This window comes from Hesperophylax consimilis, chromosome 19, assembly GCF_061612785.1.
Source record: "Hesperophylax consimilis isolate HC1 chromosome 19, BYU_Hcon_1.0, whole genome shotgun sequence".
NCBI classification, from domain to species: domain Eukaryota; kingdom Metazoa; phylum Arthropoda; class Insecta; order Trichoptera; family Limnephilidae; genus Hesperophylax; species Hesperophylax consimilis.
The window spans coordinates 29,881,485-29,953,573 of NC_142854.1; the positions used below are offsets into that span (position 1 = coordinate 29,881,485).

Consider the following 72,089-nt stretch of genomic DNA (forward strand, 5'->3'; position numbering starts at 1 on the left):
ATAATTTAAATACCTTATGGAGCATGAAATATGTCGGCCGTCAAAGAGTAGTTGGTCCAGCCCATTTCACATGGTTAAGAAACACAACGAAGAATGATGCCCTTTTGGGTATTACAGGCGTTGGAACGCGACTACGATCCCAGACAAATAACCTTTTGCAAAACTCCACGATTTTTCGCATAAATTGACAAAAGCAAGAATATTCTCAACGGTAGACTTAATACGAGCCATAATAGAGCCGAGTATATAAAAAAGCACGATTCTAGTTTTCGCTTATTCTATTATTCAAAACAAAATTAAGATTTGTGAGTTGAAACTTTGATACTTACAGAGGTGCTTAATTATAAAACATACTATAATGAAATTTAAAAAAAATAAAAAAATTAAATCAGTCTAGTATGTGTGCGTAAGTGTACCGCTAAATTTGACTTCCGTGAACAGGAGTGGTTACAATGGTGACATGAATTAGTTTTTTCTCCAGTATGGGTAAGAATATGACGTTTTAAATGTCCCATTTGAGTACATGAATAGCTGCAGTAGGAACATGAATAAGGTTTTTCTCCAGTATGGGTGCGTAAGTGTACCGTTAAATCTGACTTCCGTGAGCAAGAGTAGTTACAATGGAGACATAAATAAGGTTTTTCGCCTGTATGTGTGCGTAAGTGCACCATTAAATGCGATTTGCTTACGAAGGATTTGTTACAATGGTGACATGAATAAGGTTTTTCGCCAGTATGAGTGCGTAAGTGAACCGTTAAATGTGATTTGCTTACGCAGGATTGGTTACAATGGGGACATGAATAAGGTTTTTCGCCAGTATGGGTCAGAATGTGACTTTTTAAATATCCCTTTTGAGAACACGAATAAGTGCAGTAGGAACATGAATAAGGTTTTTCTCCAGTATGGGTGCGTAAGTGTACCGTTAAAACTGACTTCAGTGAGCAGGAGTAGTTACAATGGGCACATGAATAAGGTTTTTCTCCAGTATGAGTGAACAAGTGACGGTTTAAAAGATATTTTCGTGAGCAGGAGTAGTTACAATAGGAACATGGATACGGTTTTTCTCCAGTATGAGTGCGTAAGTGCAGTGTTAAATGTGATTTGCTTGTGAAAGAGTAGTTACAATGGGAACATGAAAAAGGTTTTTCACCAGTATGGGTGCGTAAGTGAACTGTTAACGCTGACTTGTGTGAGAAGGAGTAGTTACAATGGAGACATGAATAAGGTTTTTCGCCAGTATGTGTGCGTAAGTGTACCGATAAATCTGACTTGCGTGAGCAAGAGTAGTTACAATGGAGACATGAATACGGTTTTTTTCCAGTATGGGTGAATGAGTGCCTCTTTAAAACAGATTTTTGTGAGCAGGAGTAGTTACAATGGGCACATGAATAAGATTTTTTGCCGGTATGCGTGCGTAAGTGCACTGTTAAATGTGATTTGCTTGAGCTGGAGAAGTTACAGTGGAGACATGAAAGAGGTTTTACTTCGGCATGTGTCTTCGGGACCACTATCACATCTAGAAAAGATAACAGATAAAGCTCAATAAGTCGGTATCTATAATGATACGATAAAATTATTAAAACTGATTCAGATGAAAAAAAATCCATTTTACCTGCACTCTCGGTAATACTTTCAGAGTGCTCTAAGCATTCCTTTTTAACATCAGGCAGGTCTATGTCTATTTCCGTATAAGGAATTCCCCCACCGTCTTCTTCACAGGGTCCTGGTTTTTCCATGGGTACAGTCTCCACATTAATGCTACCTGAAACAGAACATCAACAAAATGTTAATATTTATTTATTTTCGGGAAATTCACTGTTAAGATTATCAGTTTGTACATAAGTATTATATAGTAAAATAAAACCAATTATGGATTTCCTCCTTGTAACACTACCTCTACTGAGACAGCATAATATGGAATAAGTAAATTAAATTTGTGAGAAAGGAATATGAATTAAAAAATGTATGCAAAACAAAAGATTATATAAAATGAAAAATTTACAAAGCAATACATTTATAGCCATGAAGAGAGGATGAAGATATAAATCAAATCATAATAGAGATATAAACAATAGAGACATATACATTATTCACAAACCATCAGAGAAATATTCTTTTATGGAACTCTTTTATTTGGTAAGTTCGTAACTGAAAATATCAACCTTGGAAATACGCTTTTGTAATTATTGCATAGTCTGTTCAGGCAAGAATTCTGCTTAGAGTTCGTTTTGCTTTAATCAACCTTGAACAGGACACAAGAGCGTGTTGAAGGCGCAGGTACATTGAATGGAATCTTGTTTATCAACTCTGGGCTTAATACAGGAATAGTGCATCCTTATGATGCCTCCGTACAATCAGTGAATCAATTTTAAAGTATGAAGCTGCCTCTGCATAATTATTAAATCTTGCAAATGACTTGTAACAAAGATATTTTATGAATTTGTTTTTAAATGCTTCGATTTTGTTTGTGTGGATTTTGTAAAATGGAGACCAATCAACTGATGCAAACTCCAAATGACTTCGTACATAGGCAAAGTAGAGTTGCTTAATAATATCGATGCTATTAAAAAAAATTGTGTTTCTTATGATGAAGCCTAACATTTTAGCTGCTTAATTTGTGATTTGATGTTTATGAAGGTAACATAGTAGTTTACTATCAAGGGTTATTCCGAGATCACGAATATTTGAGACTGCTGCAATGTTGTTGTGGTTTAAAGAATAATTAAACAATATTTTATTTTTATTTCTCGAAAAGACAATGGGATGACATTTTTAAACATTTAGATATAGTTGATTTTGTTGGCATTAGGTGAATATAATAATAAACATATATTGTTTAAATCATGTTGTAAATTGACCCAATCGTTTAGACTTTTATTGGCTTGTATAGCTTAGCATCATCAGCAAATAATTCTATTTCAATAAATGTAGAGACATGAGCGCTATGTGTATGATTATTTGTAATTATTGTTAGATTGTTTTATATAGTTTAATCAAGATCCTGCTGATAAGATACTTGAAATTTTGAGTAGAAAGCTCATTGGAATTCCCATCATACATAAATTAAAAATCGGATAGGTTTATTATGTCGATTTATATCTGAAATATGGATACGGCGTAAAGTTGTTGAAATTTTGATTTATCTTTGTCTAATATCAACGGTATATTGAATTAGCTTAAACATGAAATACCGTGAAAAAGATGGGACATTATAATTCAAATATTAAAAATAGAAAATAAAATAAATTGACGTTAATTTATTTACTTAAATAGGTTGGTTCTTTACCGTGTGTTTTAAGGATTGTTTTTATTATTTATTGAGTAAGTTTATACAATATATGAATATAAACAACATAATATTTCATGTTGTAACTTTAAATATTTTTACAAATAGTAAAATTATGGACGACAAGACGGGAAGCTAAGAACAAGCACCTGTTCTAATTATGTGAATTAAAGACTTCGTTGATATGCAATGCAACTTACTAGTTGGCTGAACACTCTCGGCATACTGCAAACAATCCTTCTTCACATCCGGGAGGTGGATTTCAACATCCTTATAGGCCATTTCACCTGAGCCTTCTTCCTGTGACCATGGTTCAGTTTTGATGGAAACAATCTTTGGGTGGGAATCCATGGCACTGCTGTGATAGCGTCCTGTCGTATGATGATAATTATTCTCAGCTAAAAATAAGAAAGGAATGTTACAAAAGCTCTCTCAAATACTCTCGTGTTATATCGAGAACGCTGTTTAAACTGATCTTACAGGTGTCAAGCGATATATTCTTACAATTAACCAGCACCAATTTCAGAGTTCAAGTGTAACTTAGTTAGTATAAATAGAACCTCTTTACATACAGGGTAAAGCATGACTGTCAAGACGTCAAACAAGCGTCATCAAAAAAGTAAAAGCAGTTCAATTTCAATTATTGTGTAGTTCGTACAATATTACTTTAGATAGACGAAAAAATGGTTACAAACGAGAAGGATGCAAAGGAGACTCTGTGACACATTAGTCTGACTATAAATGAACCACTGACGTCTGACTTGTCTGAATCCTGCCGTCTCCGTTCGTAGAGATGATCGATATTCCTGTACCAGCTCCCGGCTACATTTATGTCACTGGAACCGTTGATATTTTTTTGTGGAACTGGTTCATTCTTGCACTATTTATCGAAAATTAAAAAGTCACTAGTCTCTTGAAACTTACCCACGGTTTCTTTTATTTCTTTTTGAAGAACCGGTTACTAAATTAACGTTCCGCATAAGTATCTGGTAATCAGAGCCGCAGTAACATCTCATTTCAGATATCAACCATCTTCGTATTCAACTTCGAATTAATATGTAATTTTAAATCGGAAATAATTATTCGATCCAATCTTTTTTGATTAATAAAATTAGAACAGTAGGTAGACGAAATAAAGATATTCTCTGGAAATGGCAACTCTTATATATCATTAGAATTTTCTAAGCTTTTTAAACTGTGGAATTATAGATATAACTCCTTACTAAGTAGCATACAATAAATAATTAATTATTATTAATAATAATTTAAATTAATAATTTTAAACAAATATACTAAATCGGAAAAAATTCGTCGTTTCGATAATTTTAATCAATTTAATGAGCAAAGTAGGAAGCCGTTATTTAGACATTATCTATAAATACCAACTCTAAAATATCTTGAGAATTTATTTAGCATTATTTCAATCGTGCGAAAGAACTTCGTAATTTTATGAGCAAACTATGGAATTATACTGATCGTTTTGATATTATGAAAGTCATTAAAATACTCTTAAAATAAGGTCCAACATATGAACAGCTTTATTGCATATGTCTACAACTAGAAACTACTGACATATTAGGTTTGGTTTACTTATTCATAAAAGACCAAAGTTTTGGTTTTTTGATATTATTAATTATTTTAACAAATTTAATATATCATCTTTACAATGTGCAATATACTTAAAATTTAGAATTTAAGACCGGTGACTAAGTAAAATACCAACTTCGAATATAAGTCAATCGACAAAGATGGCATCAGGGGTTCTATCCCTGAGCATTACTTCAGGGTAGCTCTTATAAAGACATATCGATTATCTCTCGAGGGGTGGAGTCAGCTATCATCTGTTGCTACCATCATTCCGACCCATGCAAGGGGTTCAGTAAAGACATTGGAGTCAGGTTTCAGCGTTATATTTTAGCAAAGGGCAACGTTACAACATACAAAGGATTATCATATAGAACACATCTTATACTCATGGGGCACGGAAAATATTACGGGTACAAAATATAATCCTAACTAAGTTCAATCTCTCAATCTAAATTTAAGTTACAAAATCGGAACTGATTTTATTAAAGCACATGGAAAGGGGATAAGATGGTCAAGCTTACATGGTTCTTAAGTCGGTGAGCGAAGTTTAGGCGGCCTTTTTCCACGTGCAACGTAAACGTCGAAACATGTGCGAGCGAGTTAGTTTCGCTGAGAAGTTCAGCCAGGAGTTTAAACTTTGTCGTTTTGTTAAAAGGCAAGGATTTTAGTGTAATTTTCAAAACGTGAGTTTGGATATTCCTTTGAATCCAGATTGCTTCTGGGGCGCGGAACCACAACCCGAAGCAGCGTGTTGACATGCGGAGGTCAGGATTCCGAAAGAGGATGAGGCCGGCGAGCGAGGGCTGACGGCTTGGGCGATTAGTTTTGTTTCTTACCGCGCGGAACGCTGATGGCGAGAATTTAGTGACCGGCAGGTGCTGCTACTTGCGGCGATCTAAGAGCGAAGAGCTAGCATGTAGCGTATTTAACTATTATTATTATTTAATACGATATGAACCGAACAAATGTGACACCGCTTCTTTTACCAGCACTTGAAACTTATTAATGGGGTGTTTCTGATTATATTCAAAATTATCCCCTTGTAAAAAGCTCATAGTCTTATTTATGTAGACACTTTTATCCATAATAATAACACTGTCAAATAAAACTCAGAAATATATACAAACTTAATTGTTACAAAGGTAAATCAAAGAAACATATAAAAATGACATCACAAAGCGATAAACAGTTAAGAGAATTTTCTTCGAAAAATGAATAAGGTTTTCATGCTATATGGGTACGTATATGATGCTTTAATTATTCTTTCTGAAAACATCTATATTAAAGTCGGAACATGAATGATTTTTCTCATGAGTGGGTCAAAATCTGACTCCTCGTGAACATGAATAACTGCAGTCAGAACTTGGATAAGATTAATTTCCAGTATGGGTGCACGCTTTATACGTACACACACACAATGATAAGTGTGACTTTAGTGAGCAGGAGAGGTTACAGTTGGAACATGAATAAGGTTTTTATGTCAAGTATGGGTAAGACCTTGACTATATAAATCTACAATGGGAACATGGATATAGTTTTTTCCAGTATGGTTAAAAACATGCCTTTAAAGTTTGGGGCTACTTTTTAATCCTTTTGAGAACATTAATATTTGCAGTAGGATCATAAATAAGGTTTTAATTCAGTAAGTGCACTGTTAACGCTGACTTGTATGAGCAGGTTTAATTATAATGGGTACTCATGAATAAGGTTTTTTCCAAATGGAATTTACAAATTTCCCATTACAGAACCTGAATAGCTGCAGTAGGAACAGTAAGTGGGCTGTTAAATGTGATATGCATGAGCATGAGTAGTTACAGTGTGTGCATGAATAAGGTTTTTCTTCTGGATGCGTCTTCAGGTCCGTTATCATGTCTTAAAAAGATGGCAGATAACGCTCAATATGTACGTATCTATAATAACTAGATAATTATTAAAACGAAATCAGAAAAACGAAAATCGTTTTTACCTGCAGTCTCGAGAATACTTCCAGACTTCTCTAAGCATTCCTTTTTTATATCTGGTAGGTCTATGTTTATCTCCGCGTAAGTGATTGCCCCTCCATCTTTTTTTTGGGGTTCTGATTTTGCTTTGATGGGTACAGTCTCCACATTAATGATACCTGGAATAATAACATAATAACTAATTGATATTCTATTTACGGTCGATAAGCGGATATCACATTCTGATGCATGAATATCCGTTATTCGATAGATTTATTATATCGAAATAGATCTGAGATACAGTAAAGAAGTTATTTTTTATGTAAAGAAATAGACGTCAAACATGCAGTTAGAAGATAAAAAATAACTATAATTTCCGTTGCAATTAGAGATAATAATTGTTATTTTCTAATGGCCTACAATTTTCTTTTTATAAACAGTGAGATATTTCCACTAAAATACCAAGGGCAATGTATTTTTGAAAATGAGTTTTCCAGACGTACACGCAGCTTGACGATGCCTGTGGAATCCTAGTAAGGTTATGCATAGAGAAACGCGGGAATGTCCGTAAAAACAAAGAAATCTACAGAATTTCAAATATCCAGTTGCAGAGAAGATATTTCTATCTCTTCCCGGGGAGCAAAATTTTGGGTTTTGAATTGAGAAAATGATTATTTACTTATAACATGCATCAAAAATAATTTAAGGAGTGAGATGATTTTGTGTTACAGCTAATAGCTTCAGGAATTAGAGACTGTTTGTGAGCATAATTTCGTTACACGTTTTCTTAGATTGCCAATTGGAAAAATTTACAAGTACCGCGCTGTATTATAGGCGATAAAAAGGAGAGTCAAAGACAAGTAGGGGTTGTGACTGCGCCCATCTGAAACACAAACAGATGGATAATGCCACTTACTGGTTTGCTGAACACTTTCGGCAAACGGCAAACATTCCTTTTTCAAATAGGGAAGGTGGATTTCTATATCAGTAAACGCCTGTTTTTCACCTGAGCCTTCTTCCTGCGACCATGGTTCAGTTGTGACGGTAAAATTATCTGGGATGGGAAGATCCATGGCTCTACTGTGATAGGGTCCTTTTATGTGATAGTAATTATTCTCAGCTGAAAATAAGTAACGTCTGTATCAAAACTTATCTACATCATAAAAAATATTCATCAGAGAGTTTGAATCGCTTTTTTTGTTGAAAAAACCAATATGATTCTTAAGCAATTCGGATTTCACTAGAGTTTACTAAAAGCTAATCGTGCCACAAAATAAGATTGCTGTTTTTGAAAATGTATATGATGTTCACTCGGGATAATTAGATAAACTTACTAGTCACTTGGTTTTAATGTGTGACAGCGGCCGTAAATCAACAATGAACAAACTCATTTAATCTCATCTGTCACGTGTTTACACAGTAAGTGTTGTGTAGCTTAGTATGTTATAACGCTGTCAAAACTAATCAATCAAGTGCTTGGCGATATATTATAACAATAAACAAGTACCAATTTACGAGTATAAGTGTTACTTTGTTAACATAATTAGAACCTTCTTACATGCACGGCAAAGCGCGATAGTCAATTTCAATTCGTTGAAGAAACGTCACAAGGAATTCGAAGCACTTATATTTTTAAATTATTGCTTTAAAATTGTGTTCGTGGTTGAAATAAACTCAAGTGGTATAAATTTTACATAATTGTTATTAAGTTTATATGTTATTACTTTAGAAAGACGGTGCAACTGTTACTGATGAGAGGGAAGCACATAAATAAACCATAAATCAACTATCTATAGATTGATAACTCCGCCCTCTTTCCATACGTTTGGTTTGGTCAAGTTTTAACCTTAGATCTGGCAAATTTGTAGACAACACGCATCGGTGACGTTACAACACACCATCGACAAAGGATAGAGGAAATTTTAAAAAAAGGCTCAACCATAGACAATACAATTCTGATTTGGAACCTACCGAAAACCAAATTCATTAGCCTAAAACATATGTAAAATGTCACCCAAGACCACAAGGTCCCATCTAACAAAGCCCTGTCCTAAGAAAGAAATGAGCTTTAAAGTATCTTCCTTTACAGCTCATTTTCTCAGGACAGCGTTTTATCAGAAGGAAGCTGAAAAACAAACTCATAATTACATGTACAATAATTTTATTTTTTAACTATAAACATGAAATACAATAATATATATAGATAACAGACTTTTCTGTAGGCCTTTTTAAGGTATACAATTCCGTTGTACATTATTTTGCTATTCTCATAAGTTCTCGCCAGCGTTAGCAATGTAAGCGGCCAAAAATAATCTTTATATCGACTTTTCTCTGTTTATTATCAATATGTGTCAAGGCATGTGTTATTTATATAAACCTTCCGAAATAAATTCTCTAAATGATGCTGAAAACCTTATCGAAATCAATCGCTTAGTTAAGAAGAACTAAGCGCACAAACAGACAGACGCGAATGTCACTTTATTTTACACTATAGCTAATGGATTCCAACACGAATTGTCAGTATCCAAAATAGAAATATTAATTACATGTTCTTAACTTCTATTTCATAATATCTTTTGTTGTTTTACAAGCTATATTTATTTAAAAGCTTTTTATTATGTACACGATTTTTATTTCTGATATTATGGTTTATGTATTATGATTTGAATTATACCATGTAAAAGTCAAAAGGCGTTACTATTGTTGTTTGTCTAGTCAGGGCCGGCCCTGAGCCAAATGGCGCATGGCACAAGTAAAATTTTAGCGCTCCTTGTCAAAAATAGTAGATACCTTGGCCCTAGGTAATAGAAAGGCGATCACTGTAATCAATTATATTTTGATGATTTGTATGTATGCGTAGCGTGGTTTTTATGAATGATAATCTTACGTTAGTTTAGGTATTATCACACTTGGAAATTCAGCGCCCGAAGCGGACTGCTCTAATTGCGCCCGCACAGGGTCAGCCCTGGCTCTAATTCTTTTTTTATTACTTGATATAATGAATATCTTTCAACACGTTGAAGAAATTTTGTGTATATATTCTTGTATTTTTGTGCAAGGTCAAATAAAATACTATTAAGTTGTTGCAGTAAGACAGAAATCCTGGGTTCGATTCCTAGTTGAGACCGTTACTTTTTATTTTTCTGTTTCTTGTTCTGTTTCATGTTTTGTTTAGATATATTAGTATTATCTTCTACTTCAATAGTAAATCAATGCTCAATACATCGGTTGTACTGACCCTGTTTTGTATAACTGTCCATTGTCTTTTTGCAAATAAAAAGTATTTTGATGTGTGCATAGCTGTGGGTTTCTTTTATTTTCCTTTTCCTGTATTCCAATATTTTTATTTTTAAAATATAATTTTTTTTGGGCCAGTGAATGTTAGCTGGGTGCAGTTATATTGTCTTTGTTTGCACTTTTTTAAATGTCCTTGAGTTTTCTTTATGGTCCACAATATATTTACCTGTCTGGACCAAACGACCATTGTATTTGTGGTCGTCTGTGGTTAAGGGGGTGACAAAATGGGGCCATACAAAAAGCCCGAAGATATCGATCTAGAGAGTGGTTTATTTATGAATTCGACTGACTTAAGACAATTTACAGTGCAACATAAATCTTCATAATTTCTCCAATGTGGGTAAGGCTGCTTTTAGGGAAGGAGATGGACAGTACATGATGGGAAAAATGGCAGGTATTATCCAAAAAACTGTTTCAATACTAAACAATCGCGGTAACCGGCCGATTTCGGGTGGTCACATTTTCATGAATTACCAACTCTCTTTACCAACGATAAAACAATCCAATTTATGGAAAATTGAGTCGATTGACGATATGATGACTTTCTCACACGTGATTTTTTTCCAAAACAACTGGCCCCAAGCCATTTGTTTTGCATTCAGGAAAGCACCTACCAGATTAGTGCAGATCAAAAATACATAGACGCATAAAATACCTGTCTTAATTACGGAGACTTCCAAGAAATCTCTTAGGAAAAAAACAATTGCGATTTACTGAATATATTTATTTATTCGCGCCCTATTCTTTTCGGCTTTTACAATTTATTACAAAGATACAAGATAAATACAGAGTTCAGTAACAAAATATTGTCTGACTGTCGAGAAAGGCAGACAATTTTAAAAACATTATGGTTAATAGATTTTCAATATCCATGATGTCTATAAAGTGTCAATCTCTTGAACTGCGCAGTCAATTCATCACCTTGTATTTATTTTATAAATTGGAATTTTATTACAATAAAATCTAAGCCACCATCGCATTAGGGAGTTTCTCTGTAAAGATGTACAGCTTTACAATTAATTAAAATAAATATTGTTTTTAAAATACATGTGAACTTAATGTAATATTGAAAATATAAACCTACAAAAATAAACACAAACTATATTTAGAGGTAAATGTACCTCTATATTTATAATGATAAGAACAAAACCTGGTTCAATTTGGGGTACAAATATTTTGACGCGAGTGATTTCTTGCGAATAACGCAGCTGGTCCGCAGTAATTCATTGTAAAAACATAAAATATATATCAATAACTTTAGTGGTATCTCGAAAACTCTTGGTGGAAATATATAATAGGATTAGGTATTCGTGTATATTAAGATTATAGAATAAAGAGAAGCAAATTGCTATAATGTTTTCATAAATCGAGGCGCCACAGAGCGAAATCGAGACAGCAGTTTTCTGACCCGATATTCATAAAATGTAGTAATCGTAATCTATTTAAATTTCTAGTATAATAAGTACACTTATTAAGTTAAAAACAAAATCATTTTACTATTGCCTCTACTAAGAATGCACCATAGTCATGTTTTTTAATGACTTCTGGCTTGTTCAGGTTTTCTTGTGTTGCTTTATATAATATCTTATGTGTCCTATATCGACTAATCGCTATTTTGATAATGTAATAAAAGCACGGAATAAATAAATATAGAGATGTGGTTTTAAGGACCGATATAACGTCTGCGAGCTGCCTACCCCCTGCGCGCTCTAAGCCAGAATAAGGGAAGGGACTGTGACACGCGGCTTGCGTTGGACAAACGAGAGTGGCATCAATAGTATCTCCAGAATATTAATTTATTGTTTGAATCATCACGCGACATTTTTAAACAACCATTTTGTAAATGTGAATAAAGGAATGACAGGAAGATGAAATGATTTGTATGTACAATGAATCCTCGTGCGGTTTAAAAATTAGCTTATTATATTAAACGGCATGAACAGAATAATGGATTATTCTAAAATGTGAAAGAATGCGAAATATAAAATTTTCAACCCAAAATAAACATATATAACTACATTAGCTACATAAATAAAACTATTCTAAAGTAAAGGTGCGTAATTGCATTGTTAAAGGTGATTTGTCTAAAAGAAGAAGTAAAAATGGGAACATAAATGAAGTATTTCTCAAGTATGGGTAAGAATGTCAATTTTTAAATCTCGCTTTTGAGAACATGAATAAAGATATCAGTCAGTATGCGTGCGTAAGTGCGCTGTTAAGCCTGACTTTCGTGAGCAAGTGTAGCTTCAATGGGGACATGAATGCGATTTTTATCCAGTATGGGTGAGTAAGTGCTTCGTCAAACTAGATTTGTCTGAACAGGAGAAATAACAATGCGAACATGAGTGAGGTTTTCCTCCAGTATGAGTGCGTAAGTGCACCGTTAAACGTGATTTTTCTGGGCAGGAGAAGTTACAATGAGAACATGAATAAGGTTTTTCTTCAGTATGGATACGAACGTGACTTTTTAAATGTTCCTTTTGAGAACATGAATAGCCGCAGTAGGAACATGAATAAGGTTTAAGACCAGTATGTGTGCGCAAGTGCATTGTTAAATTTGATTTGATTGAGCAGGAATATTTACAATGGGAACAAAAATAAGGTTTTTATCCAGTGTGGTAACTAATATGATTATTTAAATTTCCCTTTTGAGAACATGAAAAGTTGCAGTAGGAACATGAATAAGGTTTCTCTCCAGTATGGGTGCGTAAGTGCGTCGTTAAACTTGAATTTTTTGAGCAGGAGTAGTTACAATGCAAACATTTATAAGGTTTTTCTCCAGTATGGGTGCGTAAGTGCATCTTTAAATGTGATTTTTCTGTGAAGGAGTGGTTACAATGAGAACATGAATAAGGTTTCTCTCCAGTATGAGTGCGTAAGTGCCTTATTAAATTTTAATTGATTGAGCAGGAGAAGTTACAATGCAAACATTTATAAGGTTTTTCTCCAGTATGGGTGCGTAAGTGCATCTTTAAACGTGATTTTTCTTTGCAGGAGTAGTTACAATGAAAACATGAATAAGGTTTTTCTCCAGTATGGGTGAGTAAGTGCCTCGTCAAACTTGATTTTTTTGAACAGGAGAAATAACAATGCGAACATGAGTGAGGTTTTTCTCCAGTATGAGTGCGTAAGTGCACCGTTAAACGTGATTTTCCTGGGCAGGAGTAGTTACAATGAGCACATGAATAAGGTTTTTCTCCAGTATGGATACGAATGTGACTTTTTAAATTTTCCTTTCGATAACACGAATAGCCGCAGTAGGAACATGAATATGGTTTGAGATTAGTATGTGTGCGTAAGTGCAGTGTTAAATTTGATTTGATTGAGGAGGAATACTTACAATAGGAACAAAAATAAGATTTTTCTCCAGTGTGATGACGAATATGAATATTTAAATTTCCCTTTTGAGAACATGAAAAGCTGCAATAGGAACATGAATAAGGATTCTCTCCAGTATGGGTGCGTAAGTGCCTTTTTAAATTTTCCTTTTGAAAACATGAATAGCTGCAGTAGGAACATGTATAAGGTTTTTCTTCAGCATGAGTGCCTAAGTGCCTTATTAAACTTGATTTAAATGAACAGGAGAAGTTACAATGGGAACATGAATAAGGTTTTTCTCCAGAATACGTCTTCAGATCCATCATCAAGTCTGAAAAAAGATTTCTCAAAATAGGTACATATAATAAAACAAGAAAATTAAGAAAACATATTCAGACAATCAAAATTCGATTTTACCTGCAGCTCTTTCAGAGTACGCTAAGCATTCCTTTTTAACATCTGACAGGTCTATTTCTATTTCCGTATAAGGGATTCCCCCTCCATTTTCTCCTTGGGGTCTTGGTTCAGCCTTGATGGATACAGTCTCCACATTAATATTACCTAGAATAACAAACCAACATCACATTAATAATCTTTTGTTTTTGGCTTTTTGATCATAATAAAATCCTCAAATTAATTAAATCCTACGAAGATTGTTTTCTTTTTTAATTAAATATTAACCTACGTAACGATAGGTGTAAAATAAACAGCTGAAACGAAGTTTTTACCAATGCTCAATTAAGTCATTTTATCGAGCGACGAAACCAATCATTTTAGATTAAAAGAAAAATTATCTTTGTTTATCTACTGTGCAGTCTACGAAGAACCTTGGGGTCGCCATAGATTATAAACTTTCTTTTGGTAAACACATAAATAACGTCGTTTATAAATTTATAAAGCTGCTTGGCTTCATCAAAAGAATTATCTCTAACCTCAATAATACAAATATCCTAAGAACTCTATACTGTTCGTTGGTTCGCCCTTACAAACATAATTACAAATTTCTGAGTTCATGTAAAGCAATATTTAAAAGGTAAAATCAAAAGTATCGACGGACGACAAGACCGCAAGTAGAAAACAAGCAGCTGTCCCGACTGCGTCCATCTGAAACACCTTTGTGATATACGCAATGCAACTTACTAGTTGGCTGAACACTCTCGGCAAACTGCAAACATTCCTTCACATCTTGAAGGTCGATTTGTATATCGGTATACGCCATTTCACCTGACCTTTCTTCCTGCGACCATGGTTCGCTCTTGATGGAAACACTCTTTGTGTTGGGAAGATCCATGGCGCTGCTGTGATGGCGTCCTGTTCCAGATGGTAATTGTTATCAGCTGAAAATAAACAAGAACTGTAATAAAACCTTTTAACACAAAATTTTAGATAACATTCAGATGAAAATGAAACCAAAGTAGTATCAAAATATAATACGGATTTTCTAATTTAAATAAAATAAGATATATTAAAAACAAACCTTTAACCAGGTCTTATTTCCAAGCAATTAGACAGCCCCGGTTTATTGACACTGAGTGTAAATGGAAGACAAAAATTTTTGTAATTATGAATTTTACTAAATGGAAAAGGGTAAACACTTTCACTCGGGTTCAAGATCAGATAAACTGCATTACTAATAGCTAGGTTTTACTGTGTGACACGTGCCATACAATGAACAAACTCATATACTCTCGTCTGTCTCGTCCTTGGTGTTGGGTAGCTCAATATGTTATAACACGAATACTGTAAAATCTCATGAATATAGTGTTAAGCGATATATTCTTACAATAAACAAGCACTAATTTAGGAGTTGAGGTGTAAATTAGTCAATATAACTAGAACCTACTTACTTAAAGGCGAAGTGCGGCGGTCACTTACAAAGCGTGGAAGAAAAGTCACCAGAAAAGTAGAAGTTCTTCAATTATAAAAAAATTGCTTTAATTGGTTATAGAAATAATCTCAAGTGACATAAATTTAACACCATTTTTGTCTAGTTCTTACGAAATTACTTCAGAAAGACGGTGTAATAATAATTACTGACGACAAGAAAGCATAAGAGACTGAAACGCACATAAATAATCCATTCATACGCCGAGTATTGTCTGACTGACATTAAATTGACATTTGTACTAGAGATGGTGATGAACCGGTTCCTTCGCTGTCACCGTTTTTCGCACTCGCATTTCTCTTAGGAACACTAAGTTTTAGAACTGGTTTGGTTTTGGAATATTTAATTTTTCAAAAATATTAGCAAAATTCTTAAAAAGCATCAAATTTTTGATTTCTCGAGGAACTAGATTCTTTTCACAGAATTCTCTAGCCTAGTTTTACTTGTCACTTACCACTCGAATGAATAATGGCGTGGTGATTAACGGCCATTGACGTTGAATAGCCGCTGATTTGTCAAAATGACATCTATTCGGCGGAGTACTTTTTTTATTGAATGTAAGCTGTTAACTTCCGAAGTTAACAGCTTTTTGGTAAGAAGTTTGGATACCTTTTCTACTGAATGAGACTGTTGATAAATGTTTTTATACCGTTAATTACTGATTGAAGTTGACAAAATCATGACTTTATGACTTTACAATATGTAAATTCGCGTAGAAATCTCAAAATGGCAGGCGAAAGGTAACTCAATTTGAGAACTTTAGATATTCGTAGTTTTAGTCCTAGAGTGGTTTATTTATGGTCTTAAACCATCACGCGTGGCGTAAGGTTGTGTGCTATCTCTGAGTAAATTGCAATTTAAAAAAAGGCCAAAATGCCATCGTGCGTGATGAAAAAGTGTATTAATAACTCAGCAAACACTAATTATTGCCAAAGAATTTATTTGCTTTTTATACAAGCAAAACACCTAATTTTTTCCATTATTATAAATACAGTTGTTTCCCGTCTGAAGAATTGATGCGTCATAGAAAAAATGCAAAGCCGAGAAGAGATCTTGACGCGTGACGGCCAAATTACGAAATCAGTGTTGAACTTCACTGTTCCTCCCGTTTTGAAGGTCAAGTGTGCAAAATTTCACAAGTCTTGAAGTAAAAGTGTATGTGTGGATTTGATTTTTTACAAATCGTTTCAAAATGCTGTTGAAATGAGATTCCTGAGGCGTTTGTGTGGTAATACCATGTTTGATCGTGTGAGGAATGTGGAGATCCGCAAAAGTGCAAGGCTGGTGTAAGCGTAATGAGTAAGGTTAAGAAAGGGACGCTTAGATGGTTTGGGCATGTAGAGCGAATGAGCGAAGATAGGAGTGTAACATTTGGTCGTGCTATGTCTCCCTTAGGCATCCCCGACTTCTGCTACCATTCACATTTGCATCATATATTCTCCTTATACTCCTTTCTTCGCTTATTCACTCTACATGCCGAACCCATTTAAGCGTCCATTTATGATCTTACTTATAACGATTACACAAGCCTTGCTCTGTTTGCGGATTTCCACATTTCTCATACGATCACACATTGTTTTACATACATACGCCTCAGGCATCTCATTTCTACAGCATTCTGTCTACCTACATCCTTTCTCTGCCAGTTCCATGCCTCACTTCCATACATCAGGGTCGGTACCAGCACTCCATTGTGGATTCAAGATAATCCTCCAAAAGTATTTTGTATCAAAAAAATGATAATTTCGGCATGTCGGTTCTATGGGACGAAGACAACGTGCAGTGTAGATCAAGTTCACGATATCAAACCACAATAAATAATACCAATCACCCAGCACTTTTTCACTGGTGGATATGGTTTAGCGATGGGCACAATCGATGATTTACTCGATCTTTTTGTCCATGGAAATGTTTCGATTCATTGTCATGGACAAATCGATTCTATCAAAAACCATGACATAGTTCGAGAAAGTGATTTTGAAACGTCATTGAACAAGGAATCGATTATGTCAAAAATCATTCGAAACCACATCCGTCACGTAATTGATCAGAATTCATCGATATTAAAGCAGTCACGTCATTGGTCAGAATTCATCGATATTAAAGCAGTCACGTCATTGGTCAGAATCCACCGATTACCAAATCCGAGAAACGTGAAGAATGTCTCGGATTGCTTCGCAAGCGAAATATTCCGGAGAGTACATTGTGTTCCTAATATAATTTGACTTTTTTCTTGCCACTGAAAAAAAAGGTATCCAAATTTCTTCCTAAAAGTCTTTTTCTTCGGAAAATTAAATCCTTGAGTTTTATTTGTTATATTTGATAATAAAATCGATCCGTTATCATTACTCGGTAGAACAGATCCGTCAATTTGCCACCCCAGTATTTAATCGAGTGGTTAGTGGAAAATAAAACTGGACTGTAGTAAGAGAAATTTTAAGAAAAAGGTACTGGTTATACAAAAATTCTAACGTTTTCTTGCTTTTTAATAGCTAATTCATTATTTTTAATAAAATAAATATTCCAAAAGAAACTAGTTCCAAAATAGACTGTTCCTAAGAAGAATCATGTGGGCGGTTCCATAGACCACAAAAGAACCGGTTCCATTTAACCTTAATAGAAATATCGACCGTCTCTAGTGGATACGTCAGATCAGTCAGATCATGCTTTCATCTCACGAGTAACAGTTGCACCGTCTTTCTAAAGTAATAACATATGAACTTCATAACAATTATGTAAAATTTATACCACTTGAGTTTACTTCAACCACGAACACATTTTTAAAGCAATGATTTAAAAATTGAAGTGCTTCGAATTCCTTGTGACGTTTCTTCAACGCCTTGAAATTGACTACCGCGCTTTGCCGTGCATGTAAGTAGGTTCTAATTATGTTAACAAAGTAACACTTATACTCGTAAGTTGGTGTTGTTTATTGTAAGAATATATCGCCAAGCACTTGATTGATTAGTTTTGACAGCGTTATAACATACTTATCTAGCCAACACTTACCGTGTAAACACGTGACAGATGAGATTAAATGAGTTTGTTCATTGTTGATTTACGGCCGCTGTCACACATTAAAACCAAGTGACTAGTAAGTTCATCTAATTACCCCGAGTGAACATCATATACATTTTCAAAAACAGCAATCTTATTTTGTGGCACGATTAGCTTTTAGTAAACTCTAGTGAAATCCGAATTGCTTAAGAATCATATTGGTTTTTTCAACAAAAAAAGCGATTCAAACTCTCTGATGAATATTTTTTATATTATTGTAGAAAGCAATCACTTTGTGGTTTGACATATTTAATAAAATAAAATACTTTTTTGTTTTAAAACCACGATATTAAACCACGATATAAATATCGTGGTTTTAAAACAAAAAAGTATTTTATTTTATTAAATATTTTTTATGATGTAGATAAGTTTTGATACAGACGTTACTTATTTTCAGCTGAGAATAATTACTATCACATAAAAGGACCCTATCACAGTAGAGCCATGGATCTTCCCATCCCAGATAATGTTACCGTCACAACTGAACCATGGTCGCAGGAAGAAGGCTCAGGTGAAAAACAGGCGTTTACTGATATAGAAATCCACCTTCCCTATTTGAAAAAGGAATGTTTGCCGTTTGCCGAAAGTGTTCAGCAAACCAGTAAGTGGCATTATCCATCTGTTTGTGTTTCAGATGGGCGCAGTCACAACCCCTACTTGTCTTTGACTCTCCTTTTTATCGCCTATAATACAGCGCGGTACTTAATGCTGTGCTGTACTTATAAGCTGTAACACAAAATCATCTCACTCCTTAAATTCTTTTTGATGCATGTTATAATTAAATAAACATTTTCTCAATTCAAAACCCAAAATTTTGCTCCCCGGGAAGAGATAGAAATATCGTATCTGCAACCGCTGTTAAGTCACACAATTCAGAATACTGACAACAAGTTAATATATTTACCACGAAATTTTTTATCTTTGTGCTACAAACTACGTCAACATTATAAAATAACTTTGCTAAGGTAGTTTAATACAATCTATTATATTTGTAAAATTTACTGACTACGTATATCAGGGATATTTGAAATTCTGTAGATTAATTTGTTTTTACGGACATTCCCGCGTATCTCCATGCATAACCTTTCTAGGATTCTTCAGGCTTCGTCAAACTGCGTGTACGTCTGGAAAACTCATTTTCAAAATACATTGCCCTTGGTATTTTAGTGGAAATATCTTACTGTTGATAACAAGAAAATTGTAGGCCATTAGAAAATAACAATTATTATCTCTAATTGCAACGGCAATTATAGTTATATTTTATCTTGTAACTGCATATTTGACGTCAATTTCTTTATAGAAAAAATAACTTCTTTACTGTATATCTTTCTATTCGATATAATAAACCTTTCGGATTACGGATTTTCATATCAGAAGCCTATCAATTTGTTATTATGTTATTATTCCAGTTAGCATTCATGTGGAGACTGTACCCATCAAAGCAAAATCAGAACCCCAAGAAAAAGATGGAGGGGCAATCACTTACGCGGAGATAAACATAGACCTGCCAGATATAAAAAAGGAATGCTTAGAGAAGTCTGGAAGTATTCTCGAGACTGCAGGTAAAAACGATTTTCGTTTTTTTTTAATTCCTTTTCATAATAATCTAGTTTTTATAGATACGTACATATTGAGCGTTATCTGCCATATTTTTAAGACATGATAAAGGACCTGAAGACGCATCCAGAAGAAAAACCTTATTCATGTACACACTGTAACTACTCATGCTCATGCAAATCAAGTTTAACAGCCCACTTACGCACCCATACTGTAGAAAAACCGTATCCATGTTTCCATTGAAACTACTTCTTCTCACGCAAATCAAATTTAACAGTGCCCATTCGTAACCATACTGGAGAAAAATCTTATTCATGTTCCCATCGTAGCTACTCGTACTCACGCAAGTCACATTTAACGGTGCACTTACGCACCCATACTGGAGAAAAACCTTATTCGTGTTCTTATTGTAACTACTTATGCTCACGCAAGTCAGAATTAACAGTGCACTTTCGCACTCATACTGGAGAAAAACCTCATTTATGTTCTCATTGTGACTACTGCTGCTAACACATGTCAGCATCAACAGTTCACTTACGCACCAATTCTGAAATTAAACCTTATTCATGTGTCTACTGCAGCTTTTCATGTTTTTATCAGGGGAATTTGAAACTTCACATTCTTACCCATACTGTAGTATAACGACATAAATGTCCCCATTGTTACTTCTCCTGCAAAGGAAAATCACATTTAAAAGTGCACTTACTCACCCATACTGGACTTAAACCTTAATGTTCCTACTGCAGCTATTTAGGTTCTGTAATGGGAAATTTGTAAATTCCATTTGGAAACAACCTTATTCATGAGTTCCCATTATAATTAAACCTGCTCATACAAGTCAACGTTAACAGTGCACTTACGGGATTAAAACATTATTTATGATTCTACTGCAAATATTAATGTTCTCAAAAGGATTAAAAAGTAGGCGTTAACTAAAAGGCACGTTCTTAACCATACTGGAGAAAAACTATATCCATGTTCCCATTGTAAATTTATATAGTAAAGTTCTTACCCATACTTGACATAAAAACCTTATTCATGTTCCAACTGTAACCTCTCCTGCTCACTCAAGTCACACTTATCATTGAGTGTGTTTACGTATATAGCGTACTGGAAATTAATCTTATCCATGTTCTGACTGCAGTTATTCATGTTCACGAGGAGTCAGTTTTTAACCCGCTCGTGAGAAAAATCATTCATGTTCCGACTTTAATAGAGATGTTTCCAGAAAGAATAATTTAAGCATCATATACGTACCCATATAACATGAAAACCTTATTCATTTTTCGAAGAAAAGTTCTCTTAACTGTTCATCGCTTTGTGATGTCATTTTTATATGTTTCTTTGATATACCTTTGTAACAATTAAGTTTGTTTAAATTTATGAGTTTTATTTGACAGTGTTATTATTATGGAGAAAAGTGACTACATAAATAAGACAATGGGCTTTTTACAAGGGGATAATTTTGAAAATAATCAGAAACACCCTATTAATAACAAACACAATCAAATATCTAGGAGTAATTATCGATAAAAATTTTAATTGGAAGGAACAAATATGTCAAATTGTAAAAAAAATCAGAAAACTGATTTATGTATTTTTAAGAATCAGAAATTTTTTGTCTATAAAACCTATATTTAATATATTATGCCTTAGTCCAATCAACTCTACAATATGGTATCAATAGTTGGGGATCCACATACAAAACTAACCTTACTCCAATAGAAGTGGTACAAAGGCTAATAATTAAAATAATATTAAGAAAACCTTCCGATTACCCAACGGATCGATTATTCGAAGAATTTCAAGTGCCTTCATTTAAAGATCTTTATACTAAAAATGCATTAATTCAAATCATAAAAGAAAAAGACAAGTATCAATTTCTAACTGAAAACCGTACTCGACTTAAATATATTTTTCCATGTCCAAAATTAAACACTTCCTTTGCACAAAATTATTACACTTACCGGGCAAGAATTTTTTTCAATCGACTACCTGAAGAAATTAGAAACATTAATGATAACATCCAAATAATAAACACTGTGAAAAAATATTTTAAAGACAAACTTACAAAAAATAAAAATGTTTCCAATTGAATTAATCTTAAGAATAACTCTTCTCAATTAGTTTCCTTAAGTAACATTCCATTCTTCAAATAAGTTTAAAATCATTTTATTTTAAATTACCTACATACTGTAATAAAACCATGTACACTCCATTTCCAGCCACAAGCTAATGCTTCTATGGAAGAGGGGTCTTGAAATATTTGATCATATATTGTAACAAATAAACAAAAATGTACTTATATAATAAAAATAAATAAATAAAAAAATAAAAAATAAAAGTTTCAAGTGCTGGTAAAAGAAGCGGTGACACATTTGTTCGGTTCATATCCTATTAAATAATAATAATAGTTGAATACGCTACTCTTCGCTATTCGATCGCCGCAAATAGCAGCACCTGCCGGTCACTAAATTTTCGCCATCAGCGTTCCGCGCGGTAAGAAACAGAACTAATCGCCCAAGCCGTCAGCCCTCGCTCGCCGGCCTCGTCCACTTTCGGAATCCTGACCTCAGCATGTCAACACGCTGCTTCGGGTTGTGGTCCCGCGCCCCAAAAGCTATCCGGATTCAAGGGAATATCCAAACTTACGTTTTTAAAATTACACTAAAATCCTTGCCTTTTAACAAAACGACAAAGTTTAAACTCCTGGCCGAACTTCTCAGCGAAACTAAATCGCACGCACATGTGTCGACGCTTACGTTTCACGTAAACAAAGGCCGCCTAAGCTTCGCTCACCGACTTAAGAACCATGTAAGCTTGACCATCTTATCCCCTTTCCATGTGCTTTAATAAATTCAGTTCCGATTTTGCAACTTAAATTTAGATTGAGAGATTAAACTAAAATAGGATTATATTTTGTACCCGTAATATTTTCCGTGCCCCATGAGTAAAAGATGTGTTCTATATGATAATCCTTTGTATGTTGTAACGTTGCCCTTTGCTATAATATAACGATGAAACCTGACTCCCATGTCGTTACTGAACCCCTTGTTTGGTTCGGAATGATAGTAGCAACAAATGATAGCTGACTTCACCCCTCGAGAGATAATCGATATGTCTTTATAAGAGCTACCCTGAGGTAATGCTCAGGGATAAATCCCCTGATGCCATCATTTTTTTTTGATTTGCCATATATTAAAAAGGAATGCTCAGAGCACTCTGAAAGTTTTACCGGTAAAATGGAATGATGAAATGTCTGAAAGTCTGAAGAATGAATGAATTTAAAAAGAAATGTTATGTTTATTGTAAAAGTATTTAAAGTTACAAAATGAAACATTATCTTGTTTATATTCAAATATTGTATAAACTTACCCAATAAATAATCTTTAAACAAACGGTAAAGAACCAACCTATATAAATAAAATAAATTAACGTGAATTTATTTTATTTTCCATTTTTAATATTCGAATTATAATGTCCCTTTTTTCTCACGGTATTTCATGTTTAAGCTAGTTCAATATACCGTTGATATTTATTTACTTATTTTATTTATTTATTTAACGCCCGGAGGGCTTTTACATGGTTATTTATTTATTTTATTTTATTAATACAAGACTTAGAGGGTACATATGGTTTTTGTGATATTTCACCCTCCATGCTAGGGATGACCCTGTGTTATGGAGGGTGAATTTTACAGTTCTTGAGAGAATAACATTAATTAAACAAGTAAGTATACATAGAAGATCTACAATCGTAATGGTTATTAAATGCAATGAAAGTATGAGATTTATTTGTTTGATTATAATGGTGGAATGGATTACATGTATAATCAGAGTTACGCAAGTAAGGAACATAAGCGTTGGTGTTGAGGATAAGTGGTGTAGGTACATATGACTTGTTGTAGTTATGAGCACTGATGTGTGAGGGGTTAGTTTCACTTGTGGTTATTGCTATGATGTTTTTGTGTTTATGGATGAACCTGGTGAAATGATAGGAATTATTTGAGTAAATGGTGCCATAGGTGTTTAAAGATGATAATGGTAGTGAGAAATTTTTACAGTATCTATACATAGTTCTGTCATAACAGAGTTCAATGACATTTTTATTGGTGTAGGTGGTGACTTTCTGGTACTAAGATAATAATATTTTGGTATTGCAGGGTAATAAGCAATGTTTACATAAAGACTGTTATAATACAAAGATATATATAATCATTAAGTAATAGTTGGTAGTATACATAATTTTAATTTGACAGATACTTTAAAAGTTACAAAAAAAATTACATTTGATAAAAGCTATGCAACAAGTCATACAAACACAAGAAACAAAAATAGAAAATTACAGCTATTTGTAGGTTTACATGATGTGTTTAGGAGTATTGTTGAAATAAATGTTTTAAATGATCCACAAAACTTGCCAAGTTGGTATTGAATATGTCAACATCACCCAAGTAATGATTTCCCATGGTGTGAAGTCGTTGTATCGGAGAGTGGGCAATGTAGTTACGCCTATGTGTGCTGCTGTAGAATATTGTATTTTGTCGTGTTGTTACTGTGGGTGTATGTGTGTTTATAAGTTGCACGAGTTCACAACAGTCGAATTTAGAGTTAAGTATTTTGAATAAGAACGTTAAATCGTTTATTTTACGTCTATCTTCTAATGTATGTATTTTTAGAGTATTTAATAAGAAATTGTATTTTAAGTCTTCGACAGGGATATTTAATTTAAAATTTATAAAACGTAGAATTTTTTTTTGTATTCGCTCAATGTTGTTAATGTGAATTTTGTAAGATGGAGACCAAACTACTGAGTTATATTCAATAAGACTTCTTACTAGAGATACGTATAATAGTTTAATGGCTTGTAAAGAATTAATGTTTTTAGTTGTTCTCAATACGAAGCCTAGTGTTTTCATACCTTTGTTCACAATTTGATGGACATGATTGGTGAAACTTAGTTTTTCGTCCAAAATAATTCCAAGATCTCTCATTTCCGTGACTCTTTCTAAAGCTATGTTATTGATGGAATATTCAAATAAAACAGGAGTTTTGTTTCTGAAGAAAGTCAAGGTTTTGCACATTACTACATTTAATAATAAATTATTTTGAACGCACCAATCTCTAAACTTACTAAGATTTGACTGTAGTATATGGCAATGATTTATATCAGTTATTTTCTTGTATAGTTTGATGTCATTTGCAAAGAGCAATACCTCGACATCGTTGAAGCAATTGGTTATATCATTGATGAAAATGTGGAACAAAACCCGGCCAAGGTGACTTCCTTGCGGTAGGCCACTGGTAGCCCGGAAAGCTTTCGACATCCAAGATTTTATTTTAACGAACAGTTTACGATTTGACAAATAGCTACTTAACCATTTTAGCATGTTATCCCTTATTCCTAGAGCAAATAGTTTTTGGATTAGTAGTTTATGGGATACTTTGTCGAATGCCTTCGAAAAGTCTGTATATATACAGTCGACTTGTTTATTTTCTGCAAATGCTTGTATAGTGAAGTTTTGAAATACCGTTAAGTTAGTTGCGGTGGATCTTCCTTTGATAAAATTGTGCTGTTTTCGATTAATTAATTTTATTAATTTGGGATAGATTTCACCAAGGACCAATGATTCAAAAAGCTTTGGCAGTACTGACTGTATACAAATGGGGTGATAATTAGCTATGTCAGTATCGTCTCCTTTTTTGTAGATCGGTGTAATGAAGCTAGATTTAGAAGCTATACAGGGTAGGTATAGCTTCTCTAAGTAAAAAGGTACATAGGATTCAATAGTATTAGAAAAATATTAATAAAGTTTATCTAACGATTCATCAACGCTTTCATCGGATAAAAAAGACCAGTCTGTATTTGAGAGATGGCAGTTAATTGCGTCGAAGTCGGCTCGTTTAAAGTTTAGGACGCTTTGTGAAGGTTTCCTTTCATTATCACATGTCATATTTAATTTAATGTATAGTGGAGGATGATGATTATCTATAGGTAGAAGTGGATCATTTGAGAGTTTAACAGACATTTTAGGATAGTTTGATAAAGCTAAGTCTAATAAGCGATTGTAACTGTTATATATAAAATTATGTTGATGAAAGTTTAGAAAGTTTACTATGTCCAAAATTTCACGTGTACGATCGTTTTCACTTTCGTTTATGATGAGACCACAGTTATTTGCTTTCCATATTAAGTTTGGTAAGTTATAATCCCCAAGAATAACAATTTTCGAGTGAGGCTATTTTGATGAAATTGTTTCGATGGCTTCACAGTGGTTTTTATATGACTGAGGGTCAGAAAGTGGTGGTAGATAGGCCGTTCCAAATATAATTTTCTCGAGACGAGTCGTTATTTGCACAAAAAGATGTTCGATGTTATTGTGTTTCGTGGTTAATTTTCTTGCTGACAACTTCTGTTTTATTGCAATTAAAACTCCAAATATTAGATATATTGTATGATATTTTCAGTTGCGAACTTACCAAATACAAGAGGTCCATAAAAGAATATTTCTCTGATGGTTTGTGAATAATGTTTATGTCTCCATTGTTTATATCTCTATTATGATTTGATTTATATATACATCCTCTCTCCATGTCTATAAATGTATTGTTTTGTAATTTTTTCGTTTTATGTTATCTTTTGTTTTGCATAATTTTTTTAATTCATATTCCTTTCTCACAAATTTAATTTACTTATTCCATATAATGCTGTCTCGGTAGAGGTAAAGTCACATTGAGGAAATCCATAATTGGTTCTATCTTACTATATAATACTTATGTACAAACTGATTAAATTAAAACTGTCGATATCCCGAAAATGAATAAGTATTAACATTTTGTTGATGTTCTGTTTCAGGTAGCATTAATGGGGAGACTGTACACGTGGAAAAACAAGGACCCCGTGTCGAAGATGGTGGGGAAATCCCTTATACGGAAATAGACATAGACCTGCCAGATATTAAAAAGGAATGCTTAGAGCAATTTGAAAGTATTACCGAGAGTGCAGGTAAAATTGAATTTTTTTCGTCTGAATCAGTTTTAATAGTCTTATCGTTTCATAATAAATACTGACTTATTGAGCTTTATCTGCCATCTTTTCCAGATGTGATAGTGGTCCAGAAGACACATGCCGAAGTAAAACCTCGTTCATGTCTCCACTGTAACTACTCCAGCTCACACAAATCACATTTAACAGTGCATTTACGCACCCATACTGGCGAAAAACCTTATTCATGTGCCCATTGTAACTACTCCTGCTCACAAAAATCTTTTTTAAAGAAGCACTCATTCACTCATTCTGGCGAAAAACCTCATTCATGTCCCCATTGTAACCAATCCTACGTAAGCAAATCGCATTTAACGGTTCACTTGCGCATCCATACTGGCGAAAAACCTTATTCATGTTCCCATTGTAACTACTCTTGCTCACGCAAGTCAGATTTAACGGTACACTTACGCACCCATACTGGCGAAAAACCTTATTCATGTCCCCATTGTAACTACTCTTGCTCACGCAAGTCACATTTAACTGAACACATACGAACCCATACCGGCGAAAAACCTTATTCATGTCCCCATTGTAACTACTCCTGTTCACTGAAGTCACATTTAACTGAACACATACGAACCCATACTGGGGAAAAACCTTATTCATGTCCCCATTGTAACTACTCCTGCTCACTGAAGTCAGGTTTAACGTTGCACATACGCACCCATACTGGTGAAAAACCTTATTCATGTTCCCATTGTAACTACTCCTGCTCTCGAAAATCTCTTTTAAACAGGCACTTATTCACTCATACTGGGGAAAAACCTTATTCATGTCATCATTGTAACTACTCTTGCTCACGGAAGTCAGATTTGACGGTACATTTACGCACCCATACTGGAGAAAAACCATATTCATGTTCCTACTGCAGCTATTCATGTACTCGAAGGGGAGATTTAAAACATCACATACGAACCCATACTGGCGAAAAACCTTATTCATGTCCCCATTGTAACTACTCCTGCTCACTGAAATCACATTTAACTGAACACATACGAACCCATACTGGCGAAAAACCTTATTCATGTCTCCATTGTAACTACACTTGCTCACGGAAGTCAGATTTAACGGTACACTTACTCACCCATACTGGGGAAAAACCTTATTCATGTTCCTACTGCAGCTATTCAAGTACTCGAATGGGACATTTAAAATATCACATTCTTACCCATACTGGAGAAAAACCTTATTCATGTCACCATTGTAACTATTCCTCTTCACGAAAATATCTTTTAAACATGCACTTATTCACTCATACTGGGGAAAAACCATATTCATGTGCCCATTGTAACTACTCTTGCTCACAGAAGTCACATTTATCGGTACACTTACGCACACATACTGGCGAAAAACCTTATTCGTGTCTCCATTGTAACTTCTCTTGCTCACGGAAGTCAGATTTAACGGTACACTTACGCACCCATACTGGAGAAAAACCCTATTCATGTTCCTACTGCAGCTATTCATCTACTCATATGAGACATTTAAAACGTCACATTCTCACCCATACTGGATAAAAAGCTTATTCATGTCACCATTGTAACCACTCCTGTTCACGGAAGTCAAATTTAGCGGTACACTTACGCACACATTCTAGACTTATTTAATTTTTTTATTTTTTTTAAATTTCATAATAAATAATGTATGTTTTATAATTTAGCACCTCTGTAAGTATTAAAGTTCCAACTCACTAATCTTAATTTTGTTTTGATTAGCCACATTAGCGAAAATAAAAAAAACGTGCGTTTTTATATACTCGGCTCTATAATGGCTCGTATTAAGTCTACCGCTGAGAATATTCTTGCCTTTGTCAATTTATGCGAAAAATCGTGGAGCTGTGCAAAAGGGTATTTGCCCGGGATCGTAGTCGCGTTCCAACGCATGTAATCCCCAAAAGGGCGCCATTTTTCGTTGTGTTTCTTAACCATGTGCAATGGGCTTACCCAACTACTCTTTGACGGCCGACACATTCCATGCTCCATAAGGTATTTAAATTGTTTTTTAGCCGCTTCCAAAAGATCCGGTGCCAGCTTGTGGGCTCGATCTGTTACAGGTGGTCCCCTTGTTTCAATCACATGTGTAACATTATGTTTACGAACATCTGGAGTCTTCATGTCGGGTCGTGTCAATGCAGGGTATTTATTTTAAAATGTCTGTATTTCTGATTAGCAGATAACGTCGAGATGCCGGATGAGGGTCCTTGAGAATTCATTCCTCCAATCTGTAGTGGACTGGTCCGTTAATGTTGCGTTCGTCAGGTTGACGCTTAGGTTAAAGTGATGTAGAAAGTCTGCTTCTAAGATTGGTCATGATACGTCGGCGACGATAAATTTCCACTTCATTTCACGCTGAAGTCCAAATTGAAGTTCGATAGTTCTAGTACCGTATGTTTTTATGGTATAACCGTTAACACTGTATAGCGTGGTGGGGCATATTTCCGGGGTGACTGTATTTTTTGTGATCCTGCTTGACCTTGGGAGTACGGATACGTCAGCACCGGCGTCGATAAAAATTTTTGTTGCCTTATGAGTTCATGGATGAAGAGAGGACATGTATGTTGAGAACAATCGCACGTCCCTACTGCGGTTTTCCGTTGTCTTTTCCCGACTTGTTGCCATGAAAAGTATTTGGTTTAATGCAATAGTACCTACGATTTGTCACCGAATTTTACATGATATTTGCAGTAGCCATTTGAGGTATTGTTGTTGTATATTTGCCTACCGCGTGACCTGGAACGAGGTCGTCGCCCCGAATTCCGGTACGATGTCGATGGATGACGCCATTTTCTTCGAGTCGTTTTGAGTTGTTTGACTTCGAGAGTGAGTGACGCAATTTGCTCTTGCAAACTCTGGAGTACAGCACATACCTACGTTTAAATCTACGTTCGGAATATTTTCATTACGCTGTTTCTCGTCTACTGCTCCAAATTGTGTTTTTGGTATCCTTCCAAAATTTTATCTGCTGCAGACGCAAGTTGTAACAGGTTGTCATCGGGTAGTGCGGCCAATATGGCCTAGACCTGTTGAGGTTGCCTTTGCAGCCGAAATGTGAGCAGCGAGTTCATGCATGATTCGGAGTAGTCCAGATAGTTTCCTATCATCGAGCTGTAGTCCGGTTAGAAGACGAGTGAGTCGGTTTTCTCCAGAATCTTGTAATCTCTCGATGAGTGCTGATTTGAGAACCGTAAATGGTGTTCAGGAGATATGGGAGATTGATACGAGTGACTGCACGGTTGATGTTTTGATTTATTCGTGAGGACGATTTTTACAATTACGTAGAGCTCGGAAACGGTGGCAGTAAGATAGTAAGACTGGCAGTTTCGAACGCTAAAACTGGTATGAAGATTCGTCTTGTCGTGTTCGCTTGCGTTGAGTAGCGGATTTCTTCGCGCCAGTATTGCCATATGTGGGGAGAAATAAAGTAGTCCTACACCATGTTAACCCAACATAATGACAGTTCAACACACATTTAAAAAGTATGTGTAAGTCAGTGTAAGTCATGTGAGTCCTGCTGCTGGTAAAACATCAACATTACAACAAAATCAATTCAAGTGTGTTTTGTGTTTACTATTTTTACTTTTTCGACATATGTAACTGTTACACATTAAACATTGTTAAATATATATGTTTATAAATTTTATTTATATTTTTTTCTAGTGACCAAAAAATTATTTATATTTGAATACAATATATATATATTTAAAACTGTTGTTAACATGGTGTTTGTTTTATGCTGGGTGTAAGGTAGGTTTAAGTAGGTGGGTAATGTTATATGTTTCGTGAACACCTCACTGGGAGAACCTGTGCTGAGGTGTAAACGTGGTTATGATTACGTGGTAGAAGTTTTTATGTGTATTGGTTTAATTTTACTTTTTTTTTCATTTTTTTATAGTTTTTGTACATTGATGTTTGAAAACAAGGAATGTATGTGTATATGTATATAAATAAACACATGTATATGTACACTTACACATTCATCCATAAACACATACAGATACTCTCATATACACCTACGCACACACATAATATATATATTCTTCAGACTTAGAAATACTTTCTCATTAAAAATATTAAAAGAAATTCACTTTGCACTTGCGCACTCTGTACTACAATATGGAATCATAGCTTGGGGTGGTGCATATCTCATATCCCTTCTCACACTCGAAAATTAAAAAAAAAAATTATATAAAAATTATCCGAAAAAAACCGTATTACTACCCAACAGAAAATTTATTCCAAGAATTCGCTGTTCCACTTACAAAAATTTACGAAAAAATTGCACTTATTCAGCTACACAAAGATATTTTCTTCAATGATATAACCAATTGCTTCAAAGATGTCGAGGTATTGCTCTTTGCAGATGACATCAAACTATACAAGAAAATAACTGATATAAATCATTGCCATATACTACAATCAAATATTAGTAAGTTTAGAGATTGGTGCGTTCATAATAATTTATTTTTAAATATAGTAAAGTGCAAAACCTTGACTTTCTTCAGAAACAAAAATCCTGTTTTATTCGAATATTCCATCAATAACATAGCTTTAGAAAGAGTAACGGAAATGAGAGATCTTGGATTTATTTTGGACGAAATACTAAGTTTCACCAATCATATCCATCAAATTGTGAACAAAGGAATGAAAACACTAGGGTTTGTATTGAGAACAACTAAGAACTTTAATTCTTTACAAGTCATTAAACTATTATACGTATCTCTAGAAAGAAGTCTAATTGAATATAACTCAGTAGTTTGGTCTCCATCTTACGAAATTCACATTAACAACATTGAGCGAATACAAAAAAAAATTCTACGTTTCATAAATTTTAAATTAAATATCCCCGTCGAAGACCTAAAATACAATTTCTTATTAAATACTCTAAAAATACATACATTAGAAGATAGACGTAAAATAAACGATTTAAAGTTCTTATTCAAAATACTTAACTCTAAATTCGACTGTTGTGAACTCCTGCAACTTATAAACACACATACACCCACAGTAACAACACGACAAAATACAATATTCTACAGCAGCACACATAAGCATAACTACATTGCCCACTCTCCGATACAACGACTTCACACCATGGGAAATCATTACTTGGGTGATGTTGACATATTCAATACCAACTTGGCAAGTTTTGTGGATAAAACATTTATTTCAACAATACTCCTAAACACATCATGTAAACCTACAAATAGCTGTAATTTTCTGTTTTTGTTTCTTGTGTTTGTACGACTTGTTGCATAGCTTTTATCAAATGTAATTTTATTGTTTATGTTTCAAAGTATCTGTCAAATTAAAATTATACTACCAACCATGTAAAAGCCCTCTGGGCGTTAAATAAATAAATAATAAATATCTTTAATGAAAATAATACCCCACTGAATACTTCTGTTGATGGACTAACTGTACCACCCGTACGAACCATAACAGCACAGAATCACTATGTATATAAAGGAATAAAATTATTCAATCAATTACCCGCTGATATGCGAACAGAAAAAAAATACGACAAATATTTAAAAAAAATTAAATCATATTTTTGCCGTACCACCATATAATTTTATCTTTCTCTTAAATATATATTCTTGACTGTTTTGTTATTCCTAATGTTTTATGTACATCCTATATACATTTCTTGTTTTAATTACCTTTATAATCTTAAAAAATATTATTTATTTATTTTATTTTAAGTGCACATTTACAGTTATACATAACCAATAATAATTATAAGTACATATATTTTTTCATTTTCAAAAAAAAAAATTTCAACATACACAAAATAACACTAACAGACCAGTTAGACAAGCGTAGAAAGAAAACATAAAAACTCCGACAGTAAATTCAAGCTTTGGACAAAGACACTTCCAATACCATGCAATAAAAGCTTTCAACAGTGTAAAACTTGAAATTAAAATTGAGGAAAATAAAAATAAATTCACACACAAAATAACAAAATGGATTAAAGGACAAAAAAGACAATATTATCAAAATTTCATAGCATAAAATAAAAAAAAAACCTACACGTAACACACAAAAGCAATATAAACACACATCACTCACAAACACACAAAATTATTTTCAATGCATTATTTTTTAATTTTAAATATATAATTATGTATTTTTAATTTTAAATGTATAATTTTCTCTCTACATAAATGTATTATGTAGATTATATTTTTATATTATAAAATGAAGGCCTCAGCTCGGGCAAGCCACCCAGTGAGGCCTACATTACTGGAAAACTTGAAATGTAAAAAATGTTGTACCAAATAAAATAAATACATTTTATTTTGTTTTATTAAGAAATAATCGCGTTTTTGAACTGTTGAATATTTAATTGGAAAATATCTATATCAGGGGACAGGTAATTAAATAACAATCATTTTTTCCGAGCGGCATTACTTATGGTAAGTTAGTTCTGCATTTTGGAACGACAAAGGTTCTGTGTCTGCGCGCTCTTGTGTAATTGTCGGGGACATAAAACTCAATTTTTTCTATTATATCGGGAATACAGATGTTACCGTTTAGAAGTTTATATGCTGTTGTTAGCAAAGCAGTTTTCCTTCTATCGGTGAGGTATTAATACCCAGCATTCTGGACAAAAAGGCTGATGGATATAACCAGGGATAATATCCGAAGTCTCTAAAATATAAATATCTCAGAAACTTCTATTGTACTTTCTCTATCATTTGAGAGTAAGTTAAATCCATTGGTCCCCATATTACAGAACCGCTTTCCAAAATGCTACGTACTAAACTATAGTAGGTATAGCACACAAATCGCGGCCGAGCTGCAAAAATGTCTGGAGTTGCTTAGCACAAATCCTAGCATTCTTAAAGCTTTGTTGCATATCGTTTCTATGTGGACGTGAAATGTTAGGTGCGTATCAAATGCGATTCCCAAATCTCTCAAAATAACAATGTGCTGAAGAGAAGAATAAGACATTTTTCTAGTTATAGTAAATCGTTTTGTTTGCCTTGGTGTAGCACATAATGGAGCATTTCTTAATATTAAATCCTAATTTATTGGTATTACTCCATTCGACGATAGAATTTGTATCACTTTGTAGCTGCAAGCAATTTTCCAAAGATTTTTATTAAAAGGAATAGTTTCATGTCATCCGCGAATAAGAGAAACTTAAAAAAATTTATGCAATTGTAAATGTCGTTGATAAATAGCGAGAAAAGTAAGGGTCCAAGATTCGACCCCTGTGGAACTCCAGAGTTTGTAATGAAGTTGGAAAAGTGGAAAATACTATAAATAACGTATTATTGTCTATTTGAGAAATAACTTATAAATAGACATAGAAGTTTCGATGAAAATCCAAATTGGTCGATTTTATTTAGGAGAATAAGCGGATCTACTGAATCAAAGGCTTTTGCCAAGTCGTTGTATGATACATCTACTTGATTGTTACTATCAAGAGCTTGAGATAAGTACTCCGTAAAAACCATTAGATTAGACACAGTAGATCTGCCAGAGCTAAAACCGTGTTGCTGGTCAATTTTAAAGGGTTCTACTTGGGTATAAATGCATTTATGAATTATTAGTTCAAACAACTAGGCTGGAGAGGATAGGATCGCTACTGGACTGTTATTAGAGACTGAAGCCTTATCATCAGTTTTATGTAACGGTTTAACCTTAGAGATTTTCCACAGGTCTGGGAATATTCCGGAGTTAAGTCAGAGATTATAAATATACGCGTGTAATGATCTACCCTTTCTACTTCAAACTTTTCCTTCTCCTTTTTCTACGATAATTTTCCTTTGAAGTCCCATAGGTAGCTTTTCCATAAGGCTTTGCATATGTGTTCGCAGGGATGGAAAATTCCTCCCCTGCCGTCTCTACAAGCCTTTGCTCCTCTCTTTATTACACACCCCTTCAAGTGTGTACATCCTAGTTTGTCCACGTGACGTACGACCTTAAACGTACTCATTTCACGTGACGGTTCAGTATAAAAAGGCTTCACCGAACGTTGTGTTGGTTTTTTTGTTTCTCGGTTTAGAAACCTAGTTATCTATGTATGTGTGGTATCCCTTGGTTCTTTTGAGATAGAGTGAGTTGAATCCTTTACCGCTGTGTTTTAAAGCCATTTCATAAACCTTATTTTTCTGAAGTCGCCTGCTCTTCAAACTAGCTACGTGATTCTACCTGCCATAGGGTAATGTGAGTATAATAAAGTGTTAGATTTTATATATGTGATATACATACGATAAATTTATGGTGTTAGTTGTCGGCGCCATCCATGTATATATTTTGGGAGGGGAAGGAGAGGAAAGGAAATGAATTTTTTTCAAGTTAAGATTGGCTCCTCCTCTTTACCAAACAAAACCGATGGATGATAATTTGAGCAAGGCGATCGATATCTGCATGTCTGGATATCACAACCGGCCGGGTCTCCCCTTGTTCCAAATCGGCAACCGTCACGCCAGAATAAAGAAAACCAGGTCTCATCACCAATTTCAGAATTGCCCCAATCTCATACACCTCCAGGAAAATCTACTTTACTGAGTGTAGAAGGGGAAAACCATGACATCCCTTGTCACGAATCTAGTCGCGAAAATGTGACACGTAAGGTCCTAAGTTACGTGCCACCTCTAGAAAACGTTGTAACTCCCTCGTCGTCGGGGATTTACATCCCTTTCTAGGTCAATAACATAGATAACACACGACGATCTTGTCGACATTTAGCCTGCTTTTTAGCGATAGGTTGTGTGCCTACCCATTCAGCCAATTATCATGTGAGATATATGTAAGGTCTACTCGAAATGCCAAATTTAGGATGAGGACTGTCTGTATTTTAATATTCGGTTCTAGTAATTATTTTATGAGGTTACTAGCATCCTCGTGTATTAGGTATGGGTAACTTCTACTGAATACCTATCCTCTCAAGTAGGTTTAAACGGATAATTGGTTTGATTTTTGCATTTAATTTAAAGAGGCTGCCTACCTCTCGAAAGGTACCTGTTGAGAAAAGTTGTTCGGTTGGTAGTTTTATTTCGGAGATTACCACCTCCCTCTTTTGACTCTAGATTTGTCTTTGTGCATCCCAATTCGTAACTTAGAAAGTCAAACAATAGATGAAAGGTATTAAATTAGAAAGTCAAATAACAGAAGAAAAGTTTTCATTTTGTTCCGTCTGGTTGCATCCGATCGCTTTCAATTCGGGAGGTCATACGCTAGCAAAACTTCCCCTTTGACTGACTGTACACCGCGCCTCTCGGCCTCATAGTGTTCGCTGTTTCAATTGTACGCCAGTGTTGTGGTAGGTACCCTGTAGATAGGTATTTTTATACTGCAAATTTATATTGGTTGGCCTAATTTGTAATAGGTATTTTATGTTTCGTCGGCGATTCAATACCTACCGCAGGGACAACGTCATGATTTGATTCGTAATGATTTAAAAGAATAACAGATCGGCAGGTAGGTAAATTCTCGATATTATGACCCTTGGTCCAAGGCGTTCCCCTAGAACAAAGTTATCGGCCTACATATGAAAAGGTCGTTGACTCGTCTCTCGCTCACAGCTGATTGACAGTTCGCCTAGCACATCCCTTTAATGATAACATTATTTGGGCGGCAGGTGTCGTAAACTTAGTTCCTGTACCTCGGTTGTATCCGTCTTTTAAAAGGGTCCTCTGAAATTTAATAAATAATATAAAAAAACTCACCCAGTTAGTAATCTCTCATTCTCAGCGTGAAGCTTACCTGGTTACACTATATAGCTAAATCAGTTTAATTTTAGATCTCTTCCCTATCGGCTTTTTTCCTCACTTTAGCGAAATCCTTGCAATCTGTTCAATTTTGGTCCCCTCCCTACGCTTATAAAAGGGTAATTAAATAATTCTGTAAATACAAATGTACCTCCCTAATCTCTGTTGGGATTTGAACCCGAGTTTATAATTTGTTTGATCCTCTGGTTTTCGGTCTCCGTGGATAGATCTCGCCAAATCAATTCCTCCCTAAACCGATTAAAACTTACTGCCTTTATATACGTTCACTTTGTTTTAAAACGCAATCTACGAAAATCACGTTTAATTTAACACATTTTATATTAAAATCGCGATCGCCAAACCCTTAGCGCCCCTAGTGGTTCACAAAACGGCGCTCTACATATTATCCAATTATTATTATTGTCATTATTATTAATTGTATTCTCACTGAGTCGAACCACTTTCACTTCACACAAACACCGGTTCAATAATCTTTCACTTTAATTCAAAAACCAACAAAGCTTTCTAACACCATCTGAATTCACTAATTCACTGTAATCTCACACCACACTTCTGATTTGTATTCATTTCTCGGAGCTGTCAACGTTTCCGCGTTCAAGAACTGACTACCCGTATTTTATCCCTTTCTATGGGAATGTGTTTACTTAAGGCCTATAATCTATCCCATGTTGCTAGTCTAGACAAAAAATTTTTAGAGCACGTTCGTTTATTATTTATCGTTTATTTATGTGGATATTCAAAACATCACACGCGAGAGGTGTTAATGAGGGCTCAAAGCATCCCTTTAACACGAATGACGTAATGAGATCCGGTCCAAGAAAAGTTTTTGATTTTATTTTTTTAACGGCAGCTGTGATGTAAGTGTTTGTGATATTTTGAATATCAACATTTTGTGCTATTATCGAGATTTATCTGTCATTTTTTCCAGATGTGATAATGGTCCTGAAGACACATCCTGGAGTAAAACCTCATTCATGTCTCTATTGTAACTTCTCCAGCTTACGCATATCAAATTTAAAAATTCACTTACTCACCCATACTGGACAAAAACCTTATTCATGTTCCCATTGTAACTTCACCTGCTCAGACAAATGACGTTTTAAAAGGCACTTACGCACCCATACTGGAGATAAAACCTTATTCATGTCCCCTTTGTAACCACTCCTGCTCAGAAAAAACATATTAAAAGGTACGTACGCATCCATAGGTACTAAATAAAAACCTTATTCTTATTCCCATTGTAACTTCTCCAGCTCACGCAAGTCAAATTTACCGCAAAACTTGCGCACCCATTCTGTAGAAAAACTTAATCATATCCCCATTGTAACCATTCCTGCTGGGTAATAGTTTAATTCCTTATTTGAAAATAGAAAAAAACATCATACAATAGATATATTTTTGTTTTATTATTAAGTACATAAGTAGGTATATAAGTTCCTTCAGTTAGTAGGTATGTAAGTTCCTTAGTTACAAATCTTAATTTTGTTTTGATTTTTCAAAATAGCGAAAATTAGAAAAAGACTTTTTTTAACTATTAGATCGCATAAATTTATAATTGTTCTACGATTGATCTATTATCGTTCTATTTTTTGGTTATTCTAGACACGATTACATTAAATTAAATAATCACTTTAATAATATAATGTTATGAAATATTACAGGCAACACAGAGATGAGCGGTCGGGAGAAAGGGGGGCCGTTTCCGCACTCTTGTTATAGATCCGGCGGGACCCCGGTTCGATAACGACTGTCGCAGACTTTATTAATTTAAAAACCGGATTACGGAATGTAATTACAGTCAATCGTGAATCGATAGATTTTTACCCTGATGGGTTTGTTATTTTAAATATCCAACATGATATTGGAGTTATCGAGAAAGTGAGTAGTATAATATCAAAACGTACTTATCTCCACGAACCAAATTTTTGGCAAAAGCAAGAAAACTGTTTCATAGCATTTAAGTATAATAAAGTAAAATTAAATGTTTTGTAAAAATGAAGGTAAAATAAAACATTTTAAATGCGTTTTTGAAATAAAAATCTGATAGATAATTAATTAGTTATTTGATATTTAAAAATGGACTTAGATACATTTTGATATTGAACCATGGATTTAGATACATTTTGAAAGTGAAGTCTTTGGATTTAGTCACATTTTGAAACTCATAAACTGTGTTTGATAATTCTTCTCTGCCAGGGGTGTAGTGAAGAAATTACATCATTTGTATATGCATAGATGAAACATAATTCATATTAACAAAAAAATAAATGTCTTTTTAAAGCCAAACATTATTTATTTTAAAATACAGTATTACCTGCGAATAATAAAAATAGACCAATTTGTCTATCATTGAAGAAGAAGATAATAATAATAATCTAAACGAAAATATGAAAGAGAACAAGACACAGGAAAATAGAAAAAGATAATATCCCAATGTTTAGATTCTATATAATGGAGACCACTACATTTAAAAAAAAACGCAATGCAGAAATCCTTGCAAGCGAATACCTTAAATACGTGGGTAAAAAACTTTTGCAAAAAGGTTTAATAAATGATAATATTATAAAGGTTAGATTAACGTGTATACATTAAACAAAAACAAATTTTAGATTCTATGAAATGGAAAGCACTATATTTAAAAAATAACAATGCAATGCAGAAATCCTTGCATGCAAAATGACTGTAAATTGATTCATACATTAAATCCTGATACTTCTACTTGAGATTCACCATTCTCAAAGCGCGACAGTTGAGTGCTTTTGTCTGATGATTGCAGAGTAACGGATATCTAGGAGGCTCAGTAGCAGGTTATATAAAAATAAGAGAAGGATATTAAGTAAAATTTCGATCGCGCTGGCCTCGCTTATTATGAATAGTTTTTAGATAAAACCTTTAGATTCACCTTAATTACTGTACGACAAAACTTTTAACCTTCGGGGAGGTGGAAAATATTGCAATAAAAATTTCAATTACGTAAAATTAAAATTAGCTTTCGTTTTGTGAAACGAGACCGTCCATTTTCAAACTTTACTGTCAAATGTCATTTTGTTTTGTTGGTATTTCTGTTACTATAGGACGAAACAAACGGCTAGAAGTAGCTAGAGACAATCGCGCGGGTGTTTTTTTTAATGTTAAAAAATTCCGTCAAATTAGTATTTACCTAATATGCATGCATTATGTGCGTTGTGATTGAAATTTATTAGCTGGATTTTATTTTTTTACGTTCAAATTTTATAGTTAACTATTTCTGCAATGTTGAACGGCTACTTTAAGTTTTTGTAACATGGTTTATGATGAAAAAGAAAATGCCCCCTTTATACCGCCTGCTCGCTTCAAGGCAAGAAAAACATCCCAGTTTTCAATTAGTTTAGCGGCTACGCTAGGTTTGTGTAACACGGTTTGTGATTCAAAAGAAAGTGTCCCTTTTATACCGCCTGCTCGCGTCAAGGCAAGAAAAACATCCCAGTTTTCAATTAGTTTAGCGGCTACGCTAGGTTTGTGTAACATGGTTTGTGATTCAAAATAAAGTGTCCCCTCAATACCGCCTGCTCGCGTCAGGGCAAGAAAAACATCCCAGTTTTCAAATAGTTTAGCGGCTACGCTAGGTTTGTTTAACATGGTATATATATATATATATCTCAAAAACCATGTTACACAAACCTAGCGTAGCCGCTAAACTATTTTAAAACTGGGATGTTTTTCTTGCCTTGACGCGAGCAGGCGGTATAAAAGGGACACTTTCTTTTGAATCACAAACCGTGTTACACAAACCTAGCGTAGCCGCTAAACTAATTGAAAACTGGGATCTTTTTCTTGCCTTGACGCGAGCAGGCGCTATAAAGGGGGCACTTTCTTTTGTATTACAAACTTAGCGTAGCCACTCAACATCGCAGAAATAGTTTACTTAAATAAAATTTGAACGTAAAAAAATAAAATTCAGCTAATAAATTTCAATCACAACGCACATAATGCATGCATATTAGGTAAATACTAATTTGACGGAATTTTTTAACATTAAAAAAAACGCCTGCGCGATCGTCTCTAGCTACTTCTAGCCGTTCGTTTCGTCCTATAGTAACAGAAATACCAACAAAACAAAATGACATTTGACAGTAAAGTTTGAAAATGGACGGTCTCGTTTCACAAAACGAAAGCTAATTTTAATTTTACGTAATTGAAATTTTTATTGCAATATTTTCCACCCCCCCGAAGGCTAAAAGTTGTGTCGTACAGTAATTAAGGTGAATCTAAAGGTTTTATCTAAAAAATATTCATAATAAGCGAGGCCAGCGCGATCAAAATTTTACCGGATATTATTTAGAAATATGTGTACAGAAAATATTTGTTTGAACCCAATATATGGTCCTAAGAGAAAGGAAACTCTGCATAAATTTCAAATTAGTAAATAAATCATTGACTTTAGATCCTAATTCAAGTGTTGTAGATAGATAATTGCCTTTTTGTAATGATCAAACATCCACTAATGTATTTACATTATGATAACACTATGGTATAAATGGATCATTATAAACATATTTACTGATTTTCAAGCTTATAATAAAAATACCGCCAAAAAAACTAGTAGGTACTTTCAAGTGACACAAATGAAGGAAAATATATATGGCACGGAAAATATTCCTACAGGAAATATTCCTACTTCGGTAGTACAAAAATACTCCACTGAAGTATAAAATATAGAAAAGATAGGTAATTATTATATAAACAATTTTTTTTTTTGACAAAAACCATAAAATTTTGAATACACCACTGATGTCTTAGTAGCATGATGGAACTCATCTTATAACTTTTTGTTTATTGATTGTCTACTCTTCCGGTCGCCTTAAACGCTTTCTGCATTTTCCAGTGCGTGCTGGTACAACTGGAGAACAAATTGATTCACTAATTTTTGTTTAATTTTCAAAATTACCGTTAATAACTCAAAAAAATCACGACCAAATCAACTTCAAAACCACTCACCAAAAACGTGTTTCTTGCTATGGTGTCCGTTGCACAGAAAACAGCCCATTGATTGGTTAAAAAACCAATATGGCTGCCAATTCCATGGCCCTTATTGGTTGTTGGATTTGAGTACGTTTTGAAAACAAACGATTTTGGATTTAAGTACGTTTTGAAATTGAAGACGATTTTTAACAAGCTATAACTAAGGATTTAACCATGTTTTGGCACTGAAATAATATTTCAAACATGGCTATGATCCAGGAGAACGTGTTGGCATTTAAATCTCAAAAAAAGTCAAAATGGTGGTTAAGTACCTTTTGATTTTCAACTACTCACTTATGAATGACTTATGAACTTATGAGCAATACACTGCGAGACAGTAAGTTTGACAAGGCAGGTAGCAATAATAATCTTCCAGATATTCGCACTGAGTCACTTTTAATTATTATTTTGTTTTCACTTTTGACACTTTAAAATCACTTTTTTAAAAGATGTAAGACCAGTTACACTTGTGGGCAATTGAAGCCACGTTTTAATATACTTTTCGCTGCTTTTGAGTATAGAAATTCACTGGTTTTCTATTAATTTGTATAGAGCGAATATTTGATGTGCTCACCGTGTCACTGTTGTTGTTGTATATGATATTATAATAACATAATCGATTCAACAACATGTGGTAGATGCATGTACCACTGAACGTACGCTGTACCAGCATTCCATCAAACGATCAGTGGTGTATGTACTTACCATCACACATTTTATTGTAAAATATAATTTTTTTGAAAAAAAATCTAGAACAATATATTTAGTCAAATATAAAAGTTTTTTTTTGGTTCGGTAGTTGTATCTTAAAAAAAGTGTCCTATAAAGGAATAATATTATGTTGAGTACAACCTTCAAAAGTTATCAAAAAATATTTTAATTAATTTTTGTGTTCCATATCCAACTCGGCAATACGAAACGGAATCATCTCGGGGTCTGTCTGTAACAGGTGTTTTTTTTTTCAATTTTTTTCCATTAATTTATCTGACGTAAACAAATTAAATTTGTCACAATAACTTTTGTAAATAAGCTCGGTAAGTATTGGCACACTCAAGATAAGTCACCAAACAGAAAAATAATTTTTAAAAAACATCGATAACTCGGGACATGACAACACTAGTGGACTAGTGTATTGATATAATTATTGAGAATGTCACATCACTTCGTTGACTGTATACGTATTCAACAAAACCCTCTCCGCCCCCCCTCACCCCCGAATACTGAGAGAAAGGGACACATGCACCTCAGCCTGATAATACCTAAATAAAATTGTCAAAATCGAGGTTTTGTAGTCCTCATTTTTCTACTCCAAAACTGAACCGATTTCCAAGATTTTTTTTTAAGAAAACATTCTATGTCTGTACCTTTTGTTTTTTTTTTTTTAAATACATCGTCTTATTTGTATACTGAACGTTTGTTGATGGCGTTAAAAAAAGGCAATTTTAACAATTTTTGAAGGGTTATAACTCCTATAAAAAGTAACTTATCAAAAAAATCAAAACGTACCGACACGCTTGCGGTCAATATTCATATTTTGTAAAAAAAATATTTTTTCTAGTGTCAAAATCCAGAGAGGGAAATGAGGAATACGTTTGTATGGAAAAAACACCACCCGGTTTCCTTTTAATGCTCAAAGCATCCCTTTAACACGAATGACGGAATGAGATCCGGTCCAAAAGAAGTTTTTGATTTTAATTTTTTAACAGCAGCGGTGATGTAAGTGTTTGTGATATTTTGAATATCAACATTCTGTACTATTATCGAGCTTTATCTGTCATCTTTTACAGATGTGATAATGGTCCTGAAGACACATCCCGGAGTAAAACCTCATTCATGTCTCCATTGTAACTACTCTAGCTTACACAAATCAGATTTAACAGCGCACCTACGCACCCATACTGGTGAATAACCTTATTCATGTCTCCATTGTAACTACTCCAGCTTACGAAAATCAAATTTAAAAATTGACTTACGCACCCATACTGGAGAAAAACCTTATTCATGTTCCTACTGCAGCTATTCACGTTCTCGAAGGGGATATTTAAAACATCACATTCTTACCCATACTGGAGAAAAACCTTATTCATGTTCCCATTGTTACTTCACCTGCTCAGACAAATCACGTTTAAAAAGGCACTTACGCACCCTTACGCAGAAAAAACCTTATTCATGTCCCCATTGTAACCACTCCTGCTCAGAAAAAACATATTAAAAAGGTACGTACGCGTCCATAGGTACTTATGAAAATCCTTATTCTTATTCCCATTGTAACTTTTCCAGCTCACGCAAGTCAAATTTACCGCAACACTTGCGGAAGAAGAAAAAAAATACTGAAAAATACTGAAGAAAAACCTTAATCGTATCCCTATTGTAACCATTCCTGCTCACAGAAGTCAGATTTACCGGCACACTTATGCAAAGATACTGGACAAATGGTTTAATTCCTTATTTGAAATATGAAAAAAACATCATCTATTAGATATATTTTTGTTTTATTATTAAGTACCTAAGTAGGTATATAAGTTCATTCAGTTAGTAGGTATGTAAGTTCCGTAGTTACAAATCTTAATTTTGGTTTGATTTTTCAAATTAGCGAAAATTAGAAACAGACTTTTTTTACATACTCATCATTTTGTGAAAACTATTAGATCACAGAAATTTATAGTTGTTCTACGATTGATCTATTATGGTTCTATTTTTTTGTTCTTCTAGACACGATTACATTTAATTAAATAATCACTATAATAATATACCTATTATTTTTATAAGCAATAATTGTTCGCCTGAAACACTCATCCACATTGAAAAAATCTCCTGATAAAAAATACATGACGCCAACGGGACAAATAATATACCTAATTAATTGTGGATATAGGTATGGGTACTTAACCCTTACCACTCATTTTTCGAGTGCCAGCCGACATCACTATTTGTACGCTTCAACTCAGCTGTCGGCTGGCAGTCGACAAGATAAGACGTGCGCGCGCGGTGTATTTTCATGCGCAAAACTTGACATGCGACGTTGTTTCTTGTGATTATTCGATAAAAAAAAACATTTAATTTCACGTTTTAATTAGATTTTGACTGTTTTAAGTTTTTATCTTACTATAAAATAAGCTTTGCAAATTCACATAACCTAAAATAGCGGGAACTTCGCGTGATATGGCATCTGAATACCAAGTGTTTTCAGAAGATGAATCTTATGAAAGTGACAGTGAGTACGAGCATGTTGTTTGTGATTTTGAAGATCCTGATGATGATAGTGTTAACAGCACAGAAGGAAGACGCGAAATAGTGTGGTTTTGTGAGACCTGTTCCAGAAAACCTGGTCTTCATCATGGAGAATGTTTTTAAAAGTACCATACGATGCAAAAATATAAGTACTCCATAATGTTTTCTGTAAACTGTTTTTTTATTTTAAATATAAATCATAACGAATGAATTTTTAAAGATTTTTTTTAAATGCCTTTCAATAAATTAATATTTTGCCACTATTTAAATTGGAGTTGGCTAGTAAAATATATAAAAAAATAATGGAGTGGTAAGGGTTAGTTACATATATAGTTATCAACTGACATAATTTTCTAAAAAAACTTAAAAAGGCTAGATAAACTTCTGGTTCGTACGCAGGCATTGCGTCTTTAAGCTCTGCTTGTCAAATCCTCCATCATTGCACAAGCAGCATTGTTCCACTGTAATGAGGAGTTCAAATACAATCTTATTTTCATTATTACTTTTTTCGGCGTTTATTTTTCTGTAATATTGTTTAATATATGAAATATTGAAGCGGGTGAAGGTCGTACACAATAATAATACGTGATCTATGTACTGGTCTTTATTAGGGAGCTGCTAGTAACAAAAGGAGACAATCCTTGTGTGCATCGCTTTATATAGCATCTCGTAAGCATGCTATCTCGCTCATACTTTTACACATTCATACAGACATCACACCCCCACACAACAATGACTTCATAAAATAATATCTCTGTTTTTTCTAAGTTTACACAATCCAAATACCAAAGATATTAGAAGAACGAGATATGCTATGTTGGCCGCCGGACCGTAGCCGGAGTACTACCTAATTAGGGTACTTTGAACGGTATCGGGACGTGTACGCACTGAAATCTGTTCTATGTATTAGTGCGGATACCTTAGCGCAAGCGAAGGTGTGCAGTAGTATTGGTGAACAAAACCGGCGACACTCGGCAAAACAATTCCACTCAGTACGAACTGCGCATAGCACATCTCGTTCTTCTAATATCTTTGCCAAATACTAAATATGTCATATATTATTTTTTCACATATAATCACTGTTTTTTTATTAAACACTTTAACTTTGGGCTGAGTTCTGGAACGCAATATCCCTTCCCATGGTATTGGAGATCTGCAAAGAACAGGGGAATCAGCAATGGTTCTGTCCACGTCTGAAAGCGGACCAAAGTCCAACAAATTATCAGAGTTGTCACTCTCCCCCCATCTAACCTTTCAATCAGAAAGCTGATCATGGTGCCTTTTCCAAACCTGACCTGTTGAATGTATCCTTACCATGTAAGTCCTACTCCCTAATATTTTAATAATTGTTCCTAAAATTCAGTTTTTCTTTTTATTCCTAAAATCTTTAGTTAAAACTTTTGATCCTATGTCAAAGAATTTTTTAAATTTTCTACTCCGGTGTGGTACTCGGTACCTACCTACGAGCCGCGAGGTGCGGGGATCACTTCGGCGGTAGTCTGTATTGTCATTCGGTATTCTGTAGTCTCACAGTTAACAATCAATAAACGATCTCTGTAAATATTTAACCAGCCTTACGTATCATTATCAATCCTGAACCCAAGCTCCTTTAAGGTGAATCTACAGGATACTACAGTGGCGACGAGGAAACTTAGTCATTAATAAAACAGTGGCGAAGTTTAAAAGAATTTACGCGGCAAACGTGTTGTTAAAGTTCAAGAGTAGTTCAATTCGGAGAGTTTTCACGTAATGGCGTCGGTGCTCTTTTAAATTTTACGGACGGGGAGTCTCGCAACATTCATCGAACAGGATCGTAAATCTTTGAAAGATAAGATTGAAAAGAATTCAGTGGGGAGCTGAATTGCGAAACCAGAATCAAAAAAAAAAAATTGATCAAGATAATCACGCGGGAGCTATCGCGGACCTATCGCTAGCGCGGGGTTATCGTGAAGAGGATAAATATTCAGCGGGGAGCTGTATATATATATTTTAAACCATAAGAAGCCGGGGGCTGAACAACAGCTGCACAGCTGGGAGCTGTATTGGAGCAAGGAGCAGCTGAGAGCGTATCCTTGGGAACTATCGGTCGAGAGCTATTCTTGGAGAACGGACGAGAACTAAGAAGGAAGAGGGAAGATCTGCAACAGGAGAGAGTAGATGACCAGAACCAGAGCTTCAACATCATTAGACTTAAGTTAAGTCCGTAGTTTAAGTTTTGTGTTGATAATTTTTTTTTTAATATTGTTGTAATTTTTTTGTAAAAACATGGCTCAAATCAAACCATTAGAGACCTTCAGTCACAAGACAGATTGTTTCAGGGTTTTTAAAGCAAGATTGGAGAATTACTTCATATTATATGATGAGAAAATTACTGCCGAAAAGAAACGTGCTATATTCTTGAACGTTTTGGAGGAGGAAACTTTTAAATTATTGATTGAGTTGGTTACTCCTAAAAAAATAAATGATGTCACAGTAGAAATTTTGTGTGAATTTTTGGGTAATTATTGTAAAAATGTTACTTCGTTGTTTGAAGAAAGATCAAAATTTTATAATGTAGTTAATGAATCGGGAGAAAGTGTAATAGAATTTGCGGCACGTTTAAAAAGTTTATCCATTAATTGTAAATTCGGTACTAGATTTGAAGATAATTTAAAAGATTTATTCATTTGTAATGTGAGAAACCCTAAAATTAGAGAACGGTTATTCATTGAGGGCGAAAAAAATTCGTTTGAGAAATTAATTTCAATCGCAGCGTGTTTAGAGGCTTCAGAAGCAAATTTTAAAGATGAAAAAGTGTGTTATCAAGTAGCTAGTTCACGTTCAAGATCAAAAAGTCCGAAAAATAATCCATCATTATAGAAACATCGAAGTGTTTATTTAAATTCGAGGCATAGTAGAAGTTCATCACGCGATAGTAATAATTTTAAACCGAAATTGAAGCATCTAGATTCGGAACAGAAAAAGTTTTTTAATTGTAATAAATTCGGGCACTTTAAATCAGAGTGCAAGGTTGTGAATAATACATTTTCGAAGTGTTTTAAATGCGGACAAAAAGGTCACATTGCTAAATTTTGTAGAAATATTTCGTGCATTAAAAAAAAGATTTTTGTCTCAAGTATTAATAAGAGGGTTGAACCGTATATAATTAAATTGAAAATAAATGATATTTCATTCGAGGCAATGATAGATTCAGGAGCGGGAATTAGTGCCATACCCGAACGTATCTATAAATTATATTTTAATCATGTTAATTTAATGCAATTTAATTTACACTTAGCGAGTTAAGATAACAAGCCGCTAAAGGCGAGCGGTAAAATAAATGTATTGGTTTCATGTAATAATAATCAACAAAATTTTAAATTTGTGGTTATTGTAAATGGTTCGGATTTAATTTTAGGTAGGGATTTTATGGAATTATTTGTGATTAGTATTAGTTTTTTGAATAATTGCACGGTAGAAAATAATTTTGGTACTAGTGGAGAAACCAATTTAGATGTCGATAAGTTGAAAACACAATTTGGAGACGTATTAACGAATAAATTAGGGAAATTTAATAAGTATAGTGTTGAACTGGAATTAATAGAGGGATTTCAGTCAAAAATGTGCAATGCAAGGCAAATACCTTTAGCTATTAAAGATAAAGTCGAACATGAAATTAATAGACTTGGTTTCAGAGAGAATACTACAAGCAGTAGAGACGAGTAGATATGCATCTCCCATTGTTCCAATAATTAAGAAAGATGGATCAGTTAGGATCTGTGGAGATTATAAATTAACAGTTAATCCAGGTTTGGTTGTAAATAAATTTCCAGTACCCGTAATTACGGATTTATTGACACAAATCAGTGGAGCGGTAATGTTTTCTAAATTAGATTTGAAAATGGCATATTCACAATTACAGTTAAGGGGATGTTACCGCAAGCGCAGCATAATTGAGGTTTTTGACGCAGTTTTTAGCGAATTTCCATATTGTTTATAAGAAAATAATAATATGTTTTGAACAGATAATTTATTCTTCTAAACAATGAGAAAACAAAACGCTTTAAAATTTTTAAAACAATTGCGCAAAAAATATTTACAGAACCTCTAAAAATAGCTTTAAGTTCGATTATATCCTTTAATTCTAAATACAGATGAATTTTAAATAAATACATTGTCGCCACGTCAATGTCGTCTAAACGATGAGAAAATAAAATTATTTTGAAAACCATTAAAACAATGCTTAAATAAATAAAAACAGTTTTTTAATACTTAGATATTGTTCCTTGTATCACCGCATTATATAAATCACAACGCAAGTTATTTATCTTCAGTAACCGAGGTGAGTTCGACGTGAGAGCACGTTTTATTTTACAAAAAATAAATACGTACATGTGTAGGCACATTTTTTTTTTTTTTTTAAACAAATTCAATTTATTCAATAAATAAATTTACAATGTGTGATATACATATATATATTTCACTAGTAATAAATATATATATGTATATCACACATTGTAAATTTATTTATTGAATAAATTTACAATGTGTGATATACATATATATATTTCACTAGTAATAAGATAAGATATTACGATATGATTAATATTTATTATTTTTCAATGTTCTCCCATAAAAAGCAATTGCTTGTGTGTATGGGATGAGGTATTATTTGTTTAGTTTCTTAGATTTTTATTTAATTTTTTTTTTTTTTAATTTTTTGTTTTTCTTTATTTTTTTTTTTTTTTTTTAAATTTAGTTTAGGTTTTCAGTATATTTTTTTGATTGTGTTTTGAATTCTTTGAAACTATCATTTAGTGATCTTATATTTTCTGGCAATTTATTGAAGAAATTTGTTCCTAAGTATTTGTAGTTTTGCTGACCCAAAGTTTTTTTACAAATCGGAATTGGTAACATGTATTTTTGCCTGAGATTTGCTATGTTTTTGAATGGTACGGTTTTGTTTAGGATATCATCTTTGTAAACTTGTAAGGTTGCGTGATACAGGAAAAGAGTATTTAACTTTCTGACTTTAAATTCTTTGAAAATGAGTTCAGATGAATATAAAAATGATTTCTTTAATATTATTTTAATTATTAGTTTTTGCGCAATGTAAAGAGGTTGTGTGTGAGTTTTATAGGCGCCCCCCCATCCTATTATACCATATCGGATTATGGATTGACAGAATGCGAAGTAAGAAAAGAGATCACACTAAACGTTAGTCGTTATGTTATTATGTATCATTTCTAGCCCAGGTTGACTTTTTTACTATAAATCTCGTTTTATGCAACACTTGGCCATCTGGCTGACAACCAGCGGCACAGAATATTAGAGAGTGCCCCTTCACTAGAATCGTATTCCTAGTTTTATTTATTCACACACTACTGTGCTTTTGCATAAATTTCTAATTATACAGTTATATTAGTTGTGACAATAATTTATCAAATAAATTATGGTAAAATAAAATGAGTTTTTTTATTAAGGAGTGGTATTCTCTTATATTTCAATAATTCAAGTGTTTGTGAAGAGTTCGTTTCATTACTGATACGGAATCCCCAAATAAATAGACGACATTCTCAAATTTATAACCAAGATTATGCCGTCGATTTATAGGTGTAGTATTGAAAAAAAAACGCAGGTTATAACCTTTTTGGATTAACTAGGCAAGAACAAAATGGAGTTAGTGGATAACACTGTCACTAATAAAATCGCTTTTGATTAACACGACAGTTAAACTTTTTTGATATGTTTCGACGTTAAACGTATCAAATGATTAGTTTGACAGAGCGCGTCGTTACTTCTAACATGTAGGTACGTTCATCATCTGCAAATAAATACAAAAACCGACCTATATAATCCTTAAATCTTTTTTCCAGAGGTTACTAATTGTTTAGAATGGGCAACAAAGAAAAGAAGAACAGGTATTCGCTAGTAAGCAGGGTGAAAAAAATCAAGAGGCAGAATAAAGAACACAGAAAAAAGGTGCAATTAATGCTTGCTTCTAGACTTAGCGATATACCATCTCTACCTATATTACAACAGGTAATTTATACACTTGTATATACTCGTCTAATGCAAAAAAATAATTGAAAAGTGAATGAACATAATTTTTCTAATATTGTTTTTATTTCATCACAAAAATACTGAAAATATCAATAATCCGATGTCGGAAGAACCTATGTCACCTGTGAAAAATTCTGAAAAAGTAATAACTGTTTTAAACATATAATTTTTTTCTGAACGTATTGAAGTCGTAAAAAGAATTTCAAATACATATTATTTTCAATTGACGTAAATAAAGTCAAAAGTTTTGTTTACACAGGAAAAGAAGAAACCCGTTATTCTGGAAGGAAGAAGAATAGTAGATATAATTTTTTTTTAAATCAATTAAACAAAATTTCGCAGCACGACTCTCTTTATGAGTGTACATTATTTAACTTGGAGATAGTTGAAGAGAAGCAATCAGGATTTAATTCAGTAGGTATTGACATTTATTTGTAATATGTGCACGAACAAATTTAGTATTTTTACCTGCGAAGACGTGAAAGATGATATGAATGTTACTGATTCAATGGTTTCTGGAATTATAAGTATTGGATTTGGCTATTCTAACCTAAAAAAACTAACGGCAGTAGCAAGGATCCCTTGTATGAGTAACAGACAGTACAGCAAATCACATGAAAGGGCGTGTGAATGGTGGGACCGTACTAAGGTTAAGACGATGGCAGAAGCCGCCAAAGAGCAGGCTACTTTAACCCAAATTGCCGGTGATGTTAACAGGGATAGGGTTCCAATGATTACAGTTGTGGCAGATGGGTGTTGGTCTAAAAGATCTTATAAGACAAAATATGCTGCTTTATCTGGCGCAGCTGTAATTATTGGATATAGGACAAAGAAAGTTTTGTATATGGGTGTCAAAAATAAGTTTTGTATGACTTGCACTCGGGCCTCAAATAAAAGCGTGACCCCACCCGAACATAAGTGCTATAAGAATTACGTAGGCTCTTCAAGCGGCATGGAATCCGAAATAATTGTTGAAGGATTTAAAAGCTCATTAGCCACACACGGATTGATATATTCCAAGTTAATAGCAGATGGCGATTTTAGTACATATAAGAAAATATTAGAAGCTCGACAAATATAACCGTAGAGAAAATCGAATGTCGGAATCACCTTCTACGTAATTATATAACTAAAATCAATTTACTTTCATTAGATAAGGATGTAAGGATGTGGATGAGAAAAACTACATTCAAGATTTAAAATTGTGCAACTTATTTTCTAAACTCTACCAACTTTGTTCGCGTTTAGCTTCAAATTCCCGCAGCTTAATATACAACGTTGATAGCAATATTGCGGAATCATATAACAGCGTTGTCGCCAAAATGGTAGGTGGGAAAAGAATAAATTTTTCAACAAAACAGTCTTATACTGGGAGGTGCGCAGCATCTGTTGTTGCGTTTAATACAAAACGGCCACATTATGTTCTCCATAAAACGGTTTTTGATAGCAGCCCGCGAAATGTCTCGAAAAGTTTTGAAGCAAATAAACGTAGAAAACTTAGTAACCAAAATTATAAGTACAAAACAAAAAAAAAATAATAAAACACTAAATTCTTTAAAACCAGATTCCGAATATGGTGATGCATGTCAAAAGCCAGATATGGATAATGTATCATTTGATGCTGCAAAAAGGCAGTTTTTCAAAGATTTCCAATGTTCTTCCCCAGAACGTCGGCGAATTGAAAGGGAAACCATTTTATAGTCTGAGAGTGGTGAATGGTTAGAAAGGCGTCGAAATCTTTTAACAGCGTCGTGGTTTAGTAAGATTTGTAAGAGAAGAATGATTAGTTGTGCGCCATTAGTTAAAACTTTACTATATGGACGTTCTTTGCAAAATATTGAATCAATTAAATTGGGGAAAATAAATGAGTCAATCGCAATTCGGCAGTTATGTGAACAAGAGTCCATAACTATTGAACAGAGTGGCTTATTTATAGACCCTGAACATTGTTTTTTTGGAGCTACACCAAAAACTCGAAATTAAATGCCCATCTTCTGCAAAGAGTATGTCTATTGAAGATGCAATTGAAAAAAAAATAACGTTTTGGAAATTAGACAACGAAAAATATCGCGTAAACCAAAATCACGATTGGTATTTCCAGGTGCAGGGCCAATTACACATTAGTAATAAAAGTCATTGCATTTTCGCCGTTTGGACTGGCTCACACTTCCCTCTAAAAGTTGAGCGTATACTTCGAGATGACAAGTTCTGGGAAGAAAAAATGCTATAAAATTAACCAATTTTTATATGGATTGCATTCTTCCCGAGCTTATCGATCCTCGAGTCACAAGGTCTATGAATGTTCGTGATCTTTCATATATCTTAGACGCAATAGTATGTAAAGAACGTCAATTAGGAAAGCGTCGTTTAGATTTCAACGAAATGCTAGTTGATTGAATATTTTTTTTAGTTTTTTATATTAATGTTATTGTTACAAGTCATTTGTAAGATTTAATAATTATGCAGAGGCAGCTTCATACTTGAGTGTACGGAGGCATCATTAAGGATGCATTATTCCTGTATAAAGTAGTTAACAATAATATTCAATGCCCAGAGTTGCTAAACAAGATTTCATTCAATGTACCTGCGCGTTCAACACGCTCTTGTGTCCTGTTCAGGGTTGATCAAAGCAAAACGAACTCTAAGCAGAATTCTTGCCTGAACAGACTATGCAATAATTACAATAGCGTATTATCTAAGGTTGATATTTTCAGTTGCGAACTTACCAAATACAAAAGGTCCATAAAAGAATATTTCTCTGATGGTTTGTGAATAATGTTTATGTCTCTATTGTTTATATCTCAATTGTTATTTGTTTTATATCTACCACCTCTCTCCATGGCTGTAAATGTATTGTTTTGTAAATTTTTCGTTTTATATAATCTTTTGTTTTATATAATTTTTTTTAATTCATATTTCTTTCTCACAAATTTAAAAAACTTATTCCATATTATGCTGTCCCAGTTAAAGTCACAAGGAAGAAATCCATAGTTGGTTTTATTTTACCACATAATACTTATGTACAAACTGATTAAATGTAAACTGTCGATTTTCCAAAAATGAATACGCCCTAATGGGCTTTTACAAAAATAGGTAACAAGTAATACAGTTGTATTAGGTACATAGTGTACAATAAATAATGTTTTATGATGAAGTAAATTAAAATTAATAGTGTGGATTATGGAAAGCAAAATATGTATCAAGAAAGACAGAAATATAAAAATAAAAGTGTATTCACTACGGAGTCGTGAATTAATACATCTCAGTAAAGTGATTAAAAATATATCGTTTTATAACTAATACGGTATCTTTAAACATGTCTAAAATATTCCCAAATATATTGCCAAAATGATGTAGTATATTTATAGGTGTATGAGCTTCATAGTTGGTTTTAAAATTGGTAAAGAAAACGGTAGCACTTTGCCTCAAATTTCTGGTCGGTACGTAAAATTTTATTTTGGCGAGAATTTCAGGGTTGTCAATGCAATTATTAATAATTTTATTTAATATTACAAGTTCAGAGATGATCCGCTTATCTGAAAGCGTTATTGTTAAGTTGTTTCATCAAAAGGACATAGTTAATATTTTGGATTGGAATATTCAGTTTAAAGTTAATAAATCTTAAAAATATGTGCTGTACCCTTTTTATATTGTCAGAAAGCGTTTTATACAATGGGGATCAAATAGGCGAATTATACTCTACCAGGCTTCTTACTAAAGAAGTGTACAATGTTTTCAAACATTCAAGTGACTTGAAACCACTCGCTGTTCTGCATATGAAACCAAACATTATTATATCATTTACATGCAGAGTAAATGTTAACTTTTCATCAAATATAACCTCCAAGTCGCTGATCTGAGCGACTGATGTCAAAAGTACATTATTTAAAGAGTATTCATAAGTAACATGACTTTGGATTTTACGAAAACGAATAACTTGGCACTTTTGAATATTAAGAAATAATTAGTTGATCACACACCAATAATACAATTTACAATTTATCCAAATTAGATTGCAAAATATGGCAATCCTCTATAGTACGTATCATTCTATATATTTTAAAATCATCAGCGAAGATCAGAACTTGTACATCTTTAAATACACCAACAATGTCATTTATAAATAATAAAAACAGAGTTGGTCCGAGGTGAGATCCTTGGGAAACTTCACATATGGATTCGAAGATGTAAGATTCTACAGAATTTATTTTAACACAAAGCTTTATTTTACTAAGATAACTGTTAATCCAGATCAATAAGGTTTCTTTAATGCCCAAAAGACTTAGTTTATACACAAGAATATGTCTCCTAACTACATCAAAAGCTTTGGAAAAATCAGTGTACGAGTATATCGAATCCACCCGATGCTTGTGGATAAGGGAATCAGTTATATAATTTTCATAAATGATTAAGTTACTTAAAGTGTTTCTATCTGTGATAAAGCCGCGCTGATTGGGAACGATTATATTATTGATTTGTTTTGTAATGACATCTAGTAAATTATTATGTAAATTATTTTATAACTGATAAAATAATAAATGATGGCCTTTATATAAAAAATTGAATCTTATGCTTTTGACATTACATAATTATTTGTTTTATGTAACTTTTTTGCAAAAAATAATAATAAATATTGAAAATGACCGATATTTTATTTATCTTGCCAATATATTCAGATTAATTATGATCAGATATTATGATAATAAATACCGTATTGTTTTGACATCTGTCAATGAAGAACACGTCGGTTACGAGTCATAAGGTAATTCCTACCGTCTAGCAGTGTAGTTGATAGTATCGATAATTTATCAAACAAGTTTGATAGAAATCTGATAATCTCATCTAAATCTCATAAAATTATGAGCTCCTTCTGCAATTCTTCTATCGAAATTTACCTAAAAAATGCATACTCAACTTAATAAACTTTATTTGAAAGACGCTAATTATTAAGCGTTTCATGTTCAAACCTTACTCATGGGTACCATCTAGTGAATTTCATTGCTGCTCTGATTTCGAACTGGGTTGACCAGCGCACGCGGCGTGTTCCCCGTTCCAACTTACTTCATTCCTCTCCGCCACGAAATATTATTTCGGTTTTTGCAAATACCCCCTTAAGTGAGGGTAGTAGAGATATAACTACAATAGCTACACATATATGTTTATATAGATATACTTGACTGGTGTATGGTTTGAATGCAGCGCCAGGTATATTTATGCGGGTTATGTTTAATTCATTGCAAGGTTTAAACGGAACAATTATATTTTACGATGATATTTTGATTACGGGCAAATCAGTTGCGGATCATAATAAAAATTTAGTAGCAGTTTTGAATAGATTGAAACTTTGTGGTCTCACGGTAAATGAAGAAAAATGTGAATTTTTCAAAACAAGTATTTAATACTTGGGGTACTTTATTTCGAAGGAAGGTTTTAGACCATTAGAAAATAAAGTTAAAGCAATAAAGGAGTCTAGTGGTCCATGTAATATTAACCAGTTAAGAAGTTTCTTAGGTTTAGTTAACTATTATAGAAATTTTATTCCGAATATATTTAGTTTGTTAGGACCTCTATATAAATTATTAAAAAAAGATTCGGAGTGGATTTGGTCAAAGGACTGTGAAAATGCAGTTTTAGAACTTAAAAAAGAAATTTCTTCTGATTGCGTGTTAGTACATTTTGATCCACGTATACCAGTAAAATTAGTAACGGATGCATCCTTAGAGGGATTGGGTGCGACAATTTTACATACTTATTCAAATGGTAGTAGTAGACCTATAGCGTTTGCATCAAGGAAATTGACAAACACAGAGAGAAAATATAGCATTTTAGATTTAGAAGCAACAGCGATAGTGTTTGCATTAAAAAAATTCTTTGTATATTTATACGGTAGGAAATTCAAATTAGAATGCGACAATCAAGCGTTAGTACGAATTTTGTCAGAAAAGAAGGGCATTCCTGTGTTGAGTGCTAATAGATTGCAACGTTACAGTTTAATTTTGGCGGGGTTTAACTATGAAATTGAATACGTAGCATCAGAAAAAAATTGTTCAGATTTTTTATCAAAATTACCAATAGAAGAGACAAATAAATCGGAGGATTTATATATTGAGAAGCTGAGTTCCATTAATTTCAAGATATTGAAAAAGAGTTGTTATTTTATGTTGGTGATAACTCTCAGGTTCCATTGAATGTTGATAATTTAAAGGAAACCACAAATAAAGATGACGTATTATCATTGGTAAAACAATATTTAAAGCAGGGTTGGCCAAGGAAAATTCCAAAAGATAGTGAGTTATGGGCTTTTTGGAAAATTAGAGATGAGTTGTCTTTAGTAGAAGATTGTATTTTTTGGGGACATAAAGCCATCATTCCAAATTCTATGAGAGGGGATTTGTTAAATATGTTACATCGTTCACATTTAGGTATAGTTAAAACTAAAGGGTTAGCAAGAGGATATTTTTGGTGGCCAAAAATGGGCAAAGATATAAAAAATTTAGTTAGATCATGTAAAGAGTGTCTGGAAAATCAGGCGAATTCACCAAAAACTCCTTTACAACATTGGCCGATTGAGGAAAAGCCGTGGACAAGAATTCATATTGATTTTTTTGGTCCGATGGCTAATACCAATTTTTTAATTATAGTAGATGCAAGTACCAAGTGGATAGAATGCATTAATTTAAAACAAGCTAATACGGATAATACTTTAAGGGAATTAAAGAGGATGTTTGCTCAATTTGGTACTGTAGAAACTATTGTATCGGATAACGGGTCTGTTTTCTGTTCAGAAGAATTTAAGCGTTTTTGTAAAGATAGAAAAATCCAGCACATCACTTCTCCTGTGAATCATCCGCAGAGTAATGGGTTAGCTGAAAACGAAGTTAAAACGTGTAAAAATTTTTTAAAAAAGATTTTACAAATATCACGACTGGTGTAGAGCCAGCGGTGGCTATGTTAGGACGACGGTTAAGGTCAGTGTTTGATTTCATTTATCCAGTGATGGCGGAAAGGAGGGGGGTGAGGTGTATGTCGGATAAAGTAAAGAGTAAAATATTAGTTAGTAGAGAAAATCAGAAAAAGAGTTATAAATCTAAGAAAAGAAATATGAATATATATATGTAGTGGGGAAAAAGGTGATGACTAAGGATTTTAGAGGAAAAAAAGGTTGGGTGGTAGGTATCATTAAAAAAAGAATTGGATTTAATACCTACTTAATTTTCATAAAAGATACAGGGCAAATTTGGAAAAGACATGAGGATCAACTGACACCAATGAGTGTAAGGTGGAATTCCAAAGAGCGTGTAAGAGTGTATAGTGACGATCTAGGCTCTGATATGAGAGTATCAGACCTAGACCTTTCCCATTATTTTAGGAAAGGGGCTAACGGGTCTTCTCCTCTGTTTCAGGAACCACCGTGGCAGTCTCCTTGGACTGGAAGGCTGCGTCATAGAAAAAACTAAGTGTAACATCCTATTGACAATGTTTATTATTATTATTCTGCTATATATGATAACTATATAAATATGTTGTAAACAGGCTCAGGTAAGATGTAAAACTGGTAGGAGTTCTCCTCTTAAGTGGGGGAGAATGTGGTACTCGGTACCTACCTACGGGCCGCGAGGTGCGGGGAGCACTTCGGCGGTAGTCTGTATTGTCATTCGGTATTCCGTAGTCTCACAGTTAACAATCAATAAACGATCTCTGTAAATATTTAACCAGCCTTACGTATCATTATCAATCCTGAACCCAAGCTCCTTTAAGGTGAATCTACAGGATACTACACCCGGTAATATTTCTTTTGACTGTTTTGACTAGCTAACATTTTGTTTTTAACCTTATCATCAATTCTTTTAAAATCGGTACATTTGTCCTTACCCATTTTTGGAACAACTGTATTATAAATTGATCTAATTTTTCTACCTAACATTCACACTAGGTTCAACTCCGGTACTTAACAAATAGTCCAGTCAGTGGGGAGTTTTACCTTGCAAAAGGTTAGGTAGTAGCGATTTTGATATATGTTGTTAAGATTGGGACTCTAAAGAAAAAAAAAAGTTTTCGACCTTGAGAGGGTCGAGCTCGATCCGCCATCTTGGATGAAGGTGCCAAAATTTGTTTTTTTTTAAATAATTGTGAAGTGGTCGTTTTTACAACCAAATTGTTGAAGGCAAACTTAAAGACAACTAAATTACCTACATTTTTTGTAGAAAGTTTTTTTTTGTAAGTCTAATAGGTAACGAGTTACAGTGGCGGAAATGTGAATATTTTTCAAAAAAGTGATGAAATTCCCAACTTTGTAATTTTTGCGGGTTATTCATTACATAATTATAATAATTTTGTTAACTCATTTCCACACCACCATGAGGTAGAGAACATTGCGCATTTTTTTTTTATTGTGGTATCCCCAGTAGGTCAACTCCACAGATATACCAGCGTTATGCTACAGTAAATTATGTTACATTACTGTGAATTATGTTACTATAAATTATGTTACTTAATAACAGTCTTCGTCATCAATGTCATCATCTAACTCATTGCCTGTGATATTTGGGCTTCCATTGACAAAATCTCTTCTTCTTCGTCCTCGACATCGATGTGAACCTCTGGCGAATTTCGGCATGTTTGACCATTACAGCACCCACATACAATAGAACACTTCAATCCAGCTTTCCTGCAGCCACATGCAACGCCGCATCCTTTTTTACAATTGCATGAAATAAATTTTAATAAAGTCTCGGGTGCTGGTTTCTTTGTCATTATTACTGGAACAAGCCCGTTGATGTCACGTTTCCCGGCCCAGTTTTCTGGATTTTTTTGGATTCCATACCATTTTTGGACTTTATGGTACGTTCTAAATGCATGGTACCGTGTAGCGTCGTTCATTAGTGGCAAAGAGGCAAGATTGAATTTGCTTTTTGTTGTCGACTTTGCGAAACGTTTGTAGAGGACTTTTTCCAAGGTTTCCTTATCCATGTCACCCCCGTATAAAGCAACAAGAAAGCGTGTTCCTGCAACTGCTATGTCTTCTGGTGTTGCATCATGTTGTTTGAAGATTCTTATCATGGCATTGAGTCTTGTGTCGTTTTGCACAAGCGAACAAAATTTATTTTTTCCTTGGTTGAAGAAGGACGATGTTGTATCGCAGCCGCTAAAGGCATGAAGAAACAGAATATTCTCAGCCGCCTCTTTGTATTTCACACTATTCGCGGAATACAATCTTTCAAAAGTTTTGCCTCTACCGGGTTTGCGAAGATATATACTATTTTGTTGTGGTGCTAATGCTGTCATGCTGTCAGCAGAACTAGGAGATCAACGTCTTCGCCAATAATGAAAACAGCGTCATATGATGAACACAAGGAAATCGCAGTATTGACAATCAACTCATCAGCATCTTCTTCAGCCTGCTTAACTGTAAAATCATCCTGTATAAATTGCTTTGTAAGCATCGAAATCAGACGGACTTTGTTATTTTCATTGGCTAAAAATCGTTCTTGTGAAACTTGAACTGGCATTATTTCATCGAAAAGAACATCTGCAGACATGTGCTTCTTCGATCGGCGAAGTCTTTCTGCGGTTTTCGTATTTTTTTCACCATCATCAAGCGGATATCCATCGAAAACAATGACTGCATATGATCCATAGTGATTTCTTACATAGTGAACGTACTTCTCGCAAATTGACCCAAAATAATCATTCCGATTCCATACAACTTTATGTAAAAGATATCCTCCATCTACAACATTAATTTTGCTACCTTCAAGTTGCACGCCTTCTGGAAGTTGTTCGAAAACACCATAAAATGATGATTTCGTACCTTTGCGCACGAGCACACTGAGTGACCGAGCATCCAGGCAACGTCCTGTAACCACCCCGACTCAATCAGTGTTGCCAAGTCAGCTGTAGACTAGGATCCCACTATAACAAATCAACGTCATCGAGCACACGGATGATGCTATATAAGTATATTGTAACGTAGAAATACGTTAAAATGATATTGTGTAATATGTTCGTACAAAATGTATCAAGAAAACTGGAGTTTTACAATTTTTTGTCAAAATTTTCTTCTTTCAACCGCTGTAACTCGTTACCTATTAGACTTACAAAAAAAAACTTTCTACAAAAAATGTAGGTAATTTAGTTGTCTTTAAGTTTGTCTTAAACAATTTGGTTGTAAAAACGACGACTTCACAATTATTTTGAAAAAAACAAATTTTGGCACCTTCAATCCAAGATGGCGGATCGAGCTCGACCCTCCCAAGGTCGAAAACTTTTTTTTTTCTTTAGAGTCCCAATCTTAACAACATATATCAAAATCGCTACTACCTAACCTTTTGCAAGGTGGAGCCCTTTTTTATCCCCCACTGACTGGACTAAAAGGGGTGTTCCTAATATCTATTAAAAATGATAGTAATTTATCCTCAAAATCACTAGGAAACTTGTTATTCGTTAATATATTTGTTTAAAGTTTTTAACTGTTTTGACAGCATTTTCTGCTAGACCGTTTGAAGCCGGGTGCTATACTGTTGACGTCACATGCTCGATATTAGATAACTACAACATTTCTGAAATGATGCTGACGTAAAAGCAGTTCCATTATTGCTAACAATTTTCTCCGGTATACCGAAGTTAGAAAACATTTTTTCAATATTTTGATTGTACTAACTGAATCTACACATTCTTTGGAAAACATAGATCACTTAGTAAAGAAAAGGTTTCTTCAGTGAGGTTACTTAATAAGAACGCTTTTTTACGTTCAGGTGACAGTATTTTCTCATCATATAAAATGAGTGCCTGGTCCAGTCTCTCTTTGAACAGAGACCAGCTTCCTGTCGTATGACAGAATGCCCCCAGACCTTTACAGATCGCATCCATTGGTGAAGAACTTCTGGAAAGATGCGCTCCCGGACGGACGAACGCACGCCGCTCCAAAGTCTCCCAACTCCGGAACTTCGTCTCCAGCCGCCCCTTTCGACTGCTGAATCCCGATCGTCTCCGTCTCCCTGCAGCTACAGAATCCAGCCCTTTGTCCGGTTCTGCTTGTCCTGCTGCAGCGAACAGAACCCGAGCCCTTGCCCCGATTTCTTCTGTTGAAATCTTCTTGTCACCTACTTCCTCTTCTTTCCTCTTCCTGACGCGCGCATGTGCTCGCGTGCTACGACAATGCTCCCCCAATATACTGCGGATGCTGGCTGCTTTTGTTGTCTTCAAATTAAAGACGTGGCGCTTCCTTCCATGCAACAATTTGTAATATTGTCGCACAATTTATTTTAAAATGTTACGTCTTCCCTGCTCCGTGGCTATGCGTAAGAGTATTGCGTAACTCCAAATGTGGTTCTTAACTTTTTTCCGTGGCTGCGCCAAATGTAATGGCGTCCAAATTTTTCCGTGGCTGCGCCAAATGTAATGTATGGAATATTGAAGCGGGTGAAGGTCGTACACAATAATGATACGTGATCTATGTACTGTTCTTTATTAGGGAGCTGCTAGTAACAAAAGAGGACAATCCTTGTGTTCATCGCCTTATATAGCATCTCGTAAGCATGCTATCTCGCTCGCACTTACACACATTCATACAGACATCACAACATGCCTATACACTTATATACTATATTATAACTAGGGGCAGCATGTAAATTCAAGTTGCCATTGTAGCAGTTCAATTTAGCCCTGCCACTATTTTTGAAACATCTGACAAGACCTCTCAGTTATCTATGTGACGTATGCTCTATGGCCCATTCTAGAAGGGAGCTTGGGACAGAAAAATATTATTATACTGGGTGATTTTAACCTACATAATAAACCTGAGGACGTGTTAAACGACTTTAAATATTTTTGTGGTTCAAATGGATTAACTCAGCACAGTGAAGTATTAAACAGTTATGGCAATATCCTGGACCTCGTCCTAAGTAACTTGTCCCTGTGTGAAGTGACTAGAAGCGAAGAGCCGCTAGTCAAGGAAGACCATCATCATCCAACACTGGCCGTCGCGGCGCGTCTAACGCGAGCCGCACCATCACATAGCAACGGCCACAAACATCACCGCGCCCGCGCCCGCCCCGCCTCGTCTACACACAATATCAACTGCTACTCGCAATATAACTTTAAACGTGCTAATATAGAACTGTGTCAAAACATTCTGTCACATTTTGACTGGAAATTTCTTAAAAGTATACATTCTGTTGATGTTGCGGTATTTATGTGTTCCAATTAAGAAGTCAATAAATGTGAGTGCAACCTACCCGGTATGGTTCACAAAATCAATTATTGACAAAATAAAAATCAAGGAAGCGCATCGCAGAAAATATAGAGTACACAAAAAGCAATCAGATTACTTATTGTTTTCTGCGATGCGATCCGAGCTCAAAAAAGATATTGTCATAACTAAACGACAATATTTAAACAGAATTCAGGACGGGATTAAAGACAATGTCAAATGCTTCTGGGATTTTATAAAATCACAGAAAGCTAACTCCAGGTCACATAACGGCCTGAATAGTGGAGACAAATTTATAACGGACTCAGAATCTATCTGTCAGAAATTTGCAGACTACTTTCAATCTGTGTATGATAGTGAAACCCCTAATCTTAGTACAGATTTTACGCGAACAGAGGTCCCATGGAACGTAGGTAACATTTCCCTAAGATTAACGAACCCGACAGAAGTAGAAGCTTATATCCATAAACTGAAGACTGACAAGGCTACAGGGCCGGATGGAATCCCTTCCAGTACTATCATTAGCATAGCGCCAATGATAAGTGAAGCTCTTTGTCATATATTTAATACCAGTATTTTGACTTCTACTTTCCCCCAGATATGGAAACTGACCCGAGTCAGTCCCATTTTCAAGGCTGGTGACAAGACAGACGTCAAAAACTACAGACCGGTAGCCGTATTATCAGTGCTACCAAAACTATTTGAAAAAATGATTTGTGACAAATTAAGTCTCCAGATTATGCCATTCATTGGAGAAAATCAACACGGTTTCCTTCCAAAGAAATCAACAGTCACAAATCTGCTTACTTTCTCGAGATTGGTAGCCACCGGTTTAGACTCAAGGCACCAAACAGATGTAGTGTACACCGACTTTGCCAAAGCATTTGACCGTGTTAACCATGATATCTTACTGAGGAAAATGTTTAAACTAGGCTTCGACCTACCAACACTAAACTTTTTCTCATCATATTTAAAATCCAGAAAACAATTTGTTTCGGTAAATGGACATAATTCAAAAAAATTCTCAGCGAAATCTGGAATTCCTCAAGGGTCTAACCTCGGACCGCTGTTGTTTCTAATACTAATAAATGACATCCAAAACTATGTTAAGAATAGTAAATGTCTACTGTTTGCAGATGACCTTAAAATTCTAATGGAAATAAGCTCCCAACAAGACTGTCTTAAAATGCAAGCTGATCTGGATGCACTATCTGAATGGTCGTTGATAAACAAATTAGATTTCAATACAAAAAAATGTGTCACTATGTCTTACACTCGCTCTTTAAACACTATACTTTACGATTATAAGATAAAGGGCGAAACACTATCACGTGTAAATTCCGTAAAGGATCTCGGTGTCGTCTTTGATCCCGAACTGAAATTCTCTGGCCATATATCGCAGCTCACTCAGTCTTGCTACAAACTTCTTGGGTTCGTCATTAGGACATGCAAGCAGTTCAATAACCAAGATGCTATGTTAGCATTGTTCGATGGCATACTGAGAAGCAAGCTGGAGTATGCGAGCGATGTTTGGGCACCGTACCACCAGAAGTACATTGAAATGATAGAGCAAATCCAGAAGAAATTCCTCAGGTATGTCTATATGCGGACGCATGGAACCTATCCCAGGTTCATGCACCATATCGACTTACTTGAGGAAACCAATTCTGTGAGTCTGGAAACTAGGCGGAAAGCAAGCCTAGCCACTATATCTTTCAAAATTTGGAACAATTTTATTGATAGCCCATTCCTCTTGGGATGCTATGATTTATATGTACCAGACCACTACAGCCGAAGTCGATACCATGACTTATTTAGAGTACCAAAAGGCAAAACCGACGTCCTGGCAAAGCATAGCATGACGAGGGGAATGGTGCTGTTGAACGAACTAGCAAAGAATTTGGATGTAAATGACTGTTCTTTAAACGACCTAAAACAATTATTGAAGAGTCATTTACCCAAATGCTGATATGTTGTAAAATTATACTGTTTGTAAAATTGTACTGTAACTGGAACGAATGTTCTGTTGTACAATAAAAAAAAATAAAAAATAAAAAAATAAAATAAAAAAAAATAAAAAAAGAGAGTTCGCAAACCGTGTAATGCGTGTTCTCGCCGCTAGGTGGCCGACTCATGCTTCCCGCCATTTCACTTCCTCGAAAAAACTGTAAGCAAAGTTTGACGGACGCCATTGTTTGTCATCATAACATTGTCAAATTTTTTTAAATATATGGTTGTGTGAAACAGTTAATTTATGTGTGAAAATGCCTACCGATAAAGTCCTTAAAACGTGTTGTGTGAAAGGAAGTACGGACAGAGACTATTCGACACAAGTTTCCAACCATAACCTCTGAGAGTCCATTTCGAGAATGGTGTTGGAGATTGTAAAAAATTGAATACATAAATTTTCCAATCTTAGCATCATATGCATCAGTTTGTGGATGTAATTTATATATCAGCAGCCAGCGCAATCTCACTGGAGCATTAAAGAAAGACGCATTGCCTACCCTCAATCTTCCCGGCATTCAAAAATATGTTGATTTGCCAAAAGAACTTCAGACACATGGTGGACCAAAATACAGGTTCGAATCTATTTTTAATCTCGTTTTAAGCGTTTCATCCATAACTAATCCCTCAGGCAATTTTGGGAGATATTAGATACAGACAAATATTTAATCTTAACCTCTCAATTTGCAATGTATTGGCTCAAGAGAACCGTCAAAATACAGATTCGGTGGAAAATATTTTCGAATTACGTTTTGTTTCAGATAAAATCGCTTTTTGAGTCTGAAGAATATTTCAGAAAATTGCCCAAGGAGTTTTTAACTTAACTTCACATGAGAATTGAATTTATTTTCGTTTTTAGATAGTATCTGTGTTCCACCAGGATCATACAGCACGTAGTGTTATGCCCTCCACGATAATGACTACACCCTAAAAGGTATTCTATACTGCATTAGCCTATAATAATAATAATATGTTTTGTTGATTCGGTTAATGTAATAATTATATTTTTTTCGGAGCGTAACATCTCAACCAGCAGCGTACCCGTTGCTGCCCAGGGGATGCTAGTAGAAAATGAAGGCACATATCTGTTTTCTATTACTTAAAAGGGAATAGTTTCGTTCCTCTAATATGTCTAACTTTTCTTCAATTTATTCAAGAACTATGATATCTTTTCTTCCAGAAATAAGTGCAGGACCCAGTCATGTCTTTTCTCAGTCATGTCTCAGAACATAGATATAAAATATCTTGTATAGGTGACATTGTAAATATAGGAAGAAGTGGTTGTCATAACTAATTTCTTTTAATAAGTTAAAACCAATTAGGACCACAATTTTTTCCTATAAGCGTCTTTTAAATATCGTAGTACTGCCATGCTCCTCATCAAATCAGATCCATTGAATGGTTGTGGTGTATCCTTGCCAATTCATATTCTATTGACATCTCTATATGAGTAGTAGAATAATATCGAAAAAAATAAATATATAAGTCAAATATTGTTATCGTTTCTAATGTTAAGCCAAATATTCGCTGATGCGGCGTTTACATTATTCAGTTTGGCCGTATTAGTCTGCAGCCCATTTTCAGTCACCTACTAGTGTTCATAAAAAAATAGTCAAATTGGTTTATTTTATATGTCTAGTTTATATATAGTTCTACTTTTTTATGACATACTTGACATCATAATGAATATTCTCTGAACACCTTCTTAAAATTTATTTTGTGTGTATATACTCTTGTATTTGGTGTTTTTATGTGTTATTATTTTACCCTATTAATTAATCAGGTGCCAATGTGTATTGTTAAAACAATAACCTATTGTTAAATTTACTTTACTGTTTACACTGTTACATTCTTTCTGTTGTGTACTATTCATAAATTAAAAATATCTAAAAGGCATATAAAGTTTTTAAAACTAAAAATTATCACAAAAGTATATACTTACTATTTATATATGAAAGGTATAAATATTTAAGTAATAAGATAAGTAAGAGGGAAACAAAACAAAATAATAATGTAATTAGACGCTAATACAGCTAAAACAGTAGGTTGAATCATTGACTGCCTTATTGACTTATTTATTTTTTTCAATAGCGTTGGATGCTGAAAGAAAATGACTATCATTTCCAACAGCTAGTTATATATTGATACAGTAATTTCTTCTAAATTCACCCTCTAATTGTGTTTTGTGCTTATATTATTGTATTTCATGTTTATATTTAAAAAATAAAATTATTTTACATGTAATTATGAGTTTGTTTTTCAGCTGAGAAAATGAGCTGTTAAGGAAGATACTTTAAAGGTCATTTCTTTCTTAGGACAGGGCTTTGTCAGATGGGACCTTGTGGTCTTGGGTGATATTTTACTTATGTTTTAGGCTAATGAATTGGGTTTTAGGTAGGTTCCGAAGCAGAATTAAATTGTCTATGGTTGCGCCTTTTTTTTAAATTTCCTCTATCCTTTGTAGATGGTGTGGTGTGACGTTGGCGATGCGGGGTGTCTACAAATTTGCCAGATCTATGGTTAAAACTTGACCAAACCAAACGTATGGAAAGAGGGCGGAGTTATCAATCTATAGATAGTTGATTTATGATCTCTACGAACTGAAACGTCAGGTGTCAGACCAGTCAGACTAATATGTGACACAGTCGCCTTTGCTTCCTTCTCGTATGTGATTGTTGTTTCGTCTCTCTAAAGTAATATTATACGAACTACACAAAAATTTAAATTTAACTGCTTCTGCTTTTTTATGACGTTTTTTCAACGTCTTGGAATTGACCTTCTTCCTTCGCCTTTTATGTAAGTAGATTTTATTATATTAACTAAGTTAAGACCCGTTTATAATAGGAATAAGCGGTAAGAATAAGCCTTAAAGCCCTAGGCCGTAGAAGTTGGAAGATAGGAAACCTGTGTATCCGTTTATAATAGATGGCAATAATCTCTTATTTTTGACAAGAGTGGTTTATTTATGTATTTGACAATCGAACAATAATATTTGTGTTGTAGAAGTCCTAACAATTTGTAGAAATTGGTCTGCGACATTCTTGTATATTTCTTAAATTGATCGTTGTCTACTGTCGCCATGTCTTTAAACAAATTATGGAAATGTCCTGTTTTCTTCCTTTTATGATTAATGGGACGCACACTCCAACGTCGTTTTTTCCTTATTTTTTTCGTCAACTGTGTGTCTCCTATGGCAGCGTATGCTAGCCCCAGAATTGACAAAAACATTCCACATGCAACAATATCTGATGAATCCATCGTTTCAATATTTATTTATATAAAACAATATTACTTTTATAAGATGGAAGAAGAATATATTCTCGGTTGACAGTTGACGTAGACAAGTGACAGCGGCATAGTCACTTTTATGGACGTATTCTATTCTATTCCTATTTCAATTATAAACGACGATCCAAAATATTACGGATTACGGCACCGGCCTATCCTTACCGCTTATTCTTATTATAAACGGGCCTTAACACTTAAACTCGTAAATTTCTGCTTGTTAATTGTAAGACTATATCGCTCAACACCTTATTGACCAGTTTAAACAGTATTCGCGATATAACACGAGAGACAGACGAGAATACATGAGTTCGTTCATTGTTCATTTACGGACGCTGTCAAACATTAAAACCAAGCGATAATTAAGTTCATCTTACCTTTACCCTGTCACATGAAATCATTTTTTTCCTTACCTCAAAAACGGCAAACCTTTTTTGTGGGACCATAAGTTATTAGTAAACCCTGAATTGATGAGCATTGCTTACGAAACATGTTAGTTTTGTTAATAATAAAAGTATTGATTATTTTTAATTATATGAACGGTTCAAAGAGAAAGGTTTTGTTACAGATTTTACTTGTTTTTAGCTGAGAATAATTACTATCACACGACAGGACGCTATCAAAGCAGTGCCATGAATCCTAACCCAAAGAGTGTATCCATTAAAACTGAACCATGGTCACGGGAAGAAGTCTCAGGTCAATTGGTCTATAAGGATATTGAAATCCACCTCCCGGATAAGAAGGAATGTTTGCAGTATGCCGAGAGTGTTCAGCCAACTAGTAAGTTGCATTGCATATCAATGAAGTCTTTAATTCACATAATTAGAACAGCTGCTTGTTCCTTACTTTCCCTCTTGGCGTCCATTATTTTAATAATAATAACACAACATTTATATAGCGCAGGTTTGTGTTATAATGTGTTATTTCACCTCAGCTGCTCTTTTGATTTAACCTTCAAAATATTGCTTTACTCGCAACTGATAAAATGAAAAAAACAATTGCTTGAATAATTCACGCAAACGGGTTCTTAAGAACCTACTTATATTATTAAAATAATTTTTCATGAAGTTATTTTATTTTCCATTTTCAAAATTTGAATTATAATGTCCCGGGATTTTTCACAATATTTCACGTCTAAGCTTGTATAATGTGACTATTGATATAAGTTTGAGAAATATTAACATTTCAACAACGTTACGCCGTATCCATATTTCTGATGCATATCCATATGTCGATTCCGACATAATAAACCTATCCGATTATTGATTTTCATATTTCATTGGAATTTGTATTGTATTTGGTAAGGTAAATATCTTTCAGCAGGATCTTGATTAAACTATATGAAACAATCTAACAATAAATACAAATAATCATACACATAGCTCTCATGTCTTTATATATATTAACATTAGTTGTTGTTATATTTCAGGTAGCATTAATGTGGACACTGTACCTATTAAAAAAAAACCAGGACCCCTAGAAGAAGATGTAGGGGGAATCCCTTATACGGAATTAGACATACACCTGCCAGATGTTAAAAAGGAATGCTTAGAGCACTCTGAAAGTATTACCGAGAGTGCAGGTAAATTTTTTTTTTTTTTTATCTGAATCGGTTTTCATAATCTTATCGTTTCACTATAGATACCTACTTATTGAGCTTTATGTGCCATCTTTTTCAGACATGATATCGGACCTGAAGATGAATCCAGGAGAAAAACCTCATTCATGTTCCAATTGTAACTACTCCTGCTCACACAAATCAAATTTAACAGTGCACTTACCCACCCATACTGGAGAAAAACCGTATTCGTGTTCCCATTGTAACTACTTGTGCTCACGCAAGTCACATTTAATAGTGCACTTACGCACCCATACTGGCGAAAAACCTTATTCATGTCCTTTTTGTAACTACTCCTGCTTAGAAAAATCGACTTTAACAGTTCACTTACGCACCCATTCTGGAGAAAAACCTTATTCATGTTCCCATTGTAACTACACCTGTTCACACAAGACAAGTTTAACGGTACATTTACGCACCCATACTGGAGAAAAACCTTATTCATGTTCCCATTGTAACTACACCTGTTCACACAAGACAAGTTTAGCGGTACATTTATGCACCCATACTGGAGAAAAACCTTATTCATGTTCCTATTGTAATTTCTCCTGCCTACGCAATGCAGATTTAACGGTACACTTACGCACACATACTGGAGAAAAACCTTATTCATGTTCCCATTGTAATTTATCCTGCTCACGCAAGGCAAATTTATCGGTACACTTACGCACCCATATTGGAGAAAAACCTTATTCATGTCCTTATTGTAACTATTCTTGCTTACAAAAATCGAATTTAACAGTTCACTTACGCACCCATTCTGGAGAAAAACCTTATTCATGTTCCCATTGTAATTTATCCTGCTCACGCAAGGCAAATTTATCGGTACACTTACGCACCCATATTGGAGAAAAACCTTATTCATGTCCTAAATGAACCTTATTCACTTTCAAGTCGTGCGTAAGCTTGACACACACTGTATTTTATTTTAATATTTTTAAGTTTGCATTACAAATTTTCAGTTTATTTAAAAGTGTATTATTATAGAAAAATGTGACAATATAACTAAGACCGTGTATTTTTTACAAGAATATCATTTTGAAATTATTCAGAATAACCCTATTCATAAGTGTCAAAAGCTGATGAAAAAAGCAGTGAAAATTTGTTTTAGTGAAAATTAACATAAAAAATTGTAGTAACCCACAGGTACCTAAATTTTATGGTTTATTAAAATTTATAAACAGAATAAACTTATTAGGCAACTAGTGTTTGTTTGTTCTGTCGAGACTGCAGATAAAATGGATTTTTGTTTGTCTGAATCGGTTTTAATAAACTAATCATTTCATTACAGATACCGACTTATTGAGCTTTATTCGCCATTTTTTCCAGATGTAATTTGTGTTTCCTGAAGACACATCCCGGGAAAAAAGCAATTTTAAACAAGTATGGTGAATTTTCAAAAATTATAATCATAGAGTATTTCTTAATTTCTGAATGAATTTTAATTAATGTTATTTTTTTAAAACCTTAGAGATTATCACAACATTGTAAATGTGCATTTTTGATATTTAAGATTTATTTGTATTACTTTTGTGTTATCTTTATTCTACCTTACTATTTAAAAAATACCCTCTGACGTCCAATGTTACGCCAAATTAAAAAAAAAAACCAAAGACCAACAAAATTTCAAATAATTTTCTAAGCAATACATATTTTGAATATGTGGAATCAATAATCCTGGTGTGAAAGGGTTAAGAATGCGTTAGAATTAGTCAATAACTCAAGGAATTTGGAAATCCCTAACCACTCTAAGTTTGTGTCCTAATATGTAAATAATTTATTTCCTAGTATCCCAATAGAATAAAGTAAATCAATTTCTAATAATTTGTTAATTTCTTCATTTTCGCCGAAAGTGCCGATGTCAAATCTGAACTTATTTTTCGATGTAATTTTTAAACAGAACCAAATGGAATTGAGAAAAACTGGAATTTAAATGCATCTTTACCATTTCCCCGAAAATAAATAGTCCTTTTTT

General features: G+C 34.0%; 1 protein-coding gene across 1 annotated transcript; it reads left to right on the top strand.

Annotated features, from left to right (window-relative positions):
- Positions 1–18,858: 18,858 nt before the first annotated feature.
- LOC149415106 (uncharacterized) lies at positions 18,859–47,158 on the top strand. Its single transcript, XM_089643002.1, has 4 exons — positions 18,859–18,881; positions 20,257–20,358; positions 27,273–27,925; positions 46,974–47,158. Exons 1-4 carry the CDS (start codon positions 18,859–18,861, stop codon positions 47,156–47,158), a joined length of 963 nt encoding a protein of 320 aa, XP_089499128.1.
- Positions 47,159–72,089: the final 24,931 nt, after the last annotated feature.

Excerpts from the sequence above, each read along its gene's own strand:
- LOC149415106 (XM_089643002.1), top strand. The coding sequence starts at position 18,859 with ATGGTCGCAGGAAGAAGGCTCAG. Across the intron at positions 20,359-27,272 it reads AACTACTTATGCTCACGCAA|CAAATCGCATTTAACGGTTC; the intron begins GTCAGAATTAAC and ends ATCCTACGTAAG. Across the intron at positions 27,926-46,973 it reads ACCTTATTCATGTCCCCATT|CTGCACAGCTGGGAGCTGTA; the intron begins GTAACTACTCCT and ends GCTGAACAACAG.